The sequence below is a fragment of the Engraulis encrasicolus genome, chromosome 20 (assembly GCF_034702125.1).
Source record: "Engraulis encrasicolus isolate BLACKSEA-1 chromosome 20, IST_EnEncr_1.0, whole genome shotgun sequence".
NCBI classification, from domain to species: Eukaryota; Metazoa; Chordata; class Actinopteri; order Clupeiformes; family Engraulidae; genus Engraulis; species Engraulis encrasicolus.
In genome coordinates this window covers 7845550-7917372 of record NC_085876.1, presented here as the reverse complement: position 1 = coordinate 7917372, position 71823 = coordinate 7845550, and the positions used below count along the sequence as shown (strand labels likewise).

Here is a 71823-nt window from a genome sequence, read left to right as displayed (position 1 = left end):
CAAAATGATGGACAGTATGGACAAACATAAATGGACAATATGGCACTAAGTGTCCCATTTGTCATTTTCCTCACACAGGCACACAGACATACACTACACATCCACAATGCTCACTTATACATTGCAACATGCATATTGTAGATGGAATGTGTATGTGTGCTTAGTCAAAAGGTGTTTGGAGGTTGGGGTGGGCACATCCAAAAAAACAAAAATCCAGGTGCCAGACAAGTGTGAGAGAGTGGGCACACACTGGGCATGAGCTTCAAAAAATATATAAACTTTATTTCATGAAAGGCAAGGAACAGGAAGATCCCACTACACTGGTGGATTGAAATGTTGCCATTTGTTTAGTAAAAGAAAGAATGAGTGGGTTTTTTGGCGGGGCATTTTTTTTTTTGCCTTTATTTTTGTGATAGGAGAGTGAAGATATCAACAGGAAGCGAGTGAGGAGAGAGAGAGACGGGGAAGGATTGGCAAAGGACCCAGGCCTGACTCGAACTCAGGTCGCCGGTGCAGCTGTGCAGTGCACCACCTCTTGAGCCACTGCGGGGCCCAAGAATGTTCTTTTTTCTTACGATTTTGTTTGGTGTTTTTGACTTTATTTATGATAGGACAGTGAAGGTGGTGACAGGAAGTGTGTGGGGAGAGAGAGACGGGGAAGGGCCCGAGCTGGGAATAGAACCCGGGTCAGCCGCATGGTAGACGAGTGCCCTACCGTTTGGCCACGGCAGGGCCAAGAATGTTCTAACCATTGAATGTAAATTTCACACATTTTATTTTCATATGGAATGTTATGTACGGCTGCTTGGGTGGCAAGTTATTAATACCCTCGGTTGAAAGATGCCCTACATAGCTGTCTTTTGTTTCCATATCTCCCGCAAACAATATTTTGTCAAACTTTGCTTTATGAAGAGAAAAGACTCCTGGTTCCTCCCTTTCCTTCCCCTCCTGTTTAACGTCAGAGGGCTGGTGGTAAACACTTTTTCGTGGTGCCTGCGCCTGTCCTGTCCTGTCCTGTCCCATTGCCTGCCCGGCCCTGCCTTGCCCTCCCCTGCAAGGTGCTATACAGAGGTCCAGGGGGCTACTCTGGTTCATGTGCACAAGACTTACTGTTTAGCACACGCACGGCACGCACGTGTGTACACTGCAACATGCACGCACACGTACACACACAAACGTGCCTGTGGGTGCGCACACACACACGTTACACGTCACGTGCATGCTTACACACACACACACATGCACGTGCACACACACACACACACACGCACGCACGCACGCACGCACGCACACACACACACACACGCACGCACACACATACTCACTCACACACCGCACACACATACTCACTCACACACACACACACACACACACACACACACACACACACACACACACACACACACACACACACACACACACACACACACACACACACACACAAAGACAGACAGAGAGAGAGGTAGAGCTCCTGTGGAGAGGGTCAGTGAAAACAGTGTAGCTGTAAAACTAAATGGCTCAGGTGACATGTGTTAGGATGATCATCACAGCGGCCCGCGGAGAAATCCCCCAGTTTACTGTAATCATCAATTATGCTGCAGCTGGCACGCTGATGCCGGCTATCAGGATTGGACCTGGACCAAAAAAGGCCTGGGCAGACGTGTGTCATTTTTTAAAGACATTTTTTATGACAGGACTGTAGAGATTGACAGGAAAGCGGTGGGACAGAGAGATGGGGACAGGGTTGGGATATGACCCAGGGCGGACTCGCACCTGGGTCCCCAAGGGCATGCAAGCCCAAAAGTGGGGGGCTTAGTGCGTACTACCATGTAGCACCACAGTTGCCCCCGTGGCGTGTGTCCTTTTGACTGAACTTGAACTTGACTTGATGAAGATGCCGGTCGTACCCTCATAATGCACACCGCTCCACCAGTGGAACACTATAGTCATTGAAAAGTTAACTACCATACTACATGACAATGACATACTGTAGCACTGGGCCTTAAGTAATGCACTACGACTTGGTCATAGCCATTCATTAATGCACTACGACTTGGTCATAGCAAATTTATAACGCCCTGTCTTAAGAAAATACAAACAAAATGTATGCACACAATGAGGACAGTCGGACTGTCAGGAATTGCCAGTCCAGGACTGATGGTTACTGGCATGTGCAAGACAACTTTCCCCAAAGGTTGTCTTGCATTTCATGGGAATGGTGAATGCATATCATTGTATCAAACTCAAAGGCATTCATTTTTTTGTTCAACTACGCACTTCTTTGTCTTATTTGATTTAGAGACATTATGTGCAACAACTCATAGCTATCTTACAGTTTTTTTCAATTACTAACAAGCTCTTACCCATACTTTGGATAATTTTTCTAAACTCTTAACACAGACTACCACCTACCAAACACAATTGGCAAAACAGTTCATTTTCTTCTCAAAAGCATACACTGTTAAACGTACACAAAGAAATGCATTCATTGACTGCTAATTGTGTGAAAAAAGCATGTAATGTGTCAACTGTACGGCAATGGAAAGCCCTTGGTGTGCTAACTGTATTAAGAGTTTTGCAAATGTCGCTGAGGATTGAACAAAAGCTTGTTAGCAATTGAAAAAAACTGTAAGTTGTAGGTACTATTTAAAGAAAAATGGATTTATTACAGTGCTGCTGGATTGTACAAAGGTTAAAATTCAGTAGGTGAATTATTGCATCAAGTTCACAATGGCTCGCAACCACGTTTTCCAGGTCACGAATCTGGGGCTGCCGTGGACGCAAGTCCATTTGGCAAACACCCTTTTTGTACCTGAGACTCCTGGAACCCAAACAATGATCTTTTAATTTGTCACAAATCCAAAATGTCCGCCGACGAAAACAGATCTACTGGCACAACGAAAAAAAACAAAACGGAAGAAAAATGCCCCCTCCCCATCCAACGAAAAAAAAGGAAGCCCTGTTTTTTTTCTGCATGCATGGTAAGTAAGAAGTGTCTGTGAGAACAATAGCGCCTAGGTGAAATACAGAGTAGGGAGAGTCACCTCTGGCCTGTGGTGAGAGGGCTGTGTGTGTGTGTGTGTGTGTGTGTGTGTGTGTGTGTGTGTGTGTGTGTGTGTGTGTGTGTGTGTGTGTGTGTGTGTGTGTGTGTGTGTGTGTGTGTGTGTGTGTGTCTGTGTCTCTGTGTGTGTGTGTGTGTGTGTGTGTGGGCGCGGGGGGGTATGGGGGGTGTTTACATAAGGACGCGGAGAGCTTGAGAGGCGTCCGTCCATTCGCCTGTTCGTGGAAGGAAGAAAGGAAGAGGTGTTGCAGGAAACACAAACCTGGATCAGGACGCAGAGCGGGCCGCTGCCTTATGACCCCTGCAGTTTATTAGGGGGGTACGCTTTTGCTTAAAGCACACATACGCACGCACACACACACACACGCACGCACACACGCGCTTGCGCACACAGGCTTTCTTTCTCTCTCTCTCTCTTTCTTTCTCTCACTTACTCACACATGCACACACACTTCCTTCTCTCTCTCTCTCTCTCTCTCTCTCTCTCTCTCACACACACACACATACACGCATGCACACACAGACAGACAGACACACATACACACGCACACACACACACACACACATGCACACACACACTTCTCTCTCTGTCTTTCTCTCTCTCTGTGTCTCTCTCTCTCTCTCACACACACACACACATACACGCATGCACACACAGACAGACAGACAAACACACACGCACACACATGCACACACACTTCTCTCTCTCTCTCTCTCTCTCTCTCTCTCTCTCTCTCTCTCTCTCTCTCTCTCTCTCTCTCTCTCACACACACACACACGCATGAACACACAGACAGACTGACAGACAGACACACACACACACACACACACACACACACACACACACACACACACACACACACACACACACACACACACACACACACACACACACACACACACACACACACACACACATGTTTACCTTTCTTTTAGCTGTTTATGTCTGGCCAGTTGATCCCTTGTGGGCTTTTTGGAATACACTGCTTTGTATTTTATCAGAGTCAGAGAGTATATGTGTGCACTTAGGGAAATACAGAATCTGCTCACATGTTTAAATCCCAGAGTTGACATGCTATACTACCAATTACCGGTCTAAAACGTTGTCAGATGGACCCTGCCGTGGTCAACCGGTAGGGCACTTGTCTGCCATGCGCCTAACCAGGGTTCAATTCCCAACCCGGGTCCTTTGCCAACCCCTCCCCGTCTCTCTCCCCATTCGCTTCCTGTCCACCTCTCACACTGTCCTATCATCAAAAAAGTCGTAAAAGACCCAAAAAAATCTTTTTTTTTTAAGTTATCAGACAGCATTGCAAACTGCATTACAGGTCCCCGATCCTCCTGTGCATTTAGCATGCTGTTTTGACAGTGCCTGACACATACATTTGCCTTGCTTTGCCTGATGCTCTATAGACCGTAGCCTGGAAACATGGTACAGTATCTGTCCTACACTGCCATCAACTGTCAGTGCTATGTACTGTACATGAAAGTGAAAAGTGAAAGTTCAACTGGGAAACTCCAATTCCCATTGTCATTGTGACACAGCACACAACTGCACACAACAACTTTGCATTTATGCCTCACCCATGCAAGGGGGGCAGCCCCCCAATGGCGCCCCAAAGGAGCAGTGCTCAGGGTACCTCAGTCATAGGATGGGGGAGTGCACTGACTACCCATGACTACCCATAACCCATACATGCCTACTCTATAATTAAAAAAAAACAAAAAAACCTGTTGCAAGTTAACTGATGTCATCCAAAGAGAATGCATCAGGGCTGTAGTATTAAGTCCGTACTCAAGTCCGTTTTTCTATGGACTTGGACTTGTTTCGAACTCAAACCTCTTTCGACTTGTCTTGGACTTGACTAGCCTAGCCTTGGACTTGTCTTGGACTCTTTTATGTTTCCCATCTCAACAGACAATCAAATGACATCCCTAAATTACATCTATACGATATAACTGATGTGTTGATTGGCTGCAATGATTTATTTCCTACATTGACGCTTGGCTGATGTGTTTGCTTCCCACTTACAGGACCTGGTATTCTCTGACCTGAGTGAGCACCTCATGAAGTGAACTCACTGACCGCACAGCTGAGGGGAGTATGAGGAGGAGTTTGCTGAGGCGGATGGAAACGACTTCTTAAACAACACATGAGGTATCACGTGACACGGACCCGTACCATATACTTGGTGACCCAGGTTGGAGTCTGACCTGGTCATTTCCCAGTCCTGACCCAGTCCTCCCCACTACTTTCCTTCACACCTTTACTTGCTTATCATAATAAACACAGAAAATGTTTAAAAATATGTATTTTTAGGCGCCTTTTGCCTTTATTTCGAGAGGACAGTATGAGAGGCAACAGGAAGAGAGTGGGAGAGAGAGACGGGGAAGGTTCGGCAAATGACCCGGGCCAGAATAGAACCCGGGTTACCGACGCAGCAGCCCAGTACCCCACCGTTGGGCCATGGCAGGGCCGCACAAAAAGGTACTTGAAAAGATACTTAAAAAACAGCATGAAACACTGGCATATATCTTATTACTTATACTTACTTTAAGGTCTCTCCCACATTACTTAGGAAGAGTTTTGTGTAAGCTAATAATAGGCCCCTCTGTAGGCCTCTTGCACTGTGCATCAGGCAAGTGCAATGTAAGTATTGCATAATAACCGTACAATAAAATATGTTGCCTTACATTCTATGTTAAGAGATTTCAGATAAAACAAAAACTAGCCTCGTATGAGTGTGTTGTGCACTATTGTAGGACACAATAATAGCTATTTCCAATAAACCATTGGATCTATTTGTCTTGCTATTCAAAATTACCGGTAGACTAGATCTGATAGTTGGTCAGTTACTCCATAAAACACTTCAGATTATTCCGATTCAAATGGCACCAAATAAATACTGCTCCTTGGCATGCCCCTTGAATAGATCTCTCTGTTGCCATCTGTTGGGAAGATAGGGGTACAATAAATCAGTCTGGACACTACAAAAGGTCAACGTACCTATTGTTTTCCCTTAAAAGCATTTCCTCCAGGGTTACTAAAGGAAATCAGTCTGAGTTTGATTTATGTGGAATGTATTTACTTTTCCCAAAATCCCAAGCCATTTCATAAGTATGAGTTGATATATTGAACCCTGCAATCTTCAGTTTTTCTTTGGAATAGATGGGCAGACTTTATAAATAAGATATAAAAGAATGACTTTGGTGCTTGGTTCATGCATAGTGAAATCATCTTTCTCTGTTCGACGACCCGGTCCCGACTTGACCCCTGTCAAACTCTTCTGTGCCTTCCTCATGAGAGTCATCTTGCTGGTGTCTTCTAACATGACACTTGCAAAGGCTGAAAGGTTGCAATAAATTTGTTTTCAAAGTGACCTTTTTTCATTCTCTCAAAAGACCAACGTGTAATAAAGACAGCACAGAGATATGTTAGGCCTGTGTGTTACAATGTGCGTATCCAAATCTTTTTAATTTTGTTTTATGTGGTATTGATTTTGTTTTCGATATATTTTTTACCAACTGGGAACAAGAAAACTCTATGTATCAGCTGAAGACTGTTATGGCATTTGTTTACTAAGCAAGGTCCCCTGCATAGTGCTTAAAAAATAAATAGTAAAAGATAAGAAGCCATTTTTTAAATCACAATGCTGCCTGGTGCATAATGGGTTATTATCATGTTCCTTTGTCTTCAACAAGATTATTCATTCAACAATCATTGGTGATAGTGCGACGATGAGAATTTAAGGGTTTTTGTTCTCAATTGTATTATTGTGTATTTATTGTGTATTGTGTATTATTGTGACACAGTCAAAGTGCAGTAACTAAGCTAACATTGAAACTGAGAATAGGATTGATATTGGGTTGGACATTGTAGTTACTGCAAATTTGACATAGCAATTCTAAAATGGGATCCATTTGGACCAGAAGGCTTTATCGCGAGATTAAGGAGGTGTAATGAGACGATTTCAGTCTAAAGTCAATTTTGACAAAATATGTAGCCTAGTTACTGCTCTTTGCCTTTGTAGCGCAGTGCAGCCAATGGCTTTAGATGAAGGGTGGACACTAGGTGGAGAAAAAAAACAAGCTATAGTCAAAAGGTTTGTACGCTGTGTCATTCCATAGTTTTTCTTCAGATTTCCTTGTCTACATTGTAAAACAATACTGCCATCCTCCAGCTCTGTGCTGGATAGTGGCGCAGAGAAGCTCCAAAATGGTTTTCATCCTCTGGAATGTCTTCAGTATTGGTGTACAAAGATGAGAAACACTATTGAGTGACAAAAGCGTGTCCAGACCTTTGACAGGTACCGTACATCACATATATAGCCTACAGTAGATGGTGCAAGAAATACCAAGAGTGCAAAGGGAGAAGGGAGGCAGAATTTCAATGCTTGTTACTCTGGTCAAGATTTATATAACCTACAGCTGGGTACACACCAACTTGTTTTGTCTAGCTCTCCCCTTTCACATACCCTGTGTGTTAGAATATGTGTTTTATCTGTATCACGTTCCTATATAAGCCGCATAGTCAACCAACCTCTCTTGTGGAGCTGATATCTACAAAACGCACACAAACCACACACAATGTGAACAGCTTTCCAACTTGTCTTTGGGGTGTGTGCTTGTGTCTCATGTCTGCCTTCTTTGTTGTGTTGCATGCCGTGTCGCAAAAGCAAATGTGACTTTGACACTCAAGCTCTACTCATCAGAGAGGTTTCATCCCTAAGATTGATATCTTTTCATCAAGATTTTGACCATCAGTTTTTTCTTTTATATCATATCAACTAATAGGCTAAGTAAGCAGGTGTGCCCAGACTGAAGCCCAGTGTTTCATTGCACCTGCAATTTGACGGTTTTTTATGATGTAATGACCAGGCAGAGAAAAGGTCATCTCGTTTAGGTGACGGCACAGAGGAAAATTAATTACATAGCTACAAAGCAGACAGCTTCCTCTGTGTTTTTGTGTGGTTGTAAAAATGTTTTTTTTACATAATACCCTTTGTGTCACAGCAAGCCACCACTGGTACGCCGACTGTGTCATCACTCCAAATGGCTGGCTGCCTTCACAGGACAGGACACACATACAACCCCCCCACAGCAGGTTTGTATCGCCGCCTGTTCCCCCCCTGTCCCTGGAGGCCCGGCTTGAGGGGGGGAAGTTTGTTGGTTGGTTAGGCTGGTTCGGGTTGGCTAGCCCTCGGGGACCATCTCACCCTTAACCCCAGGCATCGCCTACACCCTATACCCATACATGGCCCATTCATATCCCCCCAGCAGCAGCCTGCGCTCCAGTCCTCATCCCAGTCTGGGTCCTCTGTGTCCCCAGAGAGGGAGAGTGTCCCATCCCCCTTGCCTTACTGAGTCACGTCCCCATTCCCCTCGCCATGTGCAGCCCCCAGCCCACAGCACGGCATGCCACTGGAAAGTGTTATTAGCTGTGCACAATCAGATTAAGGGGCAGCTGTTCTCTCTTTAAGAGTATAAGGATGTCATCCATCACGAGGTCCGGAGAGAGCGAGAGAGGGAGACGTAGTAGACATACGTAGGCCCCGGCTGCTAAAATAGTGGTATTCTAAGGTCTTCCTAAACACTAGTAGAACAAAAGAGGTAAATCATACAAAACAACTAGCAGTAGAAATCAGAAATAAGTCTTCACCAACCTTGTGATAGATTTTATCAGGGACAGATCAGCTACGCAATTATTCCTGAAATGGAAGTAATGGTAAAACAGCAGAAGTCAATAAAAAACACAAAGAAACGACTTAAATGAAACAAGGAGAAACTTTCAAAAGTTCTACAAGTTCCTTCAGCTCCTTTCACTACTTGATTCGCTTCATGAGTATATTGGTGAACTGAAACCTGTGACCGTGAGGAAGATTTGTACCCGTTCATGTTTTAATGAGGCATTACTGAGATATTGAAGTGAGATGTACTAATAAGTATAAGCGAGGTGTTGAAATGAGATATGTGTAACTGAGACGGTTAAAGTCTATGCACGCGTGCATAACGAGGAAACAGAAGGTCAGCATTGGAGAACCACCATTTTGTACCTCAATAGAGCTCAAAGGGACAAAGGCCTCTGCCTGCTGTCCCCTTCTTTGTGTGGTTTATTACAGTAACTGCCCATATCCATCCACGTGTGTAATTGCTGAGGACGGGGAGGAGAGATGTAATGAGAGAGGGAAACTCAGGAAAAGAGGCGGAAAAAGGAGGACAGCAGAAAAGAGAGAGAAGGAACAAAAAGCACTGTGGGTCAAAATTCTAAAAGGGAACACCTCCTTCAGAGTTGACATTCAATACTTTCAACGGTGGTGCCGTGTGTGCACGCTCGTTATTTTTTTTCTTTCATCAGTAAATGTTTTGGCATAACGACATGTCCTAATGCCAAGGGAAGCCAATTTTGTATTGCTGCTGTCTTTTTTTATCAGTGTCAAAAATAAACTGCAATAGGAAATGTGTAACACATTCTGTGTAGACTTTTATAACACATGGGGTGAGTGCGTTATAAATTTGCTGTTGTTAGCAATGACCAAGTCATAGTGCATTACTAAAGGCCCTGTGTAATGTCATAGTAGTGTAGTACTATGGTAGTTAATTCTTCAATGACTATTACAGCGTTCCACTGGTGGTACGGCGTGCATCATGGGGCTACGTGTGGCATGAGGTACAAAGAGAGTAAGATTAGCAAAATGGTAACACGTGTCATCAACTGACATGCCACATATCACAGACAGGACACATGCTACTGATGCTTCATTTACATTACATTTGATCAGTATCTGTTTTTTTTGCAAAGCATGTTTTGGGATGCAGACTGAAGCAACAAATATTAATGTTCATTACAAACTGTACTATAACACACTGAAGTGTTTTTGACATAACTTGACGTTATTGTGCAAAGGGATGTCCGAAATGTACAATGTGTTCAACTGCAGTTTTCGCCACTGACAAATATACGGGCCAAACAGCTTCAACACAGAATGACAAAATAGCCATGGTGGTCAACTGCAAACATGTAGGGATGTGGATGCAACAGTCATTCCTCCATTCCCTCCTCAAAAATTCCTCCATGGGTGTCACTATTGTTTTATTCTCTGCAATTATCTGGTAATGCTGCCAGATCCATTTGTTTAGATTTCCGGTTTCCTGAGAAGTCTTTGTTCTTGGCGCTTTTGAATACTAAGTCAAAAGCCTGCGTGAGTGCTCGCCTGTGTGCATATGCATGTGCGGCTGAGTGCCTGTGTGCATGTGTGTCCCCGTCACTATGTGCCTTTGTGTGTGTGAGCGTGTGTGGGGGTTCATGCCTTTGTGTGGGTGACCATGTGTGTACACAAGTGTGTGCGTTTCTGTGTGTGCAGTCCTCTGTGTGCGTGCACAAGTGTGTGCGTTCCAATGTGTGTGTGTGTGTGTGTGTGTGTGTGTGTGTGTGTGTGTGTGTGCGTATGTCTGAGCATGTGCCTTTGTGTGTACTTATGCATGTCTGTGTGTGTGTGTGTGTGTGTGTGTGGCTGAGCGTGTGCCTTTGTGTGTACTTATGCATGTGTGTGTGTGTGTGTGTGTGTGTGTGTGCTTGCGTGCCTGTATGAATGTATGCAGTGCAATGAACACACATGTGCAGTGTGTGCGTACCCATGTCTCTCTTTCTGCCAATCTCCCTGTGTGTGTAGTAGTGGCGCAAGTGCACACACACACACACACACACACACACACACACACACACACACACACACACTTAAGCAGCACAGACTGCTGCATAATGAAGGTTTGGTCAGCGGTTCCCATGGCCCTGCCGTGTGCATGGTCACCCCCAGAGGGACGGCGTAGGGAGGGACCCTCTCTCTCTGGCAGCCCCCTCTCTGTGACAAATCAGAAATACTGTCCATCTGCCCGGCCAATATGGCCACAGATCAATACATACCACCACCGGACAATGCGGCTCAGGAAGAAAGAAGTAGAATGAAAGAAAAAAAGATAAAGGTGCTTTTTTGTAAAGGATGAAAATCTTAACGCTAAAGCTCTTTCCCACGGATTTTCCATTTTTTTAAGTTTTACATTAGTAAAGGATTCAAAACTAAAGGTGACATGTAGCCTATTTCAGTAGGCCCATGACTTTTATGGTCAATGTAATAAATAAATAAATAAATAAATAATCTCACTGAAATATTTCAGTTCATCTAAAAAAGTGTGATACTGAAGTGGAAACACAAAGAAGCAGCTTAGATCAGGCTAAAACAGGCCAGACTGCCAAGGAATCAAGACAAGAGTGTTTCTCTGCGTGGACTAAAGACACCATTGGCTATATACACACACCATATTTCAGTAGTGACTGTCTGGAGAAGAATATTATCCTCAGCCAAAAAACACTGTGTCAGGATGTGTGTTTTTTCACTGAGGACATAAAGACATGAAGGCAGAGTCCCTGTCTCCATAGCTCTGCTTAATGAATGAGGACATGGGGGAAGGGGTCAGCGTGGGTGTGCAATTTAATAGCGTGTGTGTGTATGTGTTTGAGTGAGGATGGGGGTCTGGGGGTGTGGTTCATTGGGGGCAGGCAGGCACGCTTTGCCTCTGGTGGCACACTTCAGCGATTTCAATAACAATAGACGACACGAGGGGACGCGCGCCGCCAGCTTCCACACACACCACATGTTGCCCCCCCTCGTCGAACACACACACACACACACACACACACACACACACACACACACACACACACACACACACACACACACACACACACACACACACACACACACACACACACACACACACCGCACTATCATAAACGCGCAGCGCAGTCAACTGCGCAGATGTGCGCACATTTTAAGCTAGTAGTTTTGTAGGCTGCATTAGCCAATGTAATAATGTAATATACGCACGCTAGACCAAACACCATCTCAATACTTTCATCTCTAAACTGTCAGCTGATTTGCCTGGCTGAAATACATTAGTGATGTATCGCATAAGTCAGTGTAGGGCAGACAAAGGCGTTACCATGCGCATGCATTATCATACAGCTGTGAGCAGGATGAGGCTGCATGCTCCAAACCGATTAGCATGATTTCCCTGACACAGCATCAACAACCCCCATAGCCCCGTAGGCTGCCTACCACAAATGATTTATAAGAAGCAAGAGTTCAAGTACACTGGCAATAAAATATATAGGATATGGGAATATAGGCCTACGCATTCAAATACTTTGGACCAGCTAGTTTGTTTGGACCTACTTCACTGCAGTGTTGGGAGTAACGAGTTACAAAAGTAACTAATTACTGTAATGCATTACATTTTTGAGTAACTCAGTAATGTAACTGATTACAGGGGAAAAAATCGGTAATATGTCCTCGTTACAATGCAAGTAACTTGCACATTACAACGCATTTTTTCACCTACATTTTGTGTGGGTATTTTGTTTTCTTTATACAATGTTCGCAGATCACCACGAGATCAGCTATTGCATCTGATAGTAGGCCTATGTCCGCGCATAGATTCTAAAGTTCCACGCAGAACATTGCTTCCTCTTTCACGCTTCGTCTCTCGAAATGGCAGGCTGACAAAGGATGACTGATCCAGAAGATCCAGCTTGCTCGTTTTCAAGATGGGTATATGCTCACTACTTTGACTAAGTTGAAAATAAGGACGCCAGGAACATTTCAGTTAAATGCACACTGTAGGTCTTCTTGAAACCCAAACGGCGAAAAACAGTAGCCTACAAACAATTTGACGATTTGAAGAGGTGCCATAGCACCACCAGTCAGGAAAGGAGGGGATGCATCCTATTCTCATGAGACAGGGACACGGCAGGGTATCCGACGGGGGGATGAGTAGGGCCTACGTACGTTGCACCCCCCTCACTTTTGTTCAACTAAACATCACTAAAATTGAAATAAATCCATTTGAAATAAAATATTATACGTTCGCCTGTCTAAGTAGTGAAATTGAAAATGCTTGCTGTCGTTGCATCACTCTGTAGCCTATCACAGTAAATTCCAGCGCAATAGTTGCATGCATAGAACTAGCTGTTTGCGCAAAGTCGCAGAATGGCCGCGGTGCTGACTGAGCGCGCGTAAAGAATAGTTCTAGAGTTGTGAGTGAGTGACAAACTGATCTCCGCACAAAGTCACATGATTCAGGCGAGCCACGAGCTTGCAAATTGACTGGCTGGTATCCTCGCAATCATTTTTTCGCCTATAATTTCATTCATTGATAAGACATTTCCCCGGTGTGCTGTAAGCTATATAATTAATATTCAAAATCGGCCTACTGTAGCAATGCATGCATCTGCTCTTTTATCAATAATAATTTTCAAACTCGTGCAGTGAGGTGGCTTTATGTTTCAGCCAATTGCATGCGTCACTAATAGATTTTTTTAAAAAAACAAACAAACAAACAAAACGGCGCTGGTGTGCATGGTAAGGTGTGGTAAGAAGAGAAAGGATTAATCATTGTATTGGTGAATCAATATTGTATGTGGGTAAGATGCAATTCCTGAAAATGTTGGTTTTCAGTCTGCAGGCTTCCAAAACTACTTGTGGATGGCAGGTGAAAGTCATGCCACCTCATAGATTTGCACTGTAGATTGCCAAATCCTTATTTCCAGTCATTTTGGCTAAAGTAACTAAAAGTAATGCAAAAGTAGTGTAATGCCTTACTTTTTAAAAAAAGTAGTGTTGTAATGTAAGGCATTACTTTTAAATGACAGTAACATGTAATAAGTAGTGCATTACAGTTTTTGAGTAACTTTCCCAACACTGCTTCACTGTGCCCAGTCCAGTCCAGTCGCGCGCACGCGCAAGTTTACGCGCACGTGTCAGCCTTAATATGAATTTCAATAAATACCACCTCATTCCTTTTGGCCATAGCTTAACAAATAGTTGGCCTACGTCGTTTGAGCTTATATAAATTAATCTTGGGTATTCATTTAATGCAATGATATAATTGAATGTGTATAAAAAACGAAACCGGCTTGAAAGTGACCAAAATGACAGAATTTTGGGAACATTTGGGAACCTCGGAATATCCTGACATCTCCCCATACCAAGAAGTAGAGGTGAAGTAGAGATGAAGAAGAAAACCATAAGAGCATCCTTAGCCAGGCGTATGGTTGCTTTTATTTTCAGAAGAAATAGTAAGAAACACTAAATCATTCTACATGGATCTATCTCCATATAGCCTATTTAAATCAACCTTCTGGTTGCACCCTTTACTTTCACATCAATCAATACATCAGCACATACAGCGCTCTCTCTCTCTCTCTCTCTCTCTCTCTCTCTCTCTCTCTCTCTCTCTCTCTCTCTCTCTCGCGCGCGCGCGCGCGCGCTCTGTCTGTGCGTGTGCGCGCGCGTGCGTGTGTAGGCTTGTCTAATGGCTCGAGAGGGACAACAAAGAACATGATGCCTACTGTCAAGAATTCAGTCCATATGGCCCCTCCACCTGTCGCTGTCCCGCCCTCTGACGCACACCCAGATGCATCCCTGCATCTGCCGTATTTAACCCACCCCAGACTCACTCAGAGGTAAAGAAGAAACCGTGCAGGACGTATCACCATCACTTTTTCCAGGACTTGGCCAAAGCCAGTCCACCTCTTTGGATTTACTTTTTTTCTTATGAGAAGTCAAGGTTTTGCTTTAGAGGTGCTCTCACGGATGTCGGCTACCTCGTCTCCTTGGAACTACCGATTTTTTTCTTCACTTTTTTTGAATCGGTGAAGCGGCTTTTCAGCCACCGCGAAATGGATTACCTCAGATGCCTTCTTGCTGTATCGCTGGTCCAGATTGTAAGTAGCAATACTTTTTTTCTTCACATAGTTTTAGTTTGGTTATTGAAGTTAGTTCCAGACTTACCACATGAAGGCTGCACCTGAAGCATCCCGTAGCCTAACATCTTTTTTCTGAACTTCGCAGGTGGCTTCATCGGGTCTGTTTGAGTTGAAAATCCATTCATTCACCACCACTCGACGTTACTGTAGGAGGGCGAGAGAATGTAACATCTTCTTCAGGATTTGTTTGAAACATGCCGAGGATGTAATATCGGCTGAGCCACCATGCACTTTTGGAACCGGACAAACAAACATTCTGCACGCGGATCAAAGCTCCATCGCCAACAGCGTGCCTATTCGAGTGCCTTTCCATTTCAAATGGCCGGTAAATGTTCAGTCATTGTCTATGTTTGGAGGATGAATATTTTTTTTATCATAACACGCCACAGCAATTATCAGCACACTCCTTGTTATTAACTGAGTGTTTGTTTTCCTTTTTAGGGAACATTTTCTCTCATCATTGAAGCATGGAACGCAGAATCAACAACAGACCACACAGGTCTGTATTTAATGTCTATACAACTTCTATCCAACCTTCCCATGGTCAATTTGAACACAGACCATTTAATTCACATTTTATTCAGACACATTATTTAAACTCATTACAACACATCTCATTACAACATTTAATTTTTGTTTCTTTTCCTATGACAGAAAATCAGAACAATCTCATCAGTCGGCTGGCTACCCGGAGGAGACTGGCAATTGGGGAGAACTGGTCCCAGGACATCCACTATGGGGAGCACAGCGAGATGCGCTACTCCTACCATGTGGCCTGCGATGAGTACTACCATGGGGAGGACTGCTCCGACTACTGCAGGCCTCGAGATGACACCCTGGGACACTACACCTGCGACGAGACCGGCTCCCGGGACTGCCTGGAGGGATGGAAAGGCCAATACTGCTCAGAACGTAAGCACCTGTGCTGTGTGTGTCTCCCTGTGAGTGTGTTGTGCAGATGACTGATTCGGAGATGGCAGACATCTACTACATTTGCAGCACCTACATAGCTTCTCTCTATCTCTGTCTCTGTCTCTGTCTCTGTCTCTGTCTCTCTCTCTCTCTCTCTCTCTCTCTCTATCTCTATGCTGGCTGCCCCCTTCTCCTCACATCTTCATTGTACTCTGTGCTGTACTCAGAGGTGTATAAAGAAGTTAAGAAGTCAAAGTTTTCGTAACTGATGTAGCTACAACATTCGTACACCATCTTGCATGGTTTATTCACCACTGTACGACGAACGGGTGAATTCAGACTTCACTTTAAGAGTACTTCTACTTTCACTTTACACCCCTCTGGCTCTAGTGGTCCTCCATTTTGTAATGAGAAGAGCCTTGGCCCAGAGTTTTCTTTCATATTACACACACCAGACCATGTCCATCAGCTGTGTAATCAAGGAAGCTTGCACTTGCAGACAGTCTGCATACTGTGCATGGCTGCCTATCTGATGGCTGGCTGACATGCACGTCTGGGGCTTCATGGTCTCAAGAGCAAATGTATGCAGACTTAATGAGAGACATTTATGCAAATGAGCATGACGAGCCAAATTTTAATTGGAAAGTGTGTGTGTGTGTGTGGGGGGGGGTACTGAACTCATACATTCACGTGGAGGGAGGAGGTGCAAGCAAGGCGTGTGTGTGTGTGTGTGTGTGTGTGTGTGTGTGTGTGTGTGTGTGTGTGTGTGTGTGTGTGTGTGTGTGTGTGTGTGTGTGTGTGTGTGTGTGTGTCTTGACTTTGCTGCCATTATAGCTTAACTGTTATGGTCATAAACACCTTAACCTTCACACATCTATGTATCTATCTAGTAGTTCTACACTTAGGCCTATGTTGTTTTGGTGTATGTGTGTGTGTGTGTGTGGGTGAGAGAGAGAGAGAAAGAGAGAGAGAGAGAGATTTTTATGAAGTGTGTGTATGTGTCTGAGAAGTGTGTGTGTGTGTGTGTGTGTGTGTGTGTGTGTGTGTGTGTGTGTGTGTGTGTGTGTGTGTGTGTGTGTGTGTGTGTGTGTGTGTGTGTGTGTGCGTACGTGCTCACAATGTGTGGGGTTCAACTGCCTTTCCTGCTCGGTTCGTTCCTCCTTTGTCTGGTCGGGGACAATAGAATAGAATAGAATGGAAGAAAAGGGGGAGCAGACATCAGTCCTAGGAGACACATGTTGGAGCTGAGGCCCAGAGAATGCAGACAAAGGGCCCCGCATTAGTTACCTCTCTGTGGGCTCGCCAGCTGCCGCTCTCGCACACTTAACGGAGGTATTGATCTACAGAGGCAGGGGGCAACGCTTTGCAGGGAGGAGGAGCGGGGGAGTGTGTGTGTGTATGGCTGTGTGTATGGGTGTAACTTGTGAGTGAACTCGACAGAAATATTGGAATTCTCTCTTTTGTAACCCTCAACTCTCCTCTGCTATTTGTCACCCCCCCTCTCCCTACTCTTTCCTCCCCCCTCCTCCCTTCTCTCTATCCATCCTGACCCCCACTCCTCTCCTCCTCCCATCCACCCCTCTCTATCCATCCTGACCCCCCCACTCCACTCCACTCCTCCCCTCCCCTTCTCTCCCTATCCACCGTTGCCTAACTCCATCCCCCCACCCCTCCTCCCTCCTCCTCCTCCTTTTCTTTTCTCTTCTCTCTCTCCTCCCCTCCCCACAGCCATCTGCTCTTCAGACTGCAGCGAGACACATGGCTACTGCGAGTCCCCCGGGGACTGCAAGTGTCGGCTGGGGTGGCAGGGCCCCCACTGCACCGAGTGCGTGCGCTACCCGGGCTGCCTGCACGGCACCTGCAGCCAGCCGTGGCAGTGCATCTGCAAGGAGGGCTGGGGAGGCCTCTTCTGCAACCAGGACCTCAACTACTGCACCAACCACAAGCCCTGCGCCAACGGGGCCACCTGCACCAACACGGGCCAGGGCAGCTACACCTGCACGTGTAGACCCGGGTTCGGGGGCAGCAACTGCGAGCTGGAGATCAACGAGTGCGACTGCAACCCGTGCAAGAATGGGGGCAGCTGCAATGTAGGTCACCCCCCCCTTATTTCTGTCTTTCTTTCTTCCTTTCTTTTTGGTGATTATATTAAAACCGTTGCGTTGGTTGAATGGGAAAGATTAGGTTAACTGAATTTTATAGATTATGTTTTTTTTGTTTGTCTTAAATTTTAGATGGTCTTTTGGATGGTAGATTATGTTAATTCTGAGGGGTATCTTGTCCGGTTATTGTTGTTTTAAGGTTCACGATTATGGCCTGATACTGATATAAATATTTTATAGGGATAAAGATTATACATTCAAAAAGACATCCTTAAAGATTTAACAGTAAATGGCAAGCTTAGTTTTAGATCATATTGCAAAACCCCACACCACATCGGTCTAATTTTTTAATTTCCACATTCAAGATTATTTTATTATGTTATGATTCTCATAGGAATGGGAATAATGGTTTTCGACCGTTGTGAAATGTAAATCTATTTTAAAGTATGAATTAAATACTTCTAGCTAACGAAGACTCATTTCTTTCGAGAGAGCTTCCCTGCATAACATAACTAACTCTATTCACCTCTAATCATGGGTACTAACCTGCACTACATTTCATAGGTCCTCCACTATTTTTCTGCTCTCTCTCTGCTCTACACGACTTGTATACTGCTGTACTCCGTACTGACCCCACACTCTGTACTTGCTTGAATGTCCTCCTTGTAACTCGCTTTGGCCAAAAGCGTATGCTAAATGTATTATGTTGTCATAATGCAATGTAATGCAATGTAATGCAATGTAATGTAATGTATTTTCTTTTCCTCCATGCAGGACCTAGAGAACGACTACTCCTGCACGTGTCCCCAGGGCTTCTACGGTAAGAACTGTGAGATCATCGCCATGACGTGTGCGGACGACCCCTGCTTTAATGGCGGCACCTGTACGGAGAGGGTGTCGGGGGGCTACACCTGCCAGTGCCTGCCCGGCTTCACCGGATCCAACTGTGAGAAGAGGCTCGACCGCTGCAGCCACAAGCCCTGCGCCAACGGTGAGGAGATACACACACACACACACACACACACACACACGCGCGCGCGCACACACTCACACACACACACACACACACACACACACACACACACACACACACACACACACACACACACACACACACACACACACACACAAATAACATAAACGCACTGCCCAGTCAATACACGCACACAAGACCACTGCAGCCACAAGCCCTGCGCCAACGGTGAGGAGATATACTGATGATGCCGAAACACACACACACACACATGCACACTAATGTTGAGATCAGTAAGATCAGTGAGCAGATATATTGATGATTATTTCTAAGAAAATGGCTAATAATTCCAAACACACACACACACACACACACACACACACACACACACACACACACACACACACACACACACACACACACACACGCGCACGCGCGCACACACACACACACACACACACACACTAATGGTGAGAAGATCTGTGACGAGATAGTATAGTGATGATGCTTTATAATGCAGAATAATAATGTCCTCCTAATCATTCCAAAACATTCACACAGACACACACAAGCACACACACAGTCAAGATTAGTCAAGAGTTGTCGTAATGACTAGTAATGCTCCTAATCATTCCAAAACACACACACCCACACCCACACACACACACACACACACACACACACACACACACACACACACACACACACACACACACACACATTCACACACATTCACACACACACACACACACACACACACACACACACACACACACACACACACACACACACCCCACACACACACACATTCACACAGGCACATACACACACACAAACAAACAAACACGCCCCAGGGCCCTGATGATGCATTAATTTATGCATTATGCTACAACACTGCCTCCAAACAAACCACAATCTCCTAATCATTCCTAAACACACACACACACACACACACACACACACACACACACACACACACACACACACACACACACACACACACACACACACACACACACACACACACACACACACACACACACACACTACTTACAAAGCCACACCCACACACACACCACACCCAAAGACACTCACTAAACAAGACAACCACACACACACACAATCAAGCAAACAAACAAAGCATGAGGGCACAAGTGCCAGAAAGTGTTTTGGGTTTCTTTGGGAATGCCCGTCCATGCTTTGTTCTCACACCATTCATGGATTTCCCCCTAATTGGCTGCTGCCTCCATAACAGAAATGCAGCACTTAAGACAAAAGGAGCACTGTTTAGGGGCAAACACAGCTTTTGATGAGTCGATTTACTCGGTCAACATCAATTAGTGAACGGTAGTGGTGGAGTGTTTATCCCAATCAATAACACGCTTTGGGTGCCTCAGGGATTAGGATTACAGGAGCATCAGATTTGTCATTGGGCGTTGCCTGTAGCCTGATGAATCTTAAAATGCGAAATTATATATTTTTAATTCAAGCATTACAAATAATGGTATACCATTGTAATTATTAAGCAATAAATAAATAAATAAACTTTTGTTTCACATTTACTTTCAACAGGAAGATCCCATTGAGATATAAAAATCTCCCAAAGTGTCACAAACAAATAAGAATGTTAATAGATATGTATATTTTATACTTTCAAACTTATTTTTTAATCATTATGGTTTTGTTTCTCCTACAGACGGTGAGTGCGTGGACCTGGGCGATAGCGTTCTGTGCCGCTGCCGGCCCGGTTTCACCGGCGCCGACTGCAACATGAACATAGACGACTGCGCGGCGGTGCCGTGCCAGAACGCCGGCACCTGCATCGACGCCATCAACGACTACGTGTGCCGCTGCACACTGGGATTCTCCGGCAAGAACTGCAGCGTGCGCGCCGACGCCTGCCTCAATCACCAGTGCCAGCACGGCGGCACGTGCTACACCCACTTCAGCGGGCCCGTGTGCCAGTGCCCGCCGGGCTTCATGGGTCCCAGCTGTGAGTTTCCAGTGCGCCCGACGTTTGAGAGGGCCTACTGGCGCAGCCAATCGTCCTCCCAGTCGTCGTCGTCAGGGCTGTCCCCTGCAGCGCTGGCCGCCACTGTCATCCTGGGCATCATAGCGTTCGGCTTGGCCGTCTGCGCCGTGATACTTCACCGCCGCAAGCGCACCAAGCAGATCAAGCGGCAGCAGCTGTGCGACTCGGTCTTCAACGACCTGGAGTCGGACAGCTCCAACAACTACGGCTCGCCGTACCCGGACGAGAGGGGCAACTTCCTGGGACACGGCTGCGGCGGCGGCAGTGGAGGTCTGGGACTGGGCGGGGGTAGCCCCGTGAAGGTCAGTAACAACCGCATGAGCATGCCCTACCTCCCGTCCGTGGCCGACAGGGTGAGCCCCGACTTTGTGTGGAGCAGTGGAATGGGCCTGAGATGAGCTGGAGAGTATCCTCACAACCAAATGCCTTGCCCGACTACACATTTTTATATCTCAACGGACCTTCCTGGTAAAATAAAGGTCAAATAAAGCACACCACAGACTCCAAAATCCAGACATGCAAGACAAGACAAGCAAGCAAAGGCTTGCTTGGTTACACAGTGTACCATTCAAGACTGCACCGATGATGACTAACTCTGCAGGCAACGGGAATGTGAGTGTGGGATATTCCACGTAATAATGTAAAGGGACTAACCCAGGTATATAGAGCTCGGAAGTTGTAAACCACATTGATTCAAAGATTTTTCTGGCTTTTCGCTATTAGCAGAAAGCCAAAGGGCTGGTCTTTTTTAACATGTTTTTTAACGGGTTTACTACTTGCTCAGAGTTAACATGTACCCAGGTGTTAGTGACTTCAACTGCTACTCTTTGGTAACTGCTTTCTGGAGGAGGCTTTTTCGGGGTCTACAAACTTCAGATTTCACATTTTTACTGAACTTCACCAAACAGATGTAACATCATCTGAGGACACTTGTATATGCTTTTGTAAATCCCGTTGTGTTATTCTGATCACGAACATGTAGGGCTTGGACTTTGCCCGAAAACTACTGTGATCACCAACAGCCAATTGTATGTAAAACCGACATTGTTATGAAGGTTTGATTGCCTTTGATATGTTATTGAACCATTTTTAAAAATGTTAAGATTACAAAAGCCACTTATGTGACTTGCCTTTTTGTAATAGTACACAAAAAAGAGCTTGTAAACAAATATTTTCAACAGAAACTAAAGTGATTGTTTTGTAACAGAGAGAGAGAAAGAGAGAGAGAGAGAGATGTGGGATGTGATTATTTATTTATTAAGGTAGATATATCTTATATGATTTATCCATATCGTTTATTTTCTTTATTGCCTTCTTGATTTATTACCATCATTTGTGTTTGCCCAAAGACAATTTTTTGATACAGATGTGTTGTGTACATATTTTTGTTTATTTATTCTTATGTTCTGTCATTTGTGTACATGTATGTCCATAGAGGTGACCATCATATTTTGTTGTTCTGTGAAGTGTTGTGGGAGAGCATTTATAAAGTCTGTACCCATAACCTGACGCAGTCTGTGTATGTTGTTGTTACTTTCTTATTGTTTATGACAGCCAGGGTATCTTATGTGAGTGGTTTCCGTAGTAACCCATACATGTATAGTAATGGTGAGTGGTAAATCTGCTAATAGAATAGTCTAATTGCTTTGCTCTCCCAACAAAACAAAGCCACATGGGCTCTTCTAATAGGAGGCGTACAGCTTCCTCTGAGTTGCAAAATCTCCTTTCCCTCCAAATGTGAAATTCCACTCATGCTGCACATGGGAGCTCTGTTGTGGCTGTGCCTCATGTTGACAACACCCCACACACACCATGTTTACTTCAGGTGATGGGCTTTCGGCTTAATTGGACTTTTTTTTTAAAGTAAGTTGAACCCTGTCCATCTATTTTTCCTTATCACCCTGCCATCTCCCCAGGACCTCACTGTGACTTGTGAAAGCAATCTCCAGTGTTCATCCCTCTCCCATTCCCATCCTTGGTGCGTCACTCGATACTTTACAAACTCTTGCCTCATTATTTATTCATTTATATGTGTTTATTTATTGAATTATTTATTAACGTGTGCCTCAGCTGCGTTTTGACAGCTTGCGCTGCCTGCTTGTGAGAGGCACCTGTAAAAATGGTCACCGTAAACATCACAGGGCGGTTATACAGCCAATGGGCCTGTGTCCCATGAAGTTAATGTTGTCTGGCTCTCTCTTTGATTATCTGCCAATCTGGAGGGAATACTAAGAAGGTGGTTCAGTAGTAAACCAGGTTACCGGTAAGTTAACCTTGTGGTAGAGGAAATCATCTAATAGAAGAGCCCGGAGTCCTCATTTTCTTAACTAGCAGCTTCTCAACTAGCAGGTTCTTAACTAGTTCTCAATTAGCAGGTTACCACATCCAGTTGGTTAACTAAGCCTGGTTTATCACTTAACCATGTTCTTATACTGTTTCTCAAAAGTGTCATTGATAGCCACTTTTCTATTGACAGTAATAGGATGTCAATGGGAAATTGTAGCCTATTTCAACCAAGTAGCCTAAGTTGCTGACTTTCGTAGTTAGCTATGATGCTGTCGAGAAACGCACCCCAGTATGGCAGAGCAGTGACCACACCACACCTTGATTCACGAGAAGAGTTTACTGTTACAGTGTTGTGAAAAGCAACACTGGGGTGAGTGACAAATGCCATTACTTAATTGAAGTAGCATCTTAAAGATACATGAGAGATGGTTTGGACTGCGCACTACCACCACAATTCATTGAATCATTGGCAAGTGTCATTAATGCACATATCTTAAAAATACATGAGTAAAAATACATACCAACATCCTACTTTACAAAACATCAAAATACCATACAATATAACACAGGTCAACAATGCAAGCCTAGAGGCACAACCTCCTGTTCGAGCTCTCAGCACAACACAAACACAATACAAATGTAATAACATACGGTCATTGATACAGTAGCCTATTGGGGGGGGGGGGATGGAGACAACTTGAACATCAGGAATGCAGCTCAGTGGGCTCACCATTACTACAGGGACCAAGGTTCGATTCTGGCTCCCAAGGTCGTTCCTGTCCCTCTCACTGTCCTGTCTCATTAATTACATTACATTACATTGCATTTGGCAGTCTACGCTTTTTAACCAAAGCGACAAAATCAAGGACATAATCATAGCCACCATCACTAGCTGATACGAAGTGCACATATGCAGAACAACAAGTGCAGTTGCAAAGTATGGTTAGTTTTTAAAAAAAAAAGTGAAGTAGATAAATTAATAAAGGTGTAAAAGACCCCAAAAATCTAAAAACAAAAACAACATCAATTGTTGCGTGTACTGTGTAAAGATGCATACAGTAGGCCTACACACTGCAAAGATTTTCTTAGTTCCAATTGACTGTCTCTGTACGCAATAGAAAGTATGTGAGTGAGCAGAGGAGAGAGGTACGGTACAAACTGAAGTATAAACTGAAACCCAGCAACACCTTGGCACATGCCCACGTGATCAGACGCCACATGCTCTGAAATCGCACCTTCAACACCACAGGGAATCGTGGCAATACAGTGCAGTCAGTGTCTGGTTGTTGGGATAACATTTGAGTTTGCATTTCCCAAATCGCACTGTAGGCCTTTATTGCACTTTAAATTACACTATATATTACATTGCACTAAATATATGTGTTTGTTCAAAGGGCAGCCTGTATCTTTGGTTACTACTTTTCCCATGCAGATGATGTGTGTAAAGGAGGCTGTCTGGAAGCACAGCTTGAGCAGTAATTCAACACTGTCCAAACATCTATAGCCATTCCCCATGGTGCCTTGCCCTCACGTGGCCAACCCCTATAGAATGAAAGCTTGCATTCATCTCCCATCTCCATAAAAGTCGTGAGCATGTTGGAATTATGCTTGATGACCACCCATACAAAAAAGACATTTGAAAATGGCTATACAAGTTTTATAAAACCTTACATACTATATGGGCCACAAAAGCACTCGTACACATTCCATGTGAAATGTTTGCTATATACAGTATGTAAGGTATGTCTGTAGGTATATGCATGCCTTACGTGTACACGAGAAAAATGAGGAATGTGTCTTTTTAAAAGTCCATGTCCAAATTGGACCAATAGGCAAATGAGCCAATCAGAGAACTATAGGATTATTACATGCTTTAAAGATGTGGGAGATCACCTTTGGCAAACATGCCAATTTGAGTCTTCCACATTGTACAGCTGTTGCACTCTAGACCTTGAGAACTTTGCATAAAAACAAAGGCTGAGAAAAAATCGACACCTGCCTCTCCCTATCTAATAGTCTTTCACTTGGCATTGACTGTTACACTAGGGACATAACTTTGATTCATCCCTGAGGTCATTTCCCAATCCTCCCGCATCTCTCTCTCCCACTCGCTTCCTGTCACCATCTCACAATGTCATATTAAATAAAGGCATAAAAGCCCCTAAAAATATTTTTCTAAATGTATTTTGAGATGGAGGTGTGTGGAGATTTGTTCAACTGCAATTGAATGAACCCTACTTGCTAAGCTGCCTTTTCCCAAACTCAAGATACTGGATAATTTAGGTTATTTTCAACACTGGGAACTGAAGAAACTGATGTGACTTTTTTTTTTTTTTTTTTTTACCATACTCAGACATTGACATTCCACATCAACATTACAAACTGTCACTCACACTTTGAACACAGTGAACTCACAGTATTCTTCAAATTACCGCATTTGAACACAAGCCAGATAAAACTAAACAAAAAAACATTATGAAAATCAAAAGCGTGTTTGGGTAAGAAAGACAGAGAGTGAGAGAGAGAGAGAGAGAGAGAGAGAGAGAGAGAGAGAGAGAGAGAGAGAGAGAGTGAGAGAGAGAGAGAGAGAGAGAGAGAGAGAGAGAGAGAGAAAGAGAGAGAGAATAAAAGTTTGTACAAGTAAGTGGTCTTACGTGATGTTCAACTACATGTCCGGATCAAGGTGTTTGTGTTTCAAATCCACTAGGTGCAGTCATGCCCAAAAAATGCCCTCTCACTCGTGCTTTAATCCCGAGATAATTAACGGTCTGCTGACTCTACTTTCTGATATAAAAAAAGTTTTACAGATATTGCTGACAGTTGCTGGAACTGAATCGAGAAGCAAGGCAACAGAGCCCTGTAACTTACTGGGCCCACTCTCTACACTGCATCCAGTGGCACCAGGCCCGTCACTAGGTTTGGGAGACAGGGGGGGCTTCGCCCCAGGGTAAGAAAATGCACGCGCACAGTGCGCGCCAAATTTTTTTCAGCTCACCTGCTAAGGTTTTGTCTATGAATTCATTATTTTAAGAGCAAAGAAATCCTGCACACTGTCCATTCCACCAACAAACTTTAATACATTGCTTCGGTCATCCGACCTTCTTCATGTTGTATCAAAGTTTGTTGGTGCAATGGACAATGTGCAGTATTTCTTTACACTTGAATGACAACCATACTGGGAAAATATCCTACGCACCTGCCCACCTACAGAGGTGTGCAAAAGCGTCTAGTTACAGTGATTTTTTTTTGCTTCACATTTTAATGAACATTCCTTATATGTAAGCTAAACAAAACATTTCAAAATGTTTTAACTGATGAATATTATGTACGGAAGTTAAAATGATTAGATAAAAATGCAGAGAGCAAGCATCTCTCCAGTTGAATCCAATGACGTGCCCGCCCTTTACCTAGTGTGTTCGCGTTCGGCTACCGTAGAACTGCTGCTTGCAGTGCACCAACGCAAGCGATAGATGGGAGTGTAAATTACATATTCGGACTACTAACTTACTACTAACTTACTAACTGCGCGTCTCCAGGAGAAGCAGTGGTCAGGAAGCGATTCAATCAAACAGGTTCCTTACTTGGAAAACTATGCATCCCCGGCAGATATTAGGTCATTTTTACTCCATTCGTAGCTTTTTCAATCAGTTCATGTGTGTTTTCAAACTGTTAAGACAAATATTAAAGCTCAACTATAATTTCAAGACAATGTCAAATGGATTTATTACATGGGTATTGTGATTGAAAATTGGTACTTTGGGTCGGAAGATTTCATCCGTGTAAGTAATTACACTTTTCTCGAGGTGTTAGTCGCAAAGCACAATCCACAAAGCACAAACATATTGTTGTGCACCCTGCTTTTATTGCTGTGCAGTAGGATATACGTAAGTGGCATTAAACAATAAATAAGCAAACAGGAACTTTCAGATTACTATTTTCAGGAACTATTCAGAATAACTTGCCTTCTTGGTGGTTCATATTCAGTGCTTTCCTGCATTTGTTTTTGGAAAAATGTAAAAAAAAAGAATATATATATATATATTTTTTTGCAAAATTGTTAAGGGGGGGGGGGTTATACTAATGTAGGGGGGGCTAAAGCCCCCCTAAAATAGGGCTAACGACGGCCCTGAGTGGCACAGCATAATCTATTAGTGCAGATGGACCTGTTGATGGGCCTGCTCTATTTTTGGGCTTTGTGTGCCTTCATTGGTGATATGACAGTGAATATGGTGACAGGAAAGTGGTGGGAGAAAGAAATGACTTCAAGCCGGACTCAAATTCAGGCCCGCGGCTTAATGGAATAGTGTCTCTTAACCCACTAAGCCACCACAACCCCTGATTGGCCTATTTACTCCGCTGAAATCACACATCATGATTGTTAAGAAATGAAGGGTTTATTTGCAAAACGGTGTATCTCCATTTTTTGACTTTTGCATTTTATTATTGGAAATGACTGTTCAGAGGTCATATCACCCATGTGTGAATTCTTACCAGTCAAATATTTTGAGAACATACTTTTTTAAGCTATATAAAATGCATTTTGTAATGCATTTCAATGGAATGCCCAGTTCAAAAATGTCAATTTCCCAACATTCTATAAAATGGAGATACACCGTTTTGCAAATAAAGCCTTCCAATGTAAGTTGTAAGGTGTTAAATTCTGCCAGGAAGATGAGAAGTATTTAGCTCAATTACTCACTTGCATTAACCAACCAATCACTATCCTTGTTCTTGGGCACACCCTCTCCCTTGCATTCTCATTCATTTACCTAGAGCCGATGCCTGCCCGCTCATTTATAAACCTTCTATCTCTGCTCTTCCGGTGATTAGAGTACACTGGTGTCGACATTCCCATTGCCTCCCCTTCAACCTCCATCTCACATAACTACATCATGATTGTTAAGAACAGGTTATTATCATTTTTGGTGACAATACGGTTATAACATAGACTCTGTCTGTGTTAGAGGGGTTAAGGTTTCTGTCCACCAATTTCTTGTCTAATGGCTGTATGGAGAGGTTTTCACGATTCAACTGTTTGACGTCACCAGCTTTCAATTCAGTACAGTCACCATCTACTGTACACAGTAAATGTTGCTGTGTTAATTCAACACTTAAAGAGTTCATTTAAGTCCAAATGATGCCAAATCAACTCTCTAAGTGTTAAATGAACACTGCAGAATATAGTTGCAGCACATTGAAGGTCTACACTACAGGAGTCTGGCATGCTGCAAGTATCAGCTGCACTACAAATGTAAAGCGGATGAGGAGATAGCGGTCAGAGGCCCAGTGAGGCCTGAGTTTGAATCAAATGGTGTCAGATGCGGGATTGCTTGTTTTTTTACCTATCACCAATGCAACAGAGTGGGATCAAATCCGGTATTGTAAATCGGTGTGACTTTCTCACTGAACTCCTTTCATTCTCTTAAAGGGGCATAGACATCTCATAGAAATGCAACTTTGAACCTTACATGACATCACACTGATTCCAGAAGAAACTCCATATGATTTGTCTCCTCCTAATCAATAGTCTTTGAGTCAAACTACTTCTCCGGTGGATTGCATGCCTCTTGCCTCTTTATCGCTCAGTCTGTCTTCGCTGTGAACTAAAACAGAGCGACTTTTGGGGCTATTCTGCAGTCAGCATCTGACTGTAAATGCAAGAATGACCTTTGAATTGTGCTGTTGTAAACTATTGCATAAAAACTTTGATCATCAGTGAGATCCTTGAGTTTTGCATCAAGAGATGGGCGAAAGTAGTTTTAAACAAAGATATTTTAGGGCTTTAGTGAGAGAGAGACAGGAAATGATAGCGGAGAGAGAGGCGTGGAAGGACCGGTTAATGATCCGAGCAGGGATTGAACCTGGGTCACCAGCATAGTAACCGCGTGCCCTATCGTTAGGCCACGGCAGAGGTTCTTGTACAGTAAGACCTTATATGAGGGGTCCATTTTGACTAAGTAGAGAAAGTAGATTTGACTTGCAGCCAATGTGATGGTGTGATGATCACTATGGCAGCAGATGTGCTTTGACCATCATGCCACGGCTTTTTGGTCAGATTCCTATACAGACTGATTGGTCCCAAAAGCCTTGTGAGCTTTAAAGCCCTTCAATTACTTTCCTATGACCCCTGCTTTAGTAAATAACTATGTGCTTGTGTGTCCATGACCATAATTATTTATTTATTTTTCATTCAAAGTCAGTGTATACAGCTCTTTTAGATTTGTGTATACACGCTGTATATTTCTTTTGCATGGGACACTTAATTCCATAATCCTTCCATCCGTTTACAATGCATTTATGTTGTAATTATTTTGCTTGGCGCTGCCTATTCACAAAAAGACTGTGGAGAGATGAGCAGGAAACAAGTGGGAGAAAGATGTGGGATATAGGCCTAGGTTGGTAGGCTTTTATGACCAAGGGCAGACACGAACCTGAGTCCCCATGACCTATTAGGCCTTACTGTTACTTTTAACAGGCACAGAGAAATATTTTCTAGCCAAGCTACGTCAAAATGAATCTGATTTTCTTTGTATATAAATTAGCCAGTTTTATGAGTTATGATCTCATTTGCATTGCAAATTGCAACTTTAGAGAAGCAAGCTTTTTATTTAAGAAAATAAAAATAAAAATGGTTTGCAATTGGGAAAATTGGGGATTTTTGCAGGTATTCAAAAAACCCATATCTTTCTACAGGCGAGGCGCAAATCAGGCCATATCAGGCCAAATCGATCCGTATCATCAAGCTACACCCTACACACAAAGAGTACTGCGTAGACTAGAAGCATAACATGCTGGCGCGTCTGCGCAGACACGCTCCTCGTGAACTAGTCCAATATAGCTGTGACGGCTGTAAAATCTTGACCGGTGAGAAGAGAAGCAGTTCAATCATTGATTTCCAAAGACTTTATGGCAACAGTACCTCGCGAAGGGAAGCCCGTGTCTGTTGTTAGAACATTCAAAGTGTTGTCTTCGATTACAGTTTGACGACAGTAAGTAGGTAAGTTCTACTATATTTTGTAGCGCTGATCTGCTAGCACTGTGATAATCACTGCTGGCTGACCAAACAATGTATGTGGCTGGCTAACAGAGCGCTTGACGTTTACTACATGACATGCAAACTCCTTTACAAACTAATCAGTTGTTTCAACAAGGAGTCTGTATTTTTCTGCATTTCAGAACATGTTTCTGACGAGAGTTCGCCTGCCGTGGTCCTCTGTGTGCAAGACTCGAGTTGCAGCGCGAAGTCGGTTGCAGCGTCCATGCCCTCCTCCTCTGGCCAACAACCGCTGGCAACACACGACCCCTCAGACAAACACTTGCACATGGAAGGCAAGAGAGAACTCTTTCGGTGAGTCAAAAAGTCTATTGGCTGGTACCTCTCGTGCATCCATCCAAACAAGCAGATGTTGATGAGGCGAGAGTATGAGTGAGAGTGAGTGAGGGAGACAATCGTAGTAAGAGAGGGAGGAATCGAACGATTGATCCAGTCGTGGAATATGACAGGAGTACGTAGCTCTATCGAACGATGTCTGAGGGCCAAAATGTTTAGTCAAAGTAACAGAATGCATGGAATGTAGGCTACCTGCAACATTGTGGCCACGCGGTCGCTATGCAAAGTGCAGACAGACAGAATCTTAATTACTGTATGTTGGCAAGAAGCCTGATGCTGCTCCATGAAGTGTCCAGCAAAAATGAGTTGTGGTGTCCAAATGTTTCAGGACATGTGATGAGGGCAATAACATTGTAGGTATGTTTGTCCAAAGTTGAATTTTGTTGTTAACTCATTCAGTGCCAGCCATTTTCAAATTCAGAACATCCCAGTGCCAGGCTTTTTTCAACATTTGAGTGTTTTTTCAAGAGCCATAAAAAATTGAGTTCTTTGTCCATATCAACAACCAACATACCATAGGAAACTTCAGACTTTCCTTTATCATCAGAAAAAAACAGGTTGTTTGTACCCGTTTCCATTCTTTAGTAATAGTCTCCTGAACATGGGTGGGCATCACTAAAAATGCTGATTTCTGACAGAAAAGCTGAGGAAAAAAGGCTTTTTGTGAAAAGCAACATTTCAAGCAGAAAATGGCTTTTTATCATAATTATTTTTTGCTTCAGTGGGCATCTCAAACACTTTGAAAAGTCATCCCATTGTATAATGAACCAAAAATAACACCGACAAACATTTTTTATGAATAAAAAATAAACATTTATTAGGCTATTACAACCACATTTCGAAGATTCTTCAATTCATAGAAAACATTGTGTAAACATTTCAAAGGCAACATTTTTTCAAGTTTTTCAGCAGCCATTTATGTACAGTAGTGCTTCTAGTTTCGTGTGTGTGTGTGTGTGTGTGTGTGTGTGTGTGTGTGTGTGTGTGTGTGTGTGTGTGTGTGTGTGTGTGTGTGTGTGTGTGTGTGTGTCACACTCTGTATCACGTCATAAAAAAAATGACATTCAATGCTGCACAAGACACCGACGTTATCAAAACAACGTGAAGTAGGCTATGAACCATACAAATATGATCTGGAAAGTATGGAACGTGCCAGCAATACACCCCATTACATCAAACCAAAGTTGGTGCGTAAATGTGAGCTGATAGCGCTTCAATGTGGGGATTTCATTACATTGCGCTCAGCAGTAGTCTACTTTTTATCCACACTGACGATCGACGGCAAATTCAGCATCAGCAAAACGGTGTTATAGCCGATGCATGGTACTGCAATTAGGCTACATTTATTGACGCACAAAATCACAGCAATGTCTTACCTGTATTCGCAGCTGTCACAAGGAGCTCTTAGTCTTAAACCGCCCAGATGCGTCTGTAAAATGATCAATTGCTTCATGTTAGTAGTAGAACTAGTAAAACATCAGAAAATGAACTGACTGAACTAACACGTGTGGGGAAAGGGACATGCATCAGCATTCAACCCAAACTTTAGCTCAACTCACCTGCTGAATGTTCACGAGTCCGTCGGGGAGGCTGGGGGGATGCGCTCCTGCTGCTAGCTGGGGAGCTACAGGTAGGTATCCAGTCATCAGAGCTATCTGGGTCTGGTTCGCTGAACTCCGGTCATGATCAGGGGAGGCACTGCGACTTCTCTCTGCCCTTCTGCCTCTGCTCGTAGTGGGCTCGCTGAAATCCGATCCCTCGGGATAAGCCCTGCGTCTCTCTGTTCTTTGCCTTCTGTCTCTGTAGTTCTACGTGCAATCCGATCCATCAGAGGAGGCACTGCGACTTCAGCTTCTGGCAGGCTGCGGGCTGTAATATGATTCATGGTTTCTGCCTCTGGCTTCCCCTTGCGTGCTAGTGGGTCCTCTTGAAAGGCTCTGTTGCAAAGTTAGCTGCTTGAAATGGCCGGCTGGCCGCCGCCTCTTGTTGCGCCCTCTTGCCATGGTGTCGGAGACAACGCGTCTTCTTCGCACACATTCTCCAATCACGAAAACAAAGAAAGAAACAAATACTGCCCTCTAGTTTGAGGCTGACATCATGCGTGAAGGTCAAGCAATACTGTTTGGATGAATGATCGGTGCGTTGGAAGTAGTCATGCACAGTGGAACACTGCTGCACCAATGTTAGCTGATTGAATCCTCATGTCAGCATATTAGTATTTGTTTTGTGTAGGCCTATTGTTTTGATTATGTGTCAGACATTTCTTGATCAGGCTAGTTAGCTGTGTGCTAGCAATGTAGGCCTATCATTAGTCAGATCCACTGTGTAGCCTGCCTAACTCGTTTCCAATGAAAAGTGTTCAAGAGATCAAAGAAGTGGACTAGTTTCTTTTTTGAGACGAGGTTAAAATATCACATATCCCCACAGACACTGCTCACACATCATCCACAGTTTGAGTTCCCTTGTGATTACAACTCAAAAATGTTTACACAAGCCAGATCAAGGTGTTAGGCACCGCCCCCCATAAAAAAACGCAATTGACTCGATATCGAGTCTTTGGCACTTTGCCACACATTATGAAAAAACGCGGATTCGAGTCCATGGCACTGAATGAGTTAAAGACAACATTTTGTTCAATTTTGTCCAAACATACTTAGATTTAATTTGGTTTCACTACAAAAAAAATGCTGCAGACCAACCGAGGTAAAAAGCAACATTTAATATTTGCTCAATGGGGTTATGTATTTGTATTGAATGGTGTATAAGCAGCACCAAAAACAGAAAACAGTATTTAATACACAAACCTACTTAATGACACAGATTTATAGTGCACAAAATGAATAAAAAACAAGGTGTATGTGGTAAATCACAAGCAGCTGACCCCAACCTGAGACACAGTCAGAACTCTCCCCAAAACACCGCTAGTAATTAGTGCATAAGTGGTTGAACTGGTGGTTTGGGTTCACGTGAGGTCAGGCATTGCTTTTGACAGCAGCCACCAGCTGTGCAGCGGGATGGACTAAACAGGTTATTTGAACCTGTTGTTGTGTGAACTATTCCTCCTGGATGCATGGTGGGTCTCTTTGAAGAAGAAAGGAGAAAGCATCCTGCTGCACTCTAGGGTGTGAGGTATTGTGTCTTGCTCCCCAGATGGTATTATATATATAGAATGAAAGAAGGCTTTTGGATTGTACCAATGTATTCCAGGCATTTACCGCAATGAATTGTAATGGTGAATGAACATGGGGAATGATAAATGTAAAGACTTGCAGAAGTGGGTAATCTGGTTCTTTTAGGGCTTTTTTGCCTTTATTTGATTGGGAAGTAGAAGATGGTGCGAGGAAGCGAGTGGGAGAGAGAGATGGGGAGGATCTGCAAATGACCCAGGCCGGAATCAAACCCGGGTCACTGGCGTAGTAACCCAGAACCCTACCGTTAGGCCACGGCAGGGCCGAATCCAGGTGTTTTATGAAGTAAATATCCCACATATATTACTTGTTAATAAATTATGATGTTGAAATGCTGAAATAAGACTGTCTGTCTAGACTATCTGTCGACCCTTTATTGTACGAAAAGCGGAAGTTGTGTTATGGTTAGGAAGTTGGATTGTAGATCACAGGGTTGCAGGTTCGAATCCCACCTTTCCACTCCCTACTGCACTCCATGGCTGAGGTGCCCTTGAGCAACCAATAACAAAAACCCAATTATGAACTTCATGATGTGATGGGAAGCTGGCTCTTGTATGCAATCGATAACAGAGGGAAAAAGAGAATCCACTCAGTCTTTGTATGACATTTTGTAAGCCACCAGAGTCTCCATCAGTGCCGAGTAAGTTGTCATAGTGGTTCAGTAAGCTTATTCTTTTGGGAGCTACAGCAACACGTGGACACTGTTTCATTGATCTCATCTTGCATGTACTGCACAATGGGCATACAAATGATGGATGTGCACTTCTGGTCTGTCTGTACTGATTTGTTTTTTTACTTTGCCTTTTGTATGCATGACTTGAGGAAATGTGTGGACATTGGACCAATCTCTGCACGAGATCTAAGAGTGATATTAGTTGGCTAGAGTCTTCATGAGAGGGTGAGAAATGTAGTCACTTATGATGACCTTTTCCATGTTTATGGCTGTTGAATGGTAGTCATAAAATGGCAAAGGCGCGAATACACAAAATGTGACCCAGTACAGTGTTTCTCCAGTGGTCCAGTTTTCCCAGATGATAGATATGTAAACTATTAAGAATTTATATCAACATACAGTTGGCTAGTGGTTAGCAATGTCTTACAATGAGGCTTTCATGTAAAAAGTAGCCATGTATTTTGTTGTAATGCACAATGAAGCGGGGTGTCCTCCTCATGCAGATTTGTATCCTGCGAACTATGTAGACTGGTATAGATGTGCCCTCAGGGTTAGGGAGTTGGTATTTATATCACAGGGTTGCAGGTTCGAATCCCACCTCTACCTCTCCCTTCCTCCCTCCACTAGAGTGCCCTCCAGCAAGGAACCTCTTCCCCACACTGCTCCAGTGACTGTAATTACTGACAATGTAATCACTCTAAATTACTTTGGATAAAAGCACCAGCTACAGTAAGTGTGATATAATGCTATTTCCTATATTATAAATGTGCTATGCCACTGAAACAGAAAGACAGGAAGACTTATTGTAAATATGGGGGAGCAACAGCCAATCACAACTTGAGAGAGATCTGCTGTCTGCTGCGCTTACAGATTGGAATTACGATATGGAAACAGTAGCCTTTGATAATATAACAACATAAATGTAGTAATTTGTACAGCTATAAACTGGTCAGATTGTTCCCTAGCTTACCATAAAGATTTAAACCAGCACATTGAAAGTTGTGTTACACACAAATGCTTACAAAGTTGCTGCTTAGGTATTCGATTATGTGGGAATTCTGAAACTGGAAATTGCATTCCTTTTCTGTTGCCTTCTAGAGTAGTTACGCCAGGAATAAGGTGGATTGACCTGAAATGGCCTTTCTCTTGACCCCTCTGTTTTTGGCAGAGGTGTGCCACGACTGCTGGCTGATGACGCAGTTTGTAATCTCATTTTAATTGGACATAGTCAGTATTTCAACATTCAGATTTCAACATTCACATTCACATTCAGAACTGGTCGGTGGGTTTACATCTGTAACAATGCCCCAGATTTAATCAAGGGTTTTCCTTGTCGACCTGTGGAGTTGCTTGAAGTAGGCCCTAGTGCCACCATACTCTAAATTCGTATTTGGTCCACTATGGTCCATTTCTGATGTTTCCAAAATAAGCTTACTCTACAGGGGTCCCCAAACTAAGGCCCGGGGGCCGGATGCGGCCCGCCAGGCCCCTTTGACCGGCCCTCCACCTCTCTGCATCTCACCATTTGAACTGGCCCAAAGAAGCAATCCTCACAGAAAAAAAGATAAAATATATATTTTTAATATTTTATTTTGTTTATCAACAGGCCTTCCTACAGTTTAATTTTCACTAACTTAGTGTGAATCACCAGAAGTGTCTTGTCTTGATAGTTTCTCATCTCACTGTAATATAAACAGGCCTACCATTTCTATTGTATCACTCCTAAACTTTCAATCATCATATTTTTCCAACCTTTCCTTGCCATTTTTACATAGTTATTGGAAATTAAAAGGAATGCCGGTGGGAAAAACATGTGAAGTACTCACTCACTTCTTTTGCAAATCACTTGTAATGATGAACTATTTTGTGCTAGAAATTATGAATGAAGGAAGCGAAGGTCAGCACTCTTCAGATTTTCCTCAGTTTATTCGCCTACAAACATTTCGGACAGAGCCCTTCTTCACCGTGTAATGGCGATTGCTGTGCTAGAAATTATGGCAGCCAGTGGCCTAGTATACAACCCACATGATTAATCCCGGCCCCTGATCACAGTCAAGAACGATAATGTGGCCCCCAGAGAAAAGTTTGAGGACCCCTGATATACAGCATGTGAAATGACTCATGACTTGTAGTCTCCCTGTTTCTCTTAACCAAGTTCATCACTTAACCAGTTTTTTGAAATTACCCCCCAGGGCTGTTGTTGTGCTGTTGTGTTGTTGTTGTCGTGATATTTAAATGAAAAGACATAACCTATAACTTTATCTTTCTTTTTCTGCCAGAGGTGAGATACGGGGGGATGGCTATGCAGTTCGATTACCTGTGGCAGAGACAACCAGCACATTTGGGGCAGCACTGTTGTTTGTTACAATATGAATGTGCTATTTCAATTAAAAGCTAACCCAATGTAGCTAACCTCTAAGTTTGTGATGTCTGTTTTCGTCATAGGTGAACTATAGGGAGTTGGTTATGTAGTTTGACTACCTGTTGCAACTGCCACCCAGTCTCGTGCTTCAACAGCACTTTGGGCCAGCGCTGTTGTTTGTTACAATATAAATAAGTGTGCTATTTACATGGAAAGACGTATTCTAGGCCTTTTCAGGTACAGTAGTAGCCCATAGGCAGGAAGCCTGCGTAAAATGTCCTGTGCTCCAGTGACTGACTTTTTGTGTTTTACGTGGCCCCTCGAAAACCCAGTGATTTTTTTCAATTTGGCTCTCTTGGTATTGAAGTTGAATAGCACTGACCTAACCTGTTGTCATCAGAGGTGAGCTACGGTGGGCTGGATATGCAGTTTGACTGCCTTTGGCTGCGATATCACAGCCGCTCTGTGTCTTATTACAACAGCACATTGGGGCAGCCATGTGTGCTATTTAAACGAAAATACCTAACCTATAAACTCATTGTCTGTTTTCCTTTAACCAATAATTTGTTGTCTTTTCCTATAACCTATAACTTATTGTCTTCTTGTTTTCATAAGAGGTGAGCTACGGTGGACTGGTGATGCAGTTTGACTACCTGTGGCTGCGGGACCACTGTCGCTCCGCTTCCTGCTACAACACCAAGACCAACCAGCGCAGCCTGGACACCGCCACCATCGACCTCAGCATCCGACCAGACAAGGCAAGGACAGACGGCGAGAGCCTTTACCTAACATGTGAGTCTAACTCTAACCAGGACCACTAACCTTGCACGGAGTACGGTAATCGAGTAATAGTGCAGTGTTTACTGGAGAATTTTCATCAGTGAAGGTGGTGGGAGGTTCGCCGGTATCAGAGACATGCAACTACTGTATCATTCTTAAAAAGGGCATTTTGCGCAGTTTTGTGTGAAATATGTGAAAACCTGAAAAAAAGCATACATTTTCTGGTGGACAAACTGTAAAACACTCACAACACAGCATTTTTATCTTCTCAGGAGACCTAGTCAAGGTGGTAGGTGTTTATTGTCAAGGTAGCCCGTCTTTAACAATTAAGAATTGGGATAAACCCTGTTGTGGAATAATGTGTAGAATAATGTGTATGTGTACAATAGAAATGTGTGTAGTAGTGTAATTGTTCATGTCTGAGGGGTCCTGCAAGTATCATGGCTTAAAGCCCAGTCTTGTACTAGTTCTTGTTTAAGCTTAACCCTGCTTTTAGTGGTGTAGTATTGAGCTCACTCTCATTCATGAAGGTAAGGGTAAGGCAGAGGAGCTTTTTGTGTCTGCTTATGTGCATGTGCTAGAGTGTATGCAGCAATGTAATAATTTCTATGAGTGACCTGGGCACTACTTTAAATCCAGCCTTACTAATATTACTGGTCATATTTACTCATCAGGAGATGAGCAGAGCGCATTTCCCAAAGAGACCACTGAACTGAATTTTGTACACTTATTTCGTTATTCAGGTGCTCCCAAACGTTTTGCAAACTGCAGTCTGCTGAAAGCATGCTGTGCAGAAGATAAGGAAGGACAGACTTTGAGTCTCATAAAATGTGTCAGAGAGCGCTGACTCGGCATAACGCAAAGACGTCAACACCAAGCAACCATTCCAACAAACGTAGCTAGCGCCGTGTAATATCTCACTCAAAGGAGCTTGTCACATGGTGGTCAGCAACTCTCAGGCCAATTCACACTGTCCGTGACGTGGCCATTGTCATGTGAAAAGGCTTGCATACACCATTACAGTAATAGTGTAGTAATGTTGTTTCTTAAACGTAGTTCCGGAGGACCCGAGGAGTGATTGACAGCAGCCTTCCTATTCCCCGCCTTCTCTGAGATTTAATCCCCATTCACCTGTCTTGTGCAAAGCCTCTCTAATTGTTCCACCTCCTCCCTGACATAGGTTTTTCGTTTACAAACATTTGTGTTGTGAGGAAGGGCAAGATGCTAAGCAGCCAACCATGTAAGCTCATTTTTTGACCGACAGCCGTTTCCAAAATCAGAGGCTGAACCGTGCACAGCCAGGGTCACGCAGCCAGGGATTGTTTGCAAACGATAAACCTGTGTACAAAGTATACGAAGAACTTAAAAAGTCCCAGCCTCTCAAGTCTCTCTTTTCCAGTTTCCTACAACTGAACTCTTTTGACTGAATGTCTGAGAATCCTCACTGGCCACCCCAATATGGCAGTGAAAAAAAGCCTCACAGGTTATTTAAGTAACTCTATCTTCACCGAGGTCAAGTGACCTCTCCAATCCCCCATCAACGCCACCACCCCTAAACCCATCCCTGCATGCTGACACTTGTTCTTTCTTTCTTTCTTTCTTTCTTTCTTTCTTTCTTTCTTTCCTTCCTTCTTTCTTTCTTTCTTTGTCTGTAGTATGTCTGTGTTTTGTAATTCCTTATCTCCCTCTACATCCCCTCCTCCTCCCTCTCTCTTTCTCCCCTTCTGTATTTCTTTCTTTTTGTCTGTGTCCAAAATATGTATTTTAAGCTTTCTGTGTTCATTCCATCCATCCATCCATCCATCCATCCATCCATCCATCCATCCATCCATCCATCCATCCATCCATCCATCCATCCATCCATCCATCCATCCATCTTTCTGTTTTCTGTCTGTCACATAGGGCCAGATGGGCACGCTACCCAATACAAGCTGGACTGGCTGGCGAAGCACAGCTACGAGGGCCAGAAGCAGACGGCCATGCACCCACGCTCCCTGTGGAACGCTGCGGGGTACGCACGCGCCCGCGCTGGCGCCCCCAACGTCACCTTCGAGCAGTTCATGACCTGCGACAAGGAGCTGAAGCGCTTCATGAACAACTTCCTGCTCTACGGCATCGCCTTTGTGGACGACGTGCCCGCCACCGTGGAGGACACGGAGAAGGTCACGCAGAGGGTCAGCCTCATCAGGTGACTCATTTTCACTTTCTTTCTTTTTATTTTTAAATATATATTTTTAGGGCTTTTATGCCTTCATTTTTGACAGGACAGTGGAGAAGAGACAGGAAATGAGTGGGGAGATGGGATGAATTGATTAGAATAAACTGATTTGGTAAATCACTGGAGAAAATTGGGGACAGTGACTTGTTTGCATGTGAAGTTTCCACTTTAGGGTTGTCGATTTGGCTAAAATGTCATAAAATTGACATAACATTTTACATAAAATCTATATTTCACTTTTTAAAAATCACAGTCTTCCATCAGGAAAAAGACAAAAACAACAGACAAAAACAGACATTTTAGTGCTACAAACCTTTCTGAACAGATTTGAATTACTAATATGTTTACAAATTCCTCTGTTGGAATATAATAAATTGAGTAAAAAATAGAAGTGAAGACAGCAACAGTAAGAAAACATCACTCTGATAAAGTGATCATCTCTCTGATTAAGTAACATTATCACTCCTAGGCAATCTATGCAATGTATTCGATTTCTCCACTTTGGCAGATTGTCGACAACCTTCTACTCGTTATTCTTCACGGTTTAATATCGTCATCAATCATATCACACTCCCTATCCACTCACTGTTTTTCATCACTAAATGGGTTTCTTTGGCCACTAGGTGGCGTGTTGGCTTGAACAATATACGGCTCTGGAACAATGCATGTGCACATTCTGCACATTCAATGATTATTGTCAAACATTACACATCAAGGAAAAAACTGTGCACACATCTATGTATCAAATACATCACAGTCACATGCTCGTCGTTTCAGTACAATGTGTTTAGATTTTCCTTTGTGCTTTACACTTTAATCCTTTTCTGGGAACATTGGTCTGAGCAGCACTCTGAACTTCTGTTCCTAAATCCTCATGCAGGAAACACTGCCATACAGACCAAGGAGTTGTCTTACTTCCCCCTCCAAGTTTTTCATTTTTGCAAATGCACTTATAATGGCGTCACCCACAGCCCACCTCCCCCACCTGGGCCCCATCTGTTGTTAAATGATAGGCCTCCATCTGCCATGACCACAGCGGTGGGGGTAGGAGAGCAGACCACAGGGGTGGGGTTAGGAGAGCTAGCCCATTCAACTCAAGCCACAGGAGCAAAATCAGGACCTCAAGCAATACTGACTGCATAAAAGACACTTGTTGTTGTTTTACATGTATAAATATATCTTGTACTGTAGTATGATAGGAGTTGAATATATTCCAGTCTTAAGAGTCAATGGGACAACATGGGCCCTGAATGTTTGGATGAAACAATCAACTTTTTACATTGTTTGTATCATTCATAAATGTGTGTAGGACCGAGCAGATTTTTTGTTACCGTTCTTCATCAGACCTGTGAATCAAACCTGTGTGAATCATTAGACAAGAGGTTAGTTTGGGTGGGCCTTTGTGTACTGAAAATCATGCTGTTTCTATATGCCTCTATTGATATATGGAAGTGGACTAGAAGCTGGCGTGTAATTACATGTCTATAGAGATATGAAACTACTGATAGTTACAATTGCAAAGCTATTCCTTGTGGAGTGGATGTCCATGCAGATTCATCATTTTTTCAGGATGTTGAAATGATGGAGAGCACACGCCCTCTTGTGGTTAGCGTCAGTATTACAGGATAATGCTTTGTCTCGAGAACTGAGGTTCTCCACCCCTCTCCCTCCCAAAAACTGATTTAAGAAGTTATAGAACAAATGTGCTTGTGTTGTGTTTTTTTTTTTTTTTTTTTAACAATTTCTTTGTTACTTGATAAGCGAGATTATAAGTTTGTTATTACTGTCAAAACAAGACCATAATCTCATGTTTTCCTTTTTTTTCTTTAAAATTCTTCTCACACCTAGGGAGACGATGTACGGTAGGATGTGGAGTTTCACCTCGGACTATTCCCGAGGGGACACGGCCTACACCAAACTGGCACTAGACAGACACACCGACACAGCATACTTCCAGGAGCCCTGTGGGTACGTGCTTTGTTTTGAAGTAGACAGTAAATACCCTGAGGGGTATACTAAGAAGCTGTTTCAGGAGTAAACCAGGTTCAATTAAAAAAGAGTATTCCAGGCTCTCCTATTATGTGATTTACCTTTTAAATTAACCTGGTTTACTTCTGAACCAGCTTCTTAGAGGATTCTTAGGGCCTATGCCCCTCATCACCGTCCATTACAGTTGCAGTTTTATTGTTCACAACATTTCGGTCGTTCAGACCTCAAGGTGAGTGGTATTTGTATGTGGTTCCTTTTGACACTAATAAATGATTTGATCCACCATTATTTCCAAAAATTCTGTTATTTCTACCATTATTTGGCCAGATTGACCTAACAAAAAACCCTGACCGAACTCCACGCGAGGGCATTGCGGTTTCCTCTTGCAACCATTTGAGTGTTGCGGAAGTCAGATTCATTTCTGAACAAATGAGCCAATCAGGATCGCTGGTTGGGAGTTACCATAGATATGAGTGGCTGAAGTGGTACGTCTGTTAAGATGATGGACAGATTGTGTTTCCAATTACATGCCAGGAGTTTTTATAGATCTCATTCGAAAACTTGTCAGTTATGGGGGATACCCAGATGGTATTGGGAAGACGAACCAAGAACATACCAGCTGGGGACACTCAGGTTACTAAAAAAGATAATTGTCTCAGTTTTGGCAGGATTGGGGAAAAAAGTTGTTTGGTCGTTTTAACAATACTTTTCCTCAACCATTGTAACAATTGTGACAATAATTCCCTACAGTATATCTAACACGATTTGTAGCTTTTTTAGATGAAGCATCATTTGTTTTATTAAGAGGTCAAGCTGTTTTGCTCCGTTGCCACATTAAATACAGTACACATTGAGCTATTTCAGACATGTGTGAAGTAGAAACAGAAGTACTGTGATGGATGTAAATACAACACTAGTAGTATATTCATTTGCAACTATGTAACATCAAATTACTAGTCTTGTAATTACATCACGACTACCTCTACTTTATACATCTCTGCCCAGTACCAGGGCTGGGCAGGGGGAGAAACAGGGACGGGCACTTTTGGCTTAAAGGGGCCCCTCATAAGTAGTAGTGCAGAACTGACACACCGGTGGGCCCTGCACCCTTTTGTTGTTGTTGCTGTTTTTTTTCAATTTCTGAAAATAGGGGCCCATGAGGGTGTGGGGCACACCGGGAAATGCCCGCTATGCCAGATGGCAAGTCCAGCCCTGCTCAGCACCATGCATCAATGCAGAAACTTGTCGAAATGTCATTCGTGGAATATTAATGGAAACAAAAAGCACACATCACATCATTAACGCTGTGACTTTGCGGCAATGGATCATCAGCCGCAACCTTGTACCCCAAGTTCCTTTTGTTGAGCGATCTCCCCTCGGGTTTGATTGTGTCTTTGTGTCTTTGTCTTTTTTGCTCTGCAGGATCCAGGTGTTCCACTGCCTGAGGCACGACGGCACGGGGGGCAGGACGCTCCTGGTGGACGGCTTCTACGCAGCAGACAAAGTTCTGCAGAAGTCACCGCAACTCTTTGAGCTCCTCACACAGGTGCAGTGCCCATCTAGATGCATTGCGTCTACTCTATTACCTCCGTTTTATTCAATTCCAAATAAGCTTTATAACGCGCTCAACTCAGCAAAAGGAAAGAGCAACTGGGTGCTCATTCCGTTAAGAAACTCTTAGGCCGACTGCACATTGGCTCCGACAGAACTGCGGTGCACTTACGCTTTCGACATAATTCGGACCCCCAAACACAATTTCACACGAACATAGCATTGAGAGTCAATGGCCCGCGCCGACAAAATATAACTCGTCTCTAATTGCTATCAGATATCGGCGAATGTCCGTGGACATCGGCGCCAGTGTGCAGGGTTCCATTGAAAACAATGGAATCGAACTTTTGAGGAGCAGTGCTCAGCACTTTGTCGGAGCCTATGTGCGGAAGCCCTTAGTTGCCTGTACTTTTGTTGCCCCGTCAGACGTTTTGTTCTTAACCTTCTGTAGTGTCAGGCCCAGCAGAGTGCTGTTCTGTCTCCTTTACTCTTTTATTAAATCAAGTCATTGTTTTTTCTTTTTGTTTCAGAAATGTGAAAGTTCTATCCTTTACCTGACATGTTTCGACGGTGCTCAGTAACTTCCGTCTTTTGTCAGAGGGTCACATGGATGTTGGTGTGTGATGTGCTTTGTAATTCGCTGATGTCACAGAGGTGTGTCCTCCCTGTTAGTATTAACACAATTGCACAATTGCACTTTAAATGTCTGTATGAGCAATGTCTACGTCCATACTGTCTATGTCCATGTATGAGTACTGTCTATGTCTATACTGTCTATGTCCTTACCTAGATTAGTCTATGTCTGCATGGGAGAGCAAGAAACGCAATTTCAAATTCTTTGTATGACCAGTGCATGTAAAGAAATTGACAATAAACTTGACTTGACTTGACTTGACAAGCTAATTACAAAGCACGTCACTCACCGACTTCTGTGTGACCCTCCGATGAAGACGGCACCTGTCAGGAAAAGGATTAAATTTTTACTTACAAAAGAAAAGAAAACCGACTTGGTGACCATGCAGCTGATGAAGCGTGCAGACCCGAAACATAATGATAATCAAAAAGACATCGACTGGAGCACTGGTGTCACTGATGTTTCTGTTTTGTTTACTCTTGTTTGTTTGTTTCTTGTTGTTTGTGTTGTGTTGTTTGTGTCTCCTTGTGCAGGTGCCCATTAAGCACGAGTACCTGGAGAACCTTAGTGACCATAGCAACCACATGATCGGCATTGGGCCTGTGCTCAATGTCTACCCCTGGAACAACGAGGTCTACATGATACGGTACGCTCAGAATATAATATAATATATAATATAATATAATACAAACACAAGCAGGTAATTGGAGTGCTTCTGGGTCTTCACCTTTTTTCCTTGGTGCTCATCATTGTAGGGGTTCTCAAGTTTAGTCCAGGAAGAGAAGTTCTGAGGTACTCAAGGTTGCAATTGTTTTATTCTTTTGCATCTGTCTTCCTATAATATAATACAATTGGACAATTATAATAATAATTATAATATAATTGGACAATTCCATGCTCCCAACGTTGTGGGAACAATGTAAAGTGTGCCCCCTTTCCTCTTCCAACATGACTGTGCACCAGTGCCCAAAGCAAGGTCCATATAAAGACACGGATGACAGAGTATGGTAACCCAGAAGAACACCTTTGGGATGAATTAGAGCAGACACTGAGAGCCAGGCCTTCTCGACCAACATCTATTGTGCGACCTCACCAATGCAGTCAAAAAAATCCTAATAACACAATCCTTAACCATGAATGGACAGCCTTCCCAGATGAGTTGAAGCTGTATTAGCTGAAAAAGGTGGACTGATTTCCTATTGAACCCAATGGTTTAAGAAAGGGATTCATATGTGAGTCAAGGAGGGTTAGCAAATACTTGTGGCAATATCGTAACATGACATCATGATGCCATTTGGTCCATCTCCCAGTTCAGCACCACACTCACCAGCACATAGTATACACACAATGGAATTGACTCTGTGGTTAACCCATCACACATGTACCCAGGGGGCAGCAGTGGCAGTGATGTTGGGGGAAGGTACGCACAGTACCTACCATGCTCAGGGTACCTGCAGTGGCACTACTGGCTTGAGCGGCTGTGTCATAGCAGCCGACTGTTCAGGTGTGATGGGTAGGGAAATGCGGAGGGGAACATTTGTCGTGTGCACTGAGTGCTGTGAAATGCTGTGTGTGTGATCACAATGGCCAAAAAGAGCCTTTCAAGTTGTGGGTTGGTAGTCCCAAGTCCATTACGTTTCCCCCCAGGCCACCTCCACCCCTTGTGGTTAGATGTCACTAAAGACTTACTGGGAGCGTTGTTCCATTTCCTCTGCCTCACAGTCACTCGGTCATAGCCAGCCATCTCCAACGCTTTTGATGTTTTGCTCCACACTGTTTCGGGTGGTGCTGATCAGTCATCTGTGTGTCTGCCCAAAACGTTCTTTCTTTGTTTGTTCCCTTGTATCATTCTATCTTTCTTTTATTTCTTTCTTTATTTCTATCTTTCATTAATTTCTGTTCCACGTGTGTGCCTGTTCTGTACTACTCTGTTCATTGTTTTTATCCATCCACCCATCCATCCATCCATCCATCCATCCATCCATCCATCCATACATCCATCCATCCATCCATCCATCCATCCATCCATCCATTCTGTCATTCACCCTGTCCTGAAGAAGTGTGTTTTAATCTCCTTCTGTGTGTCTCTCAGTCAGTGTCTATATCTAGTCATGTATCCATTCATTCTGTCTTTCACCCTATCCATAAGGGCGTATTTAATTTCTGTTTACTATGATCTTCTCCTACAGGTATTAGGGATGTTAACTGGTAACCGGTTAACCGATAGTCGACCGGCTCAACGATAACCGGTGAAATTTTCTGCCACCGGTTAACTGGTAATAATAATTATAATAATAATTTCCTCCCAAAAAGCCCCAAAAACTATAATTTTGAGATTTTGGTACGATAATACAGCATTTTCCATCTGGTGACACTGGCTGGACATGACAGGTCCTGTCTGAGCAGCAAAAAGAAAGGCTTATGTGAAAAATAAAATTCAGTGCTGTGCCTATCAGGCACGTGAACGTTATATCGTTTAAGATTGCCGGTTAACCACCGGTTAATGAGTCTCAGTAACCGGTTAAGATATTTTTACATTTTCGCCATCCCTACAGGTATAACAACTATGACCGTGCCGTGATCAACACAGTCCCCCACGACGTGGTGCAGCGCTGGTATGTTGCACACCGTGAGCTGACCAAAGAGTTACGAGACCCAGACAACGAGCTGTGGGTGAAGCTGACTCCTGGCAAGGTACGATCCCTTTATCTCACAGCAAAACAAACGAAACAAATTACCCTCTCAAGCTAATTCTCTTTATTTGCCAAACCACCTTATTCATCGCAGACGTGTTTCGGCCCTGTGCAGCAGCCCAACATGGGTTTGTGGTGGACATGGTGGTTTACGTAACATGTGGTGGCGTTTCCCAACCTTTTTGTCTGGCTTACCCCTTTAAGAGTGTGGGTTTTTGAGCATTCTATAAAAAGAATGCGTTCTATAACAATGCAAGATTCTACAATTCCATATTTTATTGAATGATGCCCAGAATTCTATAGAACTTTCACTGCCCGAACATTCCCGTCACACCGGTGTGACGGTACACTCTTAAAGGTTAGGCCATTTTATCACAAGTAGCCCCTGCCCCTCACTCATGCTCTATATCTCCCCCTCTCGCCCAATTTGACTATATTCCATACATTTAATATCACTACATGTTACTACAGTATACCCCCTGCAGAGTGCACTTGCATACTGTACATGTAAGAGTTTCGTTTTACTTGCACCCAAAGTTCCTCTTCATTGTAGAAGTTGCGCATGCCCATCTCTTCCTATGGTTCCTTTGTCATCGTTGCTCTTCCTCACCTCTGACTGTGCATGCACTGTTGGCAGGACTGGAGTTTGTTTGTTTTGGGTTTCTAAATGCAGGGGGGCACCCTTAATCTCCAAAATATGGTTTCTGCCTACACACAGTGTAACAACAACAGATGGTCTATATGGCCTATATCTATAGTGTCTAAAACAACCCCCTCCACCCACCACCCCCATCCGCACGCACGAATGAGCACACACTTTGTTGCCTCAATACACCCGAAAACAAAAAATATTTTGTAGATCATTCTTCAAAACTTTGTACATGACATGACATTCATCTTGCATCTTATACATTGTTGGCATCCATCAATACTAAGAACGAAGAACACATTTCACTAATCAAAGCAACTCATCAAAAAATTAACAAAGTCTTTCAAATTTTCAAACTCATAGTGTATCAGCTTTCAACAAAAATTGCAATTTCTGAAAAATCTAAAGGGAGTCACTCATTATTCTGTCCTCTTGTGGGTATTACAGTATTAAACCGGTTTGCTTGTTTTTTGCTGCTCTAAGCTGATTTGGTCTACTTTGCTCGCTGTGTGTTACTGATGTCTTCTTACACTAATTATTAACAATTAATTATAAATATTAACACTCTTCGCTCTTGACACTTCCATGGATCTCTTTCAAAACACTTACTTGCATGCAAACACTGATCACTGATCATTCTGGAATAAAACAATTTTACAACAAAAAAACATAATAATCAATTATATTTCATTTCCTTCTAAACGCACTCTTATTCCATAAGGTGATCTTTATTGACAACTGGCGTGTGCTCCACGGGAGGGAGTCATTCACGGGCCTGCGGCAGCTGTGCGGCTGCTACCTGACGCGAGATGACGTGCTCAACACGGCGCGATCCCTCGGCCTCCAGGCCTGAAGAGACAGACATAGACGTCAGCACATCCTCTCCTCTCCTCTCCTGCCCTCTCCTGTCCTCTCCTCTCCTCTCCTCTCCTCTCCTGCCTTCTCCTCTCCTCTCCTCTACTGTCCTCTCCTCTCCTCTCCTCTCCTCTCCCCTGCTCTCCTCTCCTCTATTCTCCTCTCTTCTCCACTCCTCTCCTCTCCTGTCGTCTCCTGTCCTCTCTCTTCTCCTGTCCTCTCCTCTCCTCTACTCTCCCCTGCTCTCCTCTCCTCTCCTCTCCTCTCCTCTCCTCTCCTCTCCTCTCCTCTCCTCTCCTCTCCCCTCCTTTGCTCTCCTCTCCTCTCCTCTCCTCTCCTCTCCTCCTCCTCTCCTCTCCTCTCCTCTCCTCTCCTCTTGTCTCCTCTCCTCTGCTCTCCTCTCCTCTCCATAACCAAAGCAGCTCCAGCACCGTGATAGCCTCAGATGTCCTGTAGACAGCAACTTATGCTACGTGCCCCACTGAATCAAATAGGCTTTGGGCACGTTGCAGACTATGCTATGTGCCTTTCTGAATCAAATACAGTAGGCTCTGGGTACAATGCAGTCTTTGCTATGTGTCCTACTGAATGAAATACTGTACGCTTTGGATACAATATCACCAATGCTATGAGCCCTAGTGAATCTCATAGGCTTTGGGTTCAATGCAATCAATGTTATGTGCCTTGCTGAATCAAATACTGTAGGTTTTGGGCACGATGCAACCAATGCTGCGTGCCATGATTAATCGATTAGGCGACCAATGCAACCAATGCTAAGAGCCCTATCTAATCAAGTAATCAATAAAGTTACTCTACTCTACTCTAAGTAGGCTGTGGGTGCAGTTCAGTTGGTGTGCTCTGTCAAATCACATAGGCTTTGGGGACACGCTGTACGTAGTTTGTGGGAAAACAACGGGCAGTGTGCTCACTATGTGGTGTCTCCTGTAAAATCATATAGGATTTGAGTAGGTGGCATTTTAGGAATGAAAGTTGATCTTAATATGCAATCAGTTCAGTCATTGAATCGATACTTCTGTAAGATTGTATAAACCCAAGTACACCTCATACATTGTTTTTTTTATGTCCTTCTCCTCTGGCTGCTCGGCAGTTCTCTGCACTTCTAAGAAGTTCTAAGAAGCTGAGGTTTTTAGTCTTTGATTGAAGTATTGAACCTGATTGTATGTGATCTACTAGGCCAATTGTATATCAATTTTGATTCAAAGCAATGTGAACTGTAAACATTATATTTTTTAACTATGGCAGTAAAGTTTGAAGGTTTTGAAAGAAACAAGATTATTGTATCATTTTGTATTCATTTTGATGTTTTGTGAACTTGTGTCGTATGAAAGACAGATGAATAAGTTGTTGCGTTGACCAAGAAAATGACTTACTTTTTATATGAGATATATTTTTAAGGGGTTTTATGCCTTTATTTGATAAGGCAGTGTGACAGGAAGTGAGTGAGAGAGAGAGGGATCGGGGAAATGACCTCGGGCCAGAATCAAACCCGAGTCCCTGTGGCAGCATGACGCTGCATTAGCCATTTGAGCCACAGCCAAGGCCAAGAGGGCTTTATTTTTACTCTTTACGTCCAAAAGTAGATAAAAACGTTGAATCAGCAGCACTGAGCCGACCAGTTGTTGTTGACATCTGCATCTGCATGATGCAAAATTTTTATGATGAGCTTGTGGTTAAAAGCCTAGTTTAATGTATTTTAATTCTTTAAAACAATGCATAAAGGCCATTCAAGGTTAAACACCTTCAAAAAAACATGATGACACAAAAAGAAGCAAACAATGATGCTGGCTTTTTTTTGAACGGGAGGTTGTTGTCAGGACTCCGCAAAGCTGACTGGCTCATTAGACTCATGAAGAAAATAAATGCATCATCCAGGATCTAGGTAGACACACACACACACACACACACACACACACACACACACACACACACACACACACACACACACACACACACACACACACACACACACACACACACACACACACACACACACACAAAGCAACACACACACACACACAAAGCAACACACACACAGCAACACAGCATAACCCCAGTGTTTCCTGATGCGGCTCTTTCCCAGTGCATAAAAACAGAAATTGCCAGCCTAGCATACGGGTAGCTGCTGAATCATGGGGGCTCCGTGCTGAAGTGGTCGTATTGAGGGTCACACCAACACCAACTCATGACCTCAGCTGAAGCAGCACCCACTCGCCTACACAGGAACAATGAGGGCAGGGGGGCTATGGGGATGCTACCAAAAATTATAGTTAGTATACTGTATCTACGTATACATGTACATACAGAAAGGGAAGCCGACAGGGGGGACAAAGAGGAGCCCAGGGAAGGGGGACAGATAAGAGGTCCTTATAACATTATCTGTATCAGGTAGTGGGGCCTCCCTGATGATTTGTCCCTGGTCTGACCAAAGCTGACAGCGGCCCTGAATACAAATAAAAAACAATGCATCCATGGTCCATTAGGACTCGCCTTCCCAAGGATTGCTGGTGGAAATGAGCTTTTACTTGTATACTGGTGCAAGTCATCTTTTTAATTTTGCAACTAATGAACCTTGTACCACACATGGTCCAACCAAACTAAAACAAATTTTGTGATTATACTGTACAATGGGATCAAAATGCTATTGTTCTTGAATAGAGGAAAGATGGGATACTAATAACCTGGGAAATCCCATGTAGCTTTGCACAATCGTTCCAATCTGAAAGACAGCATGGAATCTGTACCCAGAGAACGGGCAAGATCGGTGCCTCCAATCAGAGAGCGAGGAGGCGTGGAAAGGCGATGACTGCAGTTTGTTTGAATAGATACAACTGACACGATTTGCTATGGGCTACGTATGCCAAATTATACACATTCGTAATGCCCAATAAACAGCCGTTGTCAATTGTAAACCACACACCCTCTACAAAATTTAGAGTAGGGAGAGAGACCTTATCTCACTTGTGATTAGGTCTGGTGATAACCAGGCAAGGATACTTGGCTAATTTCTTCATAATGGAAGGAAATTGGCAAGATACAGTGATACAGATGGTATTAGGAGCAGCAGATTGGGAATGGTGATTGGGAGGGATACTTTATTACACAACTCACCATAAGAGGATACCAAGATGGATGTAGTAGACGGCCTACCAGAGGGAAATACCAGAAGGCTAGGGAATACTAGAAGGCCTACGGTACCGCAACACTCACAAGAAACACGACAACATGTCAGACATGTCTGGAATGTTGTGGGTGTTGTGCTGTTTTCTACTTTGCATGTGTAGCGTGTTTCTCCTGACAATAGCCTTTCTGCTGATGTAGCACATTTATTGGAGTTGCTCATGTTATGAATTTCAGTTAAATAAGTGTGTGCAAAAATATTCAGTAGCCTCCTTGTGCAGATGGGCCCGCCGGCGGGCCTCTTCACTCTTCTCTGAAAAGATTAAATTATCATCATAACAAAATTGATCGAGCGTTAAGTAACAGACTCTTAAGAAAGACTTGGTCATTGCAATTTTGCTGACAAACAGGTTATAACAGATCCTCTGCACATAGACGTTAAGAAAAAACAAGAGTACACAAAAGGATGAAAAATAGAAAGCTAAACATGCCACCTTTTAAATCTTGGCACAGATCTTTTCTGCTAAGTTCCTTTGGAACGGTATGGAAAGTAGAGGACAGAATGGTCTACAGGCCTATTTGTTGCTATTGACTGACTGGTTGTTATTTGTGAGTTGCGTGTGTGTGCACTTGTGGCCATTTATGAGGAAATGACACTATAAGGTTACCCCCCATGTCACATGAAACAGGCTCTCACTTCTTCTTTTCCTCTACCCCAGTGATTCTCAAAGTGTGGTCCGGGGACCACTGGTGGTCCGCGACAGAGCTCAGGTGGTCCGCAAGGGGATTTCTACTTTTCCAAGATAAGCTAGCAATAGGCTTTATTTGTAACATTTTCATGTTTTCAACACAATAAGACAGGCTTATAATGTGAATAAAAAGTAAGTGATCTGCATCAAAATTAGCAGTGTCAAATTAGCAACCATCAACAGCCAATTCAGTTGACAGGTGGTCCCTGATTTTTTGGGGGGGACAAAGTGGTCCTCGGTCTGAAAAAGTTTGAGAAACACTGCTCTACCCAGACTCCAATGAAGATTCCAAATCCAGTACAGGTATTCCCTCTGGTGATCTATTCTTGTACAACATCACTGATGTCCATTACTTTAAGACCACGGCAGATTGTAACTTATATTCCTTAAAAGTAGTCCTTCAGTTTTCCATCTGTTTTAGGGAAGATTCAGAAAGAATTTTTTTCCAAGTACTGTTACTTATAACACTATTATAACACTATTACACGTTTCCTGTGTAAATATTAACCCCTTAGCGCAGCACCTATGTTATAACCTTACTGTCACCAAAATTATAATGGCTATGTCTTAATCTGTTACTTAAGGCTCTCGGCACTGTCATAACAATGTTGTTATGATGTAATTGAGTATTTTCAGCAAATAGTGAATAGGCCCGCCGGCGACCCCATCTGCAGTAAGAGGCTACTTACCCCTCTACCTTCTTATCTGTTTGTGTTACAAGTCATCATACCTTTCTTGCTTTTTTCATTTCCCAGGGAATGTTTTTCGAGCTATTCACTCTTCATCAGACTCAGATTTTGACTTAATCTCCTAAAATTACCTCATGTCCTCAGATTTTTAAAATGTGAAATCATTTTAAACATATATTTTCAAGGCTTTTCTGCCTTTACTTTTGACAGGACAGTGGAGTAGAGACAGGAAATGAGTGGGGAGAGAGAGATGGGGAAGTGATCGGCAAATGACCCGGGCTGGAATCAAGCCTGGGTCGCCGGCGTAGCAACCCAGTGTCCTACGGCAGAAATCTTTTTTTTATTGGCTATTGATCAGTGACGTCTTGATCTGGCCATGCATGTTAGAGAGACTCCATGCCATTGCCTGCACTCTGTTCCAGCCAGATGGCCCTATCAGTGGAAAAGACTAGACTATTGTCTACCAAGGACACTTTTATGGCTGACTTGCATAACGCACATGTGTCTTCCCTCCCTGCAGTGGGTGGATGCGTGGTAGGGGGTAAGTGTGTGAGGGGGTGGCACAAACATCCTGCTGTATGCAGATTTTGTGGACCTCTGACCGGGTGCTTCCTAGTTGTTTCTGCTCTCTTGGCAAGCAAAGTCAGACATGTGACGTGCGTCTGGGTCTAAACTCCCAGCTAAGCAGTATTGAGAAAGCAGACTCGTCTCTCTCACACACACTGGATTCTTAGTGCTGTCCTCCGCGCCATTTAGCTTATCGGCAATGTCCTGCAGAAACCCTGTAACCCCACTATGCAGTAGTTTTCATGTCATGTCATTTCTTTAAACTGACTATTTTCTAAATAAATACACAGAGCATGATTAAAAGTTGATATTCAATATTTGTAAATCTCATCTACCCATTGCCACATTGCATATAAATTAAATCAATATAAATATGTATCATTATAAATATATCAAACTACTGTATACAATATATCAGAATATCAATAACATTTTGTAAAAACTGGTACAACAAAGTTTCTGCCAAACAGCGATGTTATACACTCCAGTATATCTGCACTAAAAGCATCTGTCAAAAGCATACACCCAAATGTCAACATGTGTACTAGTAATAAATGCTGTTAGAGAAGGACATTCAATGTTTTGGGAATTTCAACGGGCTATATACTGTATCTGATGGCGGCAACTATATTGACGAAACAATAAAGAGTAATGTAGTGTGAAAGCAATAACACTTCACTGCACATCACTATAATATGTAATGGCCTTGGATGGTCAATATTAATAGTAGGCCCTATGCTGGTCAAGAACCATGTGCTGTAAATCAAATGTTACCACTACTGTAGCGGACAAAGCCCTACGCAACACGGCCTTCCTTTTACTCATCCATAAAGCGTAATCAAGTGTGCGTGCAAAGCAATTAATTGCTCATGTGACTTGTGTGGTTTGAGACTGAGAGCAGTGAGAGAGCAGTCCAAAGTCCTGTTTTAGATAAGAAGAGAGACGTTTAATCTTTTAAGGGCCATTCCATTCCAGCAATAAGGGAGCATTCGCACGTTTTACAGTGAGCCAGATGGGGAAGACACAAGGCATGGCTGTAGAAATGGCATTCAGACATGGTGACAATTGCTACAAGTGTGCTGACATAGTATCTCTTCCCTTGGCTACACCACCTTTAATAAATGTTTTTTTATTTAAAACAAACAAACAAACAAAAAGGACGCTACTATAATCCTTAGCAAATATAAAGAAAAACAATTCATATATATATAGTATATTGCTGTGTAATGTTATATAACTAAATGATATACCATATATGTATCCTGTATCCTGCCTTAACAGTTTTTATTTCCCTGCACATTGTTTACATTTTTGTTGTATAATCTCTTTGAGCTATTGAGTGAGCGCAATGCTAACGTTTGGCTTGGCAAATTCTCCTCCCGAAAAATGATACCGGTCTTGACGACCACCAGGAGTGCTAACGAGGAGTGTTCGGTTCCAAAGGTAGACACGCGGACTCGAGAAAGGAAAAGTCTTGCCACACGTTCTCCTATCTGTTGTCTCGACAGAGACACATTCCAATCATCAATCAGCTCATTTACCTTGCTGAGAAGCCTTTTTGTTAGAAGTTCATAGAGATCAGTGTGTTGAGGGAAATAAATAACCAGAGCAAATCTGCGGCAATGACATTTAACTTTCCGAATCCAGAATGCCTACCTTTGATGAGTTATGGCTTATGACGTGTAGCTTGTGTGTGTGTGTGTGTGTGTGTGTGTGTGTGTGTGTGTGTGTGTGTGTGTGTGTGTGTGTGTGTGTGTGTGTGTGTGTGTGTGTGTGTGTGTGTGTGTGTGTGTGTACGCGTGAGCGCGCCCGCGCATGTGCATGTGCATATGTGTCTGTGCGCATGTGTGTGTGTGTCTGAGACACAGTTCAGATCAGGTGTCTGTTGTGCTGTGGTGGTGCGTGGTGTGGTGTGGTGTGGTACGGTACGGACAGTACGGTACATAGTACGCTCTGCTGACTCCGAAGAAGAGGAGTAACAACAGCCCTCCCGCCATCCCTCCCTCCCTCTCAGCCTCTGCCTCAGTACACCCAGGAGACAGGCACCCACTGTGGGGTGTTGCTTGCTGACTCGATGGCTTCCTCCACCGCCTTCACGCTCTCGTCCACGTCGTTGTTCACCAGCACCAGGTCGAAGAAGTGCTTGTAGGTAGTCAGGATGTCGTCCGACTCCTTCTGGATGGCTTTCACAGCGTCGGACTGGGAAAGGTGCGGAAGCAGACAGATTTAAAATCACGGCCCCTGTTATAAATCAGCTGTTGCAAGAATGGCAATGACCATGTTGTATTGTGTTAGTACATAAAGGCACTGTGCACTGTTATAGTGGTGTAGTACTATGGTAGTTAAGTGCTTTCAGTGACGGTCCAGTGGTGGAACGGCGTGTGTTAAGGGGCTACACCCTGTTTACACATATGGATGATCTTTGAAAACACATGCATTTTGGGCCTTTTGTTTATACAGAAACAGTTTTAGAAATCTCCTCTTAAAACTTAAGTTTACAAAAATGTGTTTTAGCAACTTAAAATGCACCAGTCACAATGTTTTCTTCTTAACACATTCCACATGCCATGCTCATATGTAAAGGTATACAAAATATTCACTTTCAAAAATACTATCTGCTTATTTTTATACAAGGCCTCAGAAAACAAGGTCACAGACCCTAAGACCCAAACATACCCCACTTGCCCCCCTAGAGGGTTACAAATACATGTGGAATGTTTCAGACAGAAATACATATGTAGTTTACCAACTGTAGGGCAAGAGGGGGGCTTAAGTCATGTGCAAACGCTCACAAAAGCAAGAAAAAAGACAGCGAGTGTCTTATAGAAGTCGTCTAAAATGAGGAACCATCACAGAAGTCACATGACGGTTCTGGAATGTTAGTCAAAAGAGATGAGCTGAAAGCAAGTGGAGTTTTATTGGCGTTTGAAGCTGTGAATTCCCAAGTTACAAAAAACCCCAGTCCATTTGCTTACAACTAAACTTAGATGAATAAGATGTTTTAAGGCTCTACGTTTTGTGGTATTGTCAGGGTTTTTCGTTAAAATACTTTTTCTTTGTAAGGAGAGAAGAAATGATGGTACCTGGTTTACGTCAGTTGGTGCAATGAACACCACAAGAGGGGCATTGTCGGGAGTTCTCAGAAGTTTCAGAGTCTGTGAATCAAAGACAATAATTCATCTTAGTTTGTGCAAGCATCTCCACTTTTGGTTCACAAGCAACACTGTCAAATGAATGATGAAACCATTTGCAAATCTCATTTGGTATAATTATCATACACTGGCAATTATCACTATTTTGATTGAATAAAGTGATTGCAATGTGTTTACGCCATGAGAGTGTAACAGTGCGCATTGTGTTAGTAAGAACTTAGGAAATGCAGCTCTTAATACACTGTGTGAATTGGGTTAAAATTCTCCAAAGGAAGAGGAGGACGCCATTGCTTAAATGTTAAGAATATGCAATTCCAGGCAAAAGCCTGTTTTTGTTTTGAGGGGGTAAAGATAGGTAGAGTAAGTCCCCTTGAAGCAATTGCAGTGACATTTAAAAGACAAACTAAAAATGGCCTTACACTATTTCATTTTTAAATATAGAAATGTCAGGGATAACAGTGATAACTAATTGTTATTATTTAACAATATATTTAGTCCTCATTTATGACTGCATATAACACAATCAATATAGTTTTCTTCATTGTATATTAACAGAAATGTATTAATTGTCTACGTTTGGTATTCTTTCAATAAAAAAATTGTGACAGTGCTCACCGATTGCACAAAAAAACAGGTTGCTATGTACTTCCAACGACAGAAGCGTTATTACTTAGAAATGATTGGATCAGGTGAAGTGGAGCTGAAGATAGGAGACGTTTTTCATTAAAAACTGCATATCTGCAGGGCAGAAACGTCAACCAAGTTTCTCTCTCTCCCTATCGTCAGGGCAGGGCAGAGTCAGAACGCCTGCCAGAGATTTATCTGACAGCAGAGACAGAGTAGTAGCAAGCGGCCCATTCCACTGCGCTGTGCGGCTCACGCAAACAGCCAGGAGGCTCAAACCTACAGTGAAGTGAAATCTAGTGAGCCATGCAGGGCCGTTTCAAACCTACAGTGAAATGAAATCTAGTGAGCCATGCAGGGCCGTTTCAAACCTACGGTGAAGTGAAATCTAGTGAGCCGTGCAGGGCCGTTTCAAACCTACAGTGAAGCTAAATCTAGTGAGCCATGCAGGGCCGTTTCAAACCTACGGTGAAGCTAAATCTAGTGAGCCATGCAGGGCCGTTTCAAACCTACAGTGAAGTGAAATCTAGTGAGCCATGCAGGGCCGTTTTAAACCTACAGTGAAGTGAAATCTAGTGAGCCATGCAGGGCCGTTACAAGGTATTTGGGGGCTGTGGGCAAAGAGGGACTTGCGGCTCTTTTTTCTCATCAAGCGATTACCAGGCGAACACACTGGTGGCGGCAAGATTAAGCGACAAAGAACAGCTGGACTGTGTATCAAGAGCGGTACTAGCGATAGAAGCAACAGAGTATGCCCGTTAAAAAGCAAAATGCAAGAATTTGAACTGCCTCTCGTCGCCCAAATCGCTTTTGTCTCTTCTGTCGTCAGCGACTCAACACAGAGTCAATTACTTCCATCGTTGGAGTTCCTCCAGTTGCGTCCGGTCTATTTGTGCTATTAGGGAGTCTCCATCCCCCAAGGGATTTTGACAGAAGGTTTTTCCCCATTTAAAATTCATTTGAATACAAGTACATAACCAGTCATGGCCAGGCCCGACTAGAGGTATAACACCTAACGCCTTTCCAATAGCACATGTAAGATTCATTACTTAACACACTCACAACTCCCTTTTTTTACTTGCAGAACTGCCCTTACAGCACTGGCATTTTGCACAGCCTCTGCTGAAAGTTCATCTTTAAGTTATAACCTCAATTTATTGCAGATGTTCTATTCTGCATTCAGAGTCCTAAACTGCATACGCCTCCAATGAAAATACCACAACTTGAAATATGTCCTTTTTTTTTAAGTTATCACACTCACAGCACTTTGCTGTTCTGTTCACTTTTTTCTCCAAAGGTCAGCTAAAAAAGTTACACTAGATATTCATTATGTCTTACTATTAAATCAAATAAAAAGAGAAAAAAGTCAGCTTCAACCAGGGTTTTTATGCTCCCATTTGTTAATTTATTTTTCCGTGACGTTTCGGGTATTCACCCTTCTTCAGACGTCTTTTTTCTCTTTTTTATCTGATCATTTGCTTGTCCTACTCCCAGGTCAGACATTTGGATGTGTGGACTTTAACTCAGTCTTTGTTCCTATTGAATCAAGTCTTGTGTTTTTGTGTTTCAGACACGTACAAATTTTATCCATTACCTTACATCTGAGGTGCCTGATTATCCGTCTAAGTCATACCGTCGAAACATGTCAGGTAAAGGATAAAACCGTAACGTGTCGGACACAAAAGAAAAACCTAAGACTTGGAAAAAGTTCAAATACCTGTGGCTCGACGTCGAGGAGTGCAATTTTGCCTTCTTGGTGGATCTTCTGGATGGTCTCGAACTTTGTGCCGTACATGTTTCCCTGAAAGCTGCCGTACTCCAGCAGCTCATTTTGCACGATGCACTTGGTCATGTCGTCGCTGGAGATGAAGAAGTACTCCTTCCCGTTCTCCTCGTCCTTCTTTGGTGGTCTAGTTGTATCTGATTGAATGATAATAGGGCAATAGGTGTAGTACAGTATAGTCAGAAAATATGTAACAGTTAGCCAACTGTACATAACCTTACAGTTGTGAGGTTAGGTGCCCTTGCTCAAGAGCACTTCAGCCATGGATGGAATTAAAACCAGCAACCGTCTGATCCAACTTCTAAACTATTTGGCCAGGACTGCCTGTGATGTACTTAAACCATTAGGACATGGCCCCTGATATAAATTGGCTGTATACAGAATGGCAAGGACCAAGTCGTTATGCATTACTAAAGGCACTGTGTAATGTCAAAGTAGTGTAGCACTATGGTAATAAAATCTTGTCAGCCACTATTCTGACATTCCACTGTTGGAACGGTGAACATGATATGGCTACACTTAATATAATGCCACGTTGTAATCCTCATCCTAATCTGTGCTTTTATTGTAGTTAGGAAGTCGATCTTGGAATTGCAGGTAGGAGGTTTGAATCCTGCACCAGTAGGTAGTTAACAAACAGTTCCTCTCTGCACCCTCATTTATACATAGAAATATCATATACTATTTCATAGCTGAAATTTAATCCAATATACAGTAGGTGCAGGATGACTCCCCCTTTACTGAAGTAACTGTAAGACACTCTGGACACGGAGGGAGGGAGCTAAGAGCAATGTTATCTTAAAGAGATGTACAGTTTAAGCACACAATGTTGCATTCATGCAGTAACATGTTGTACAGTCAATTCAGGGTGATTGTGACAGAAGTGAGAAGTGCTTACGTGGGGCTGGGTAAGCAAACTTGTCTGGATATTTTAGCAGCAATGAACTTTTGATGTGACTCCGACCAACACCTGCAGCACCTTTGAAACCAGACAGAGCACAACAGTCAGCGTGATGTTCGAAATGTTGTAAAACATGTTTTAAATAAATAATACATTTGTAGTTTCTACAAAATGTATACTTTAAATCGAATGTTACTAAATGAACAAATAAATAAGTGCATCATTTAAATGCATAAATATCTCAAGCAGTGTTTGTTACCCCTGGCTCATCCTCTTACCTATGAGAATAAGTGTCTTTCTAGCGCACGCTGGAAGACGAACCACCTCCTCATAGGAAATGACGTCAAGCTGGTCAAAAACTGTCAAAAGCAAAACAAAATATAAAAAGTTTCTAAAAAGATTGCTCCACACTAAAGTGTTCATCTGAAACTGCACACCCCACGACAAATGTCGAGAGGAGTCCACAAAATGAACACTAAACACACATCGATAAATACAAACAAACATTTATTCATATGTAATAAAAAACGGTGATCGCATCCAAATTCAATGCGACAGTAAATCCACTAGCAATACAATTGTCAGAAGTTAGAAATGGCAAGACCATTTGAATGATATGCAGCACGTTGTTTTTTGGTAGGGTGCGCAGTGCGCACATCCGAATGAACTTTGCAGGAGCCAGAAAACAGTAGCATAAAGGAAACAATAAGTCTGTCTGCACACTGTGTTTCTTTCTTTGCTGCACTATATTTAAAGGTGCATTGTGTAGGATGGTGGCCAGATTAGGTATAGCAACTATGCTGCTCATTGAAACTGTGCTGCCGATTGCCAAATTTGATCTTTTCATGAATATTTATTAAATAATAAACTAATATTTACTACTACAGTAAATATTAGGTATAGTGGGTACAGTGGGTTTTGCAACTATTTCTGGAAATTCAAAATGGTGGACATGGAGAAGATCCACCTTTTCATGTATAAACGATGCATTTTTCCCAACCATAATGAATACGTAGAATTAGATGGTGGTGGTCAGTATTCATGAAAAAAGGTAACATTTGTGAATAAGCAGTATGAACTCAAAAAAGAAACTGCTAAAACTACACAATGCACCTCTAATTGAACTATAAGTGGGAGAGAGAGAGAGATGGGGTTGGGTACAGGCCGCCATCTTACCTGAGCTGTGCTTGGCCAGGTACTTGTCTTTACATTTCTTCTTCTTGCCAAAGGGGCTGCAGCTCTGGCTGCCCTCCCCGTCTTTTTTGCTTTTGCTTGCGACGCGCCTGTCAGAGAAAGTTTCAAACAGACGCTTTACGCTTCACAGTCAGTCTGATGGAGGTGTGTGTGTGTGTGTGTGTGTGTGTGTGTGTGTGTGTGTGTGTGTGTGTGTGTGTGTGTGTGTGTGTGTGTGTGTGTGTGTGTGTGTGTGTGTGTGTGTGTGTGTGTGTGTGTGTGTGTGTGTGTATGAAGGGCAGTTGCCAGCCAAACCACAATGGGACTGTTTCAAAGACAGCTAATTACACAAGTCAATAGCCTTGTCAGGACCCGACTCATCAATCTTTGGGTCTTCTCTCTGTCTCTTTCTCTGTCTCATTCGCCAGTACCAGTACATTGTGCATCCCTGTGTTCACACTCAGAAGCATGCACGCACGCACGCACACGCACACACACACACACACAAACAGAGAGACAGACATCTCAACAGACACAAAAGACAGGCAGCTTTCAACAGGCCATTTGCAAGTCGTGTGTATGTGTACAATCAGCTACAATGGACCCTACATAATCATGCACTGTGTGGGCCCCCTATATAGATGGGGCCCTGGTAACTCAGTCACACTTTCCCCCCCTGTATAACACCCCTGCGGGCACACCCCTTACCACTCCTGCAGTTCGGGGGAGGGGACGAGTCCGGCGTAGTCGGTCTCGGAGCTCTCCACTCTGCCCTGCCACCAATTGGGGTCCTTCTTGTCCTCGATGTGGATAATGTCGCCCGTCTTGAACTTAAGCCCCGCCTCCTTGCACGGGATGAGGTCGTCCTGGGAGGGATCGTAGTCAAACTGCGCCCTCATATACATCTATGGGGGAAGGGAATGATGCTTGATTTCGTAATCCAAATTACTGGGATGGCGGAAGTTATTGTTAGAATAGTTAGTTTGTGACAGATGATTGTAATCGAACTGCGCCTCCCACATATACGTACATCTGTGGGGAGGGAACAATAATTAACGACTGTTGTGTGTATTACATATGGGAACTACTTTTGGTTACATTGACAGTAAATAGAATGGACGCCAAATCAACGCTATTTGCCATTCAACGCTTTGAAGCCAGATTTGGGAACATTCCAACTTACATTCCACCTTAGCAACGCCAAACGCAGGTGCTGATTGGACAACAACAAGACTTCTAACGGTCAATCAATCTATGTTCTGATGCTCATTGGTCAATTTAACTTTTAATATCTCTCTAAAATAAAACATCACCACAAAAAAATCACCACCCTGGTAAGTTGGAGAGCAAGGGGACCTACTAGTTGAGCGAAAAAGGATCCCCCTGGAGTGGCATTTAAGGGAGATACAGGGTTTTATGTCTCTCATAGGAATGAATGGGATTTGGCCATTTTTTGGTCTTTTTGGGTCCAACCTTGGCTCCAACTTGGCTTCAACAATGAAATAGAATTTTGGCCTCCATTCTATTTACTCTCAATGGTTGGTTAGGATAAAGGGTATATTAGTGTATTATAGTATATTACAGGCAGGGCTGGATTAAGATGTCCCGGGACCTGCAGCCATATCTAACCTGTGTGTTAAAGCAACCCGGATTACATGGACTACTATTTACTATGCATATTGATTGCTTAACCTACAGGTTCAACCTAGGTGGTGTAACGTGCACATTGTGAAAGTGAGAAACAAAACAATTGCGTAATCCAAATTATGGGGGGAGTCATTTCATGACTGCTGATCATATTCGAACTGTGCCCTCCTAAACTACATCTGGAAAGGTAATGAATTACATAATCCAAATTACTGGAGATTGAAAGTTACTTTGTGACAGATGACTTGATGGATTGTATGGAAATGATGCTTCAGTAAATTACAAGGTGTCCCAAACTGAGTCAAATAATGCAATGTCACATAATACAGAAAGTCCAATAATACAAGCCAAGTAGTCTTTAATAGGTTGGGAACGAATTAATGATGTAATCCAAATTACTGGACAGTGAAAGTTACTTTGAGAGAGCAGGTGGCACATGGACACTGATAAGGATGCATGACCTCCTGTAAATAAATGTGAATAAACGTAACAGAAATAAGTGTGCTGCAGCAGCTTTCATTAAAGAGTAACAAAATAATCTGGGGAGCCAGGTTCAATTCTGTCCCGAAGTCAATTCCAGATACTTCATCTTTTCATACTGTCGTTTTTCATGCTGTCCTAAAGATTTTGCTCAAACAAACAGGTAACTGAAGTAAAAAAACATAGCCACAGTAAAAGACTAATTACAGACAATAAATCATCTGTGTCTTGTTGGCCCATAATACAGTGTTTTCTATCACTTGTGAGAGTTAAATGCAAAAAGCTGAAGTATCAATATGGGATATACAGTAATAATGCTCTTAATGGAGTCCATTTAGTCTGGCTTGGCATCCTTCAAGATGAAAACATTTAATACACTCAAGGAATGCAAGATGAAAGATACCTCCTTTCTTTTTGCTAATACCGGTATTGACCAAAGAAGGTGCCAAAGTCGGCAAAAATAAGCGATTTGTCTTTCGGGTGGCTTACTTACCTCACAGGGAAGGGAGCGGCTTGGCTGTTTCTGAATGACCTTGAGCTTAACAGTTCCATTTGTGTCTTTCTGCAGAAAAAGAAAACATACACAAAACATTTATTTTTCTTAATTTTCATAATAAAACATTGAGCTTTCCAACAATCTCTCTCTCTTTCTCTCTCTCTCTCTCTCTCTCTCTCTCTCTCTCTTAGATAAGGTATCGCCATTAGCTTAAAGGAAAAGTCCACCCTTTTTTGCATTTTTACTTATGTTCGATGTATTATTTAGTTACATATCAATGTATCAGATACTATATTACTATGCTAATAACACTTATAGTGTAATGGTATACTAATAGCCGTATACTAAGTCAATAGCATGGTTTGAGAGGGCTCTAATCATTCAGTAGAGGACCAGAACAAGCAAAATTAAGTAATTTCATTAAGCCAGGGGTGTCAAACTCAAATTGACTGAAGGCCAAAATAAAAATCTAGTATGAAGTCACAGGCGAACAACTGACTTAAAAAAAAAAAAAAGTGCATCCACGTACCGGGTACGTGCGCGGGCCTACTCACATTCCTGTGACTTACGAAATTTCATGTACAACTGTAATACACATTTGAAATTATCTCACGGGCCGAATAAAATGATTCTGCGTGCCAGATTTGGCCCCTGGGCCTGAGTTTGACATCCTTGCATTAAGCGATGACACACATTTCTGTCCAATTTTTTACCCTCCACTGCCATTCAAAATATATTTTTTCACACCACCATTGAACACGTAACAAAGCACTGGTGTCGTTACAGTAAGGGGAAAGATCTGAATGTTCACAAATGAAACCAGACACAATGATGTTTAACACCACTTGAGGACTTGTCGCTGCAAATGAAGACGCAGTAAAGATCACAGAGGGGCGCTGAGAGGCTGCGTTAAATAGCAGAGAGGAGACAAATGGCCCAAGACTGCACCCAGACCCAGACCGCTGCAGGCTGCAAATTGCCTGTTCTTTTTTTTACAGGATGGTTGGACTGGAGGTGATGGTTTTACAGGATGGTTTACAGGATGGTTGGGTTTAGGAATGAGGATAGATTTGGTCAATACGAGAGACTGCATTTTTTTTTTCTTTTTTGCTTGGTGGTTGGGGTAGGTCCTTGACTATTCACGAGGCAACTCGGTGATCAGGGTTTAGGGATAAGGATACATTTAGGCAATATAACAAAGGCCAGACGAATTTTGTTTTCCAGTGTGGTTGGGGCTGTGTGTGTAAGCCCTTCACTAGCAATTTATGTATGGATAATCAGGGTTTAGGAATAGGAATAGGTTTGTGCATCACATATCACATACAGTAACATCATATTTAGTATTGGTTAAGAATGACATTCCAACATAATAATAATTAGTAACTACATTGCCCTAACTTAATAACTTCACAACAACAATAAGTTATCAACTTCAAGCTCCTCAAACAGTATGGTGTGTGATGGGTGATGCCTGTCCCTCATGGTGAACCACCAATCATGGACGAGTTGTCTGATGGGAATAAAAACCCTGACGGCAAGGCCAGAATACCATACCAAAATCTTCTGTAGCTGGTCAACAGTCTGGTTGGCTACGCTCTCTCCATTAATCTCGGCAATTTCATCGCCCTCGTGTAGCGACCCTGAATGGGGAGGATGGGGGGGGAGACACACATAAATTGCAAATGTCATCATTCCTAGAAATCGCTTTCATGGAGCGACCATCGTCATTACATGGATAATAGAAAAGCATAAATTGCGAATGTCGTCACCGGTACAAAGGCGGTACAAATGGCCTTAATTTGTGTATATGTGTGTTTAAAATGAAACATTCTTTTTCCTGATTTAATCAGAGAGATCAGGGAGACAGACCAATTGAATCGCCCATAATGCAAATATGTTTTCACAGACAGAATAATAACCAACCAAATGTAAGTATGTAATATTTAACACCACGCACGCATGCACACATGTGCACAGACACTCGCACAAGCATAAACAGTTGCAGATAGCATCACCAACAACATCCTCTAATAGGGTTATATAAAAATACATATAATAATACAGCCTAGATCAATAAATACGACATTCATTTGATCAAAAGTAACCAATAACCCTGTAACTGCAGTCGCATGCTTACCTTGCCGGTGTATCATTCCGCCGCGCAATATTCTGGCCACCGTACATCTCTGCTTCTCATTCACCCTCAAAGTCACTCCCTGAGGACACAAGGTAATAATAGGTTGAGAAATTACACATAAGAAATGCAGTGTTATTCTGAGAATATATGGTCCAATTGCAATTTAATGTTAAAGGACACAGCAAAGCCAAACATGCTCTAAACAGTGTAAAGTTCAACTTTTTGTAAGTGTTGTGCCAGAGACATGTGGAGGTGAATTACTATGTCTATGTCTATTACTTTGTCTTTGAGAAAAGTCAACTTTGTAGTTGGAGCTGTAAAAAAATATGCTAAACGTTAATTCAACAGTTAAACAAACCTGGGGTGCGTTTTTCAACAGTCATTGCTAATTTAACAACTTAGTTGGTTGCGACGCAATTTCACATAGGCAACCTACTAAATTGCAAACTGGATGGCAACGATGCTTTCGAGAAACTCAGACACTCGAGAAATTCGTTACTCAGGCCCAGCTGACCCCACCCCCCTACTTCGACAACCCTAGGTCATTCATACCATTGGCTCAGAGGGGTTCTTCTGGAAAGATACTTCTCGCGTGTTAAAGTCTCCCCCGTTGTGGTAAGCCGCACTGCCATTGGCAAACGCTTTCCCCTCAAGCGTCTGCATCGTGTCCTGTGGGGGAAAAAAACAAAAACAACAAAAACAGTAATGATTGATTATTGTTGTCTATTTTTATTTGCTTAGCCTACTGCCAGTGAGTTATTGAAATTATTTATATGGCAAAAAAGGACATGAAACTAAAATTATCCCCGTCAATCTCCAAAACCCAGCAATCAATGTACAAATATTGACTCTTTGGACTTCTAAGGAACTCTTTGGACTTCCTAGGGACATCTAGGGAAAAGAATAAAAGGGATCTAGGGATAAAAATATCATGCCGTTTTCCTTTTTCCCCTCTCCCTCACTGTGTGTTTGTGGGTTGTTTCAAACCCCCGGAGATTTAAAACTCTACTGGACATGGCAGATAAATGTTTCAATTCCACATCTTGTCACAATTCTGCAATTCACTTGTCCCTCCTTTGGCCAATCAGGGCCCCCCTGACAGGTGGGGGCCCTACTGTACACTTGAGCCATGTCTAGCCTGTGCTTTAGTCTGACCCTAGTTGTTTGGTGTTCCTGCTTGTGTAACACTGCATACATAAGATGGTTCTAAATGTACTTCTATTACAAAAAACAAGAGACGTTGTCTGAGATGCTTCTCTTCTTTAAAAAAAGACACTCGGACCTTCCATATTAAGTGAAAACGTGCTAGAGGAATGCCTGTAGTCAGCGTCTTGGTCAGTCAGATGAGGGGAAAAGAGAAGCAGTGACAAAAATATGCTAATGGCCAGCTGATTTTTGCTAGTTAATAAACACGCACGTACGTACTTGAGAACAGAAATGTGTTAGCATAAGCTAAAAAAAAGTCCTTGCTCTACACACACGGATAAAAACCACAGCGGCCCGATCTACTGCTGCTCTTTTCTTCTTCTTTTTTTTGAAACTGGAGACCTGAGTCAGTTGAGTTAAGATTAACTGCATCAGTGAATGAGTAATACTGGGGTTCTCAGCCATGTGCCGGACAGAACATGACGTAAACGTGTCTGAACACATGCACACAGCTATCTCTGAGCTCTTGCTCACAGGCCCACGGGGCAGGACATGGTTTCACAGCAAAACAACATCAGGCTTTCCCTCTCCTCTGCCTTTATAGTGACTGAGGAACTCTTTTAAGCACACAAGGGAAAAAAAATCTTGTGCAGGGATTTTTTTTCAAAATAGAAGTACAATATGTGCAATATGAATTCATCCCTTCACTTCCCCAGTCAATTCCCCCATTTTTTAAAAACTTTTTTGATGTATATGAGAAATAAACTGTTGACACAGGCCGATGGTGGCTAGAGTCCAGCGCATAATATGTTCAACATGAATTCACCACTTAAATAACAACTACAGTACGTAGGTTATATAAATCTCAACCATCTTCATTCCAAGCTGATTTACTGGTCCATAGGTCAGTAATTTCCCGCTGAATTTTTGTTTAGTCAAGGTGTTGGGGGCTTAGTTGGCATCAGACACATCACAATCATCATTGGAAAGACTGTCTTGTGCAATTTGAAATGAAAAAAAAAACATTTTGAATTAGGTCTAAGTGAAATTACATTAAAAATGCAAAATCTGGCCCAGACGTGCCTCAACGGCTGGGAACTCTACTGTTACACTGGTTTGCTGAGTCGTCCCCGTCTCTCTCTCCCCACTAATTTCCTGTCACTCTTCACTGTCTCTGTCATAAAAGTGGCATACAAATTTCTTTTTAAAAAAAAACCCAACAAAATCTTTATCTTTTCAGTGGACCGAGTCAAGGTGGTAGGTGTTTGTTGACAAGGTAGGCGTCTTAACAGTTAAGTGGTAGGGGAAGGACTGTAGGTAGAGGAATGGTAATATTTCCCTTGCTGTGATTAATCTCTTAGCAGGTGTTAACACAGCATGACAGCAGGATAGCATGACCCCCGTGATCCAAACCCAGCCAAGTTAAAGGCTCTGCTTTCTCATTTTGGGCCAAACATACTATTTGCACCAAATATCATTAGAGTTATTTTGTCATTTATAATCAGTAGAACTCTTGTTTCTTAAAAAAGCCCTTTCCGTTATGATGCTCGTGGTCCTTCCCAGTGTGGGCAAGCCATTTACACACAGGAAGAAATATTGCAGAGACAGCAGGAAAACCTTTCACAGAGGTGTTAAAAACTGGTGACCCTGAATTATGTATCAACGCACACCTTCCGGAAAATACCAAGTGTCAGCTAAACGAATCTATTAGAATGGGCAAGACTGGGACAGCTTCGCCACTTCAGAGCAGCAGACTTTTAGGCCTATATGAATAGTGAATAGGGCTTGAATACATTTGTTGCTTGTGTCGATTCTACGGTGTGTGATTCCCGGGAGGGGAGACAGAGCAGGGTGGGTTTTTTTTTTAACTGTGGGCTGTAACTCTCTTTGATTATGGTCTCCTGGGTGCCATGAAGGATTGGTGTTGCATATTGCTCTCAAAAGGCCACCGTCTTCTCTGCCCTGCTGGTAACTCACTATTACAGTAGAAGGACATTTGAGACTGGGCTAGTTTTGAGATCTGAAAGCTGACTTGGAGCTCCTGTAGGTTGACATGAAATGACATTTGTCTGAAATGAATAGTCATGCCTGCCTAATGCATATTATTGGATATGCTTGACAAGTACAGAGTTATGGAAAGAGTCACAGGCCAGAACATCATTATTGTGTGTATAGGTGAAAGGTGAAGACTACATTGTGTGTGTGTGCGTGTGCGTGTGCGTGTGTGTGTGTGTGTTTTAGAGTGGACAATGTGAGGTGTGGTTATGAATGTTATAGTCCCTTCTTGGCCTAAATTACCCTCACACCACCCACTCATTGATTTGTTCAGAAAGTAAAGGCCATACGAATAAATAATAGGTTATGACTAAAGCATTATTTGGAAACAGCCTGCGCACAAAATAAGAGTGCAGTTGTTTAGTGAAGAGGGAAATGGCCCTTTCCATAAGGACGAGTAGGCCTGTTGGAAACAAGTGACCCAGGACTTCCCCATCTTCGCTTTTAGCTGCGTCTGCAAATCTGTGCGCAACTGTGTGGCTGCCTACTAAGCCACGGGTAGGATAAGGGCTAGTTTCACCGGCACAAGCCACTGGCAGCGGCATGTGATAAGATACTGTCGCAAACAGCTCATATGAGAACCACTGGGGTCGAATCAAACCGTTGGGCTTATGTTATTATTTCCAATAATAATGATGATGATAAAACAGCGCGCACACTGGCGTATGACGCGTCGTGTTCCATGTAGGCCTAGAATAATAACCACCACATCAAGCAAATAGTTATACACCCTACAGGTGATTTGACAGTAGGGCGCGTAAGAAATACCGAATAACAAACGCAGCGCAACCTTATAAATAAGCAATTCTGCATCACTGCTCGCCACTGTAGGCTAAAGCAGATCTATCCAGGCAATACCAGCGGTGGCCAGTGCATTGCAGATCGGGTTTCAAAACAGAAGTAGCGGAAGTAGCAGTCTGTATAATGCTACATCAGGCTTGCAGCTGCCTTTCATAAACAATAGTCGACATACATACAAGGGGATCTACGTGATGTGTATGGGGATATGAAGAATATTCATCTGTACCGTGACTGAAAACCGCTTACCTTCTCTGTCCGTGGCTTATTCTGCAGCAGTTGTTCCAGATAGAGATCAGACAGAGCTGTTCGAACGCTGTTTACCTGCTCGAATATGACAGCGGGGTCATTTTTGTTGGACTTTAGTGTCATCTTTACCGCTTGCAGAGGGAGGGGACACCGAACCCAAGATGCCCTTGCTCAGAGTCCGAAGGACACTGGATAAGAATCGTCTGGTTGGTGCAAAGGGGCGATAAAAAGGCAGCGATTAAAGAGTCCCTTCACCGGTTAAAGTGCGAGATCCAGGTCTGACGCGCTAGGCTCCTAGTGGTAATGTTAGTCATAAGCTGACAAAGCAAATAACCTTCCGTTAGAGGCGGAGTGAGTTCCCAAAGCGTAAACTGCGCTTCTTTTCGAGCACAACAACCCCAGAAATAGGCAATGAGATATTCCAGCTCCTATTAATAACTACAAAGCAAGCTATAGGTTGGAGTGTCCAATGGCGTTCAATTGTCTCATGCGCTTAAACAGGAGTATAAATGCTGGCTCATTCCAGTTGTGGTCAATAACATAGCCTATTAGGGACAGTACAGCATTGAATGGATTCCCCTTCGCCAAAGAAAACTATCGATGTAACCAACTCAGTTGACCAGTCTATGAAAAATTGAATGACTGAACAAGTGAGTGACAACACCAAACTATAGGCTATTGGGAGAGCTTTACACAAAGAGTTCATGACAGTTGTTAACAGCCTACAATTTCGCAGTGATTTCCCTCCCAGCGACCTCTAGTGGTTGTTCTACTTATGTGCCAAGGAGGATGTCTGACATGAAGCCTAAAAACAACCCCTGAACCAGTACCTACACTTGTAAACAAGAGCCTCTGTGCAACACCAAGTCACACACCTCAAACTTGTAGGTCACTTGAAGTTGAGTGAGTAGGTAGTGCTACTGATCCAAACACATTGTGATAGCCCTACTGATTGTCAGAGGTGTCAAAAGTAAAAGTAAAAGTAAAAAATAAGCACAATTTCTCTCCAACACAGATAACCTATTTGAGTAACCAGTAGACCTGAGTAGCCTACTTGTCTTGTGATCAGCTACCTCTGTGCTGGTTGGATCAAAATTGTGGTGGGATCTTGTTAGGTTTTAGTGTTTTTCAGTAACAGAACAATCTTTCCACCTCATTGGTTACAACTGATTAACTGGTGTAACAGCTATGTAGTAATATCATGTGCTATTGTTGTTACACCACAAATTTACTTTTACTTTTGACACCTCTGCTGATTGTTTACCACCAGGCGCCGACCACAAGAGCACAAGCTCCAGGAAGTGGTAACACGAAAATGTTTGCTAGAAGAGATGAAACAAAAGAATATGTGAATAAATGATGAAAAAACAGTAGGTGTATTTGTGTCTGTACTTTTGAATTAATATTCATCTTGACAACATATGAACTGTGGTCATACACAATAGATGAGAATAGCATAAGAAAAGCTATACTAGTGCTAGTCTCTTTTTATGTTTACAGACCCGTATTTGCCAGCTTTTGTGACACACATAGACAGTAGTCTACTGTTGTTCTCTTGAAAATGCGGAGTTTAACTCAAACAAGTATAACGTCCAGAAAAGATGTCCATGACTTCTGGCCATTTCTAGTGGTGCATGGAAACTTTGTATGATGTCCTTTTTTGCATTACATCATTCTTATCCCCATGTTGCCATTATCATGTTAAACATGTATTTGTTATTTTTTTTAACAATACATAAGTAAGCTAATGCTATTCATCTGTGCCAAGTCCTTTAAGTACTCTACAAAATCTATGAACATTTTACAGTGTTTGTATATGATGGATTTTTTTTCAAGCTTGGGGTTCTTCCAATCACCTACAGCCTAGCTT

General features: G+C 42.9%; 3 protein-coding genes across 3 annotated transcripts; 2 read left to right on the top strand and 1 right to left on the bottom strand.

Annotated features, from left to right (window-relative positions):
* The first annotated feature begins 14795 nt into the window (after positions 1-14795).
* Positions 14796-21299, top strand: dlb (deltaB). The gene is made up of 7 exons (XM_063186138.1): positions 14796-14840; positions 14968-15207; positions 15324-15381; positions 15537-15794; positions 17523-17884; positions 18671-18887; positions 20566-21299. Exons 1-7 carry the CDS (start codon positions 14796-14798, stop codon positions 21297-21299), a joined length of 1914 nt encoding a protein of 637 aa, XP_063042208.1.
* Positions 21300-30037: 8738 nt separating this feature from the next.
* tmlhe (trimethyllysine hydroxylase, epsilon) lies at positions 30038-48226 on the top strand. Its single transcript, XM_063184729.1, has 9 exons — positions 30038-30184; positions 30364-30535; positions 37416-37592; positions 39483-39768; positions 41647-41766; positions 43210-43333; positions 44506-44618; positions 46528-46666; positions 48036-48226. Exons 2-9 carry the CDS (start codon positions 30367-30369, stop codon positions 48165-48167), a joined length of 1260 nt encoding a protein of 419 aa, XP_063040799.1. The 5' UTR covers positions 30038-30184; positions 30364-30366; the 3' UTR covers positions 48168-48226.
* Positions 48227-54224: 5998 nt separating this feature from the next.
* Positions 54225-70911, bottom strand: mpp1 (MAGUK p55 scaffold protein 1). Its single transcript, XM_063184727.1, has 12 exons — positions 69954-70911; positions 66258-66374; positions 65706-65784; positions 65123-65208; positions 63566-63634; positions 61654-61850; positions 60949-61055; positions 60051-60131; positions 59770-59850; positions 58806-59008; positions 56396-56467; positions 54225-55511 (listed from the first exon to the last, which is right to left on the bottom strand). The coding sequence occupies exons 1-12, from the start codon at positions 70074-70076 to the stop codon at positions 55335-55337; spliced, it is 1392 nt and encodes a 463-aa protein (XP_063040797.1). The 5' UTR covers positions 70077-70911; the 3' UTR covers positions 54225-55334.
* Positions 70912-71823: the final 912 nt, after the last annotated feature.

What these genes read in the sequence shown, in the direction of transcription:
- mpp1 (XM_063184727.1), bottom strand. Translation starts at nt 70,076, where the DNA reads ATGACACTAAAGTCCAACAAAAATGACCCCGCTGTCATATTCGAGCAG. An exon ending in TCCTCGACGTCGAGCCACAG is followed by an intron (nt 56,468 to 58,805) that starts GTATTTGAACTT and finishes TTTGATTCACAG; the next exon opens with ACTCTGAAACTTCTGAGAAC. An exon ending in CACCAACTGACGTAAACCAG is followed by an intron (nt 55,512 to 56,395) that starts GTACCATCATTT and finishes CACCTTTCCCAG; the next exon opens with TCCGACGCTGTGAAAGCCAT.
- tmlhe (XM_063184729.1), top strand. Translation starts at nt 30,367, where the DNA reads ATGTTTCTGACGAGAGTTCGCCTGCCGTGGTCCTCTGTGTGCAAGACT. An exon ending in CGAGAGCCTTTACCTAACAT is followed by an intron (nt 37,593 to 39,482) that starts GTGAGTCTAACT and finishes TCTGTCACATAG; the next exon opens with GGCCAGATGGGCACGCTACC. An exon ending in TACTTCCAGGAGCCCTGTGG is followed by an intron (nt 41,767 to 43,209) that starts GTACGTGCTTTG and finishes TTTGCTCTGCAG; the next exon opens with GATCCAGGTGTTCCACTGCC.
- dlb (XM_063186138.1), top strand. Translation starts at nt 14,796, where the DNA reads ATGGATTACCTCAGATGCCTTCTTGCTGTATCGCTGGTCCAGATT. An exon ending in CTGTATCGCTGGTCCAGATT is followed by an intron (nt 14,841 to 14,967) that starts GTAAGTAGCAAT and finishes TGAACTTCGCAG; the next exon opens with GTGGCTTCATCGGGTCTGTT. An exon ending in AGGCCAATACTGCTCAGAAC is followed by an intron (nt 15,795 to 17,522) that starts GTAAGCACCTGT and finishes CCCTCCCCACAG; the next exon opens with CCATCTGCTCTTCAGACTGC.